The sequence below is a fragment of the Lupinus angustifolius genome, chromosome LG07 (genome assembly GCF_001865875.1).
Source record: "Lupinus angustifolius cultivar Tanjil chromosome LG07, LupAngTanjil_v1.0, whole genome shotgun sequence".
Lineage (NCBI taxonomy): Eukaryota > Viridiplantae > Streptophyta > Magnoliopsida > Fabales > Fabaceae > Lupinus > Lupinus angustifolius.
Window position 1 is genome coordinate 8461368 of NC_032015.1, and position 72089 is coordinate 8533456.

General features: G+C 33.3%; 5 protein-coding genes across 8 annotated transcripts in view; 1 reads left to right on the forward strand and 4 right to left on the reverse strand.

The window, feature by feature from the left end:
- LOC109352194 (zinc finger CCCH domain-containing protein 48-like) lies at nucleotides 15871-21164 on the reverse strand. Of its 2 annotated transcripts, XM_019594065.1 has the most exons (9): nucleotides 20288-21156; nucleotides 19750-19845; nucleotides 18853-18942; nucleotides 18657-18758; nucleotides 17861-18007; nucleotides 17586-17705; nucleotides 17415-17474; nucleotides 16655-16752; nucleotides 15871-16409 (listed from the first exon to the last, which is right to left on the reverse strand). In XM_019594065.1, the coding sequence occupies exons 1-9, from the start codon at nucleotides 20726-20728 to the stop codon at nucleotides 16265-16267; spliced, it is 1299 nt and encodes a 432-aa protein (XP_019449610.1). In that variant the 5' UTR covers nucleotides 20729-21156; the 3' UTR covers nucleotides 15871-16264. The 2 variants fall into 2 exon arrangements, with proteins under 2 accessions (XP_019449610.1, XP_019449611.1); XM_019594066.1 differs by lacking the exons at nucleotides 15871-16409; nucleotides 16655-16752 and adding an exon at nucleotides 16910-17117 and having other exon boundaries at nucleotides 20288-21164.
- Nucleotides 25672-26631, reverse strand: LOC109352196 (ABC transporter B family member 28-like; the record flags this gene model as incomplete). The annotated part of the gene is made up of 3 exons (XM_019594069.1): nucleotides 25672-26193; nucleotides 26387-26443; nucleotides 26542-26631. Coding segments are annotated over 3 exons (384 nt in total), but the record flags the coding sequence as incomplete, so codon positions are not given.
- LOC109352195 (zinc finger CCCH domain-containing protein 48-like) lies at nucleotides 26755-31390 on the reverse strand. 2 transcript variants are annotated; one of them, XM_019594067.1, is made up of 8 exons: nucleotides 30512-31388; nucleotides 29974-30069; nucleotides 29077-29166; nucleotides 28881-28982; nucleotides 28085-28231; nucleotides 27810-27929; nucleotides 27639-27698; nucleotides 26755-26976 (listed from the first exon to the last, which is right to left on the reverse strand). In XM_019594067.1, the coding sequence occupies exons 1-8, from the start codon at nucleotides 30950-30952 to the stop codon at nucleotides 26875-26877; spliced, it is 1158 nt and encodes a 385-aa protein (XP_019449612.1). In that variant the 5' UTR covers nucleotides 30953-31388; the 3' UTR covers nucleotides 26755-26874. The 2 variants fall into 2 exon arrangements, with proteins under 2 accessions (XP_019449612.1, XP_019449613.1); XM_019594068.1 differs by lacking the exon at nucleotides 26755-26976 and adding an exon at nucleotides 27134-27341 and having other exon boundaries at nucleotides 30512-31390.
- LOC109352193 (ABC transporter B family member 28) lies at nucleotides 35896-43669 on the reverse strand. 2 transcript variants are annotated; one of them, XM_019594063.1, is made up of 17 exons: nucleotides 43220-43669; nucleotides 42060-42247; nucleotides 41909-41932; nucleotides 41409-41510; nucleotides 41040-41130; nucleotides 38974-39074; nucleotides 38819-38869; nucleotides 38602-38730; nucleotides 38323-38385; nucleotides 37829-38108; nucleotides 37322-37470; nucleotides 37138-37227; nucleotides 36908-37042; nucleotides 36766-36822; nucleotides 36611-36667; nucleotides 36174-36417; nucleotides 35896-36061 (listed from the first exon to the last, which is right to left on the reverse strand). In XM_019594063.1, the coding sequence occupies exons 1-16, from the start codon at nucleotides 43590-43592 to the stop codon at nucleotides 36181-36183; spliced, it is 2127 nt and encodes a 708-aa protein (XP_019449608.1). In that variant the 5' UTR covers nucleotides 43593-43669; the 3' UTR covers nucleotides 35896-36061; nucleotides 36174-36180. The 2 variants fall into 2 exon arrangements, with proteins under 2 accessions (XP_019449608.1, XP_019449607.1); XM_019594062.1 differs by having other exon boundaries at nucleotides 35896-36417.
- Nucleotides 69465-72089, forward strand: part of LOC109352197 (post-GPI attachment to proteins factor 3-like) — a 4660-nt gene continuing 2035 nt past the window's right edge. The window contains exons 1-3 of the mRNA XM_019594070.1: nucleotides 69465-69829; nucleotides 71612-71873; nucleotides 71969-72089. The exon at nucleotides 71969-72089 is cut by the window's right edge and continues 76 nt beyond it. Coding sequence (XP_019449615.1) covers nucleotides 69726-69829; nucleotides 71612-71873; nucleotides 71969-72089 — 487 coding nt within the window. The 5' untranslated portion in view covers nucleotides 69465-69725. The remainder of the gene's footprint in view (nucleotides 69830-71611; nucleotides 71874-71968) is intronic.

Sequence of the window (72089 nt, forward strand, 5' to 3'; positions counted from 1 at the left end):
CCACTAATTCAAATGTTTTTAAAGTGATATCAACCCAAAATGCTACATAGCAAAACCTGCATAGCATAATATGTTTCGCAAATAAGATTGATACTTCTAAGCTACATTAATAATAAACTCTTACACAACTTAAATAAAAGTGAAGCCTCTAACATTCTGATCAGATGATATAAATCATATGCCCCACCAAATGCACAAATAGATAACCCACAATTTTTCAAGATTGCATATAACCTTTATCTGCATCAGTTATACATCTTACAAATACTCCATTTACACCATTGAAATTAAAGTGTACAGTCAGTTTCCTGATACACAAGCACAGAGAAAATGAGAAGGAATTTCATACCAACAACACCATTGACACTTGTAACCAATACATCCACAGCCCAACACCCAATCATTAATAAAACAAAATCATTGAGCACCCAAGCAGAAATTATGGAAATCACACAAAATCTGGATATGTGAGTATCTATATGCATATATATATAAATCAAAAGACAAATCCAAGAGTTCAAAATAGAGATCACCAAGTTATGGAGTGTGGTTCATATTATGCAGACTACATGAAATAATTAGAAGACAGTACAGTGCAAAAAGAATAACTTCACAGTTCAATTCATAGACATCATGCTTGAAGCCAAAAAAAATAAATCCATAATTTTGAACCCTTGACCGCTTAATCCTCAACAAAAAGTTGTGGATCAATGCTCAACTCCAAATGCTACAAAGAAAAAAAAAGCAATACAATCCTGAGTTCCTAACTACGACAAACGAAGTTGCAGATCATCACAAGCCAAACAAAGACCTACAGACCCAATGTAACTAGGTTATAGATATTCTCCACAAGTGGTAGAAATTCCTGGTAAGACCCATAAGCATCCTGATACATAAACAAAGAGGAACAAGCACATCCCTACAGTATAGCCAAATCTAGAACAAGCATGTACACAGATAAACTGAAAAGAAAATACCTATTTATGGTAACAAAACCTACATTAGAACAGTCCATCAATACCTAACCACTGCTCCAGTAGAGCCATTGATTACCTTCCCTCTAACATACCAAGGAAAATCATGGAATAGAACCAAACCCGAATAAACCGATAAACAAATAACAAATTCCAAGAGATCACAATCCAACTGCAGGTCACCAAGTTACAGATTAGGCTTTGATAATATGTAGAATACTCCATCAGATAATTAGGAGAAACTACTGCCCTTCCAAAAGAATAGCTTCAAATATTAATTCCTACACACCATCATGCCCAAAGCCATAGAAAACCGAGAATCGAATAAATAAAATCAATAATCCTACATTGCTTATGATCCAAATCTTTCAATGTCCAAACTCCAGTTTTGACCTTCTAGGTTCGTATGCTTGCTCGGAGAGACCCTTTTGTGATAGTATAACAATGCCATCTCTCAAATTGTGAGGAACACAGACTCCAATTATGTGATGAAAAAGACAGATCGGGTTAAAATTTTAGCAAACAATATAAACTTGGAAGAACTCTCCAAACCAAGACACATATCATCAAAAGCCAGGGGCCCAACCAAGCTATTATTCCTCCAATTGAACTGGTAATGAAAGTCAAACGTTACTTTTGGGCCTAATTTCAGACGGTTCATGATACAAAAACAGAAACTCTGATATTGCCATATTTCAGTACTCTATCCAAATAGCCAAATCCATAGTAAGAAAAACACCATTAACAATAAAAGTCCAATACTGGTAGATTGTGTATTAAACTCCCAACCACAGCTCCCATTGCCAATTTATCTCGCTGTCTAGGAGCAAGAATTCAGAATTCATAATTCACAATCATAAGAAAACAATTGATAAGTCCCTGCAAAAAACTTGAAGCTGGAAAACAATATCACATTCCAAACCAAGTCAAAAAACATGATCAGGTTATCCCAACTAAAAGCAATCAAGGACACTGATTCTCCAGAAAAAATAGAAAGCCTTGCCCCTTAAAATTTGTGTAGTTCCTGGTACAGAAAAGATAAATGAACTGACATGGTCAGGTTACCGTACACATTATGAACACAATGTCACCAGGTTAACATGTTTGTAGAAGAAATTACTAAAACTTCCTTCAAAATGCAAGGGCATTATGAATTTTTATTCATTTCACTTGGCTTGACCAATGATCTTCCTGCATTCCAATCAACAATTTTAAACATTTTTTAAGCCATTTTTGTTAGTTTCTTTAAGACATTGAAGATTATAGTGAAACCATTGATGATCGTCTTGCCAAATTCATTTCACTTCGAGTTTGCTGTAATAGAACTTAAGAACAAAATGGAGTAAGTTTCATCAGTGATAAAGATTAGGAGAAATTCAAAGAGATTCAAAGAAGCTGCCACTTTTGTCAATTCAATGATAAAAAAGAAATTCAAAGAATGAAAAATCAAGAGTTTCTTCATCCCTTTGTTCCTAAGGATAAACAGAAGCAGGAAATCTTATGTTGATTTTTATGATTTCGGGCCAGAGGTTTTAAAATCAAGAGAACAGAGATTGAACTAGTGACGAATAAAACTCTTTGTCCCTCTCTTTCTCTATAAAAGAGAAATTCCCTTAAACTCATAAAGATGCAAAAAACCTAGACTAAGATATGCATTTCCTTCAACAGAATTAAGCTAAAGAAGCCATAAGGCAACTCTCCCTTGGCAAGTTATTTTGGCAACTCTAAAGGTTTACCTCACTATTTACCTGCCAAGAGAGATGTGCCCTATTGCTCATTTGCTTATTGAATAAGTCATTTCTCATCTTGCACTAGTGCTTGTGTTGTGCCTTGAACTGCCTTTGATTATTATGGGACACTTGAGCTGTCATTATATATAGCACAGAAGATGGAAAAAACCAATGAAACATTGGCATATTCTTGGGAGTCATGCTATGGATATCCAATTGAACTTTATTCTATTTTTTTTGTCTCACGTTTGATGCTCATAGATTTCACATTCCTAATAGCCAAGAGTAAGAAAGCTTTATTGCTCTATCTAACCATTTAAGATTCTTCACTGTAATACATGGGCAAGTTATATGAGACTCGCCTAGAAAAATTTATGAGGGCAGATATACTTTAAAGAATAAGGGTGGTCTTCTGAGGCTCTCACCTAGTAAGGTTTAGAAATGATATATAGATATAAGTGATCTTATCTTTACAAATGAAAATGTTGTTTCTAGAAATTGATGTCATGACCTTTGGGTAACAATACAAACAACCTTATGAAGTATAATTCTTGTCTTAATGCCCATGGATGATTGAAGAAAAAGTGATTAAGAGAAATCATGAGTTAGGCCACACAAAGGTTCTGGTGGTATTCATGGATTGATATACAACCAATTCTATTATATATGCACCTGAATAATCTATACTTAAACAAACTAATCTCTTGGCCTATTAACCAGTGACTAATTATTCTATTCTATATGGAGTTCAGTATGTAACCAAATTATAAATGCTAATACTCCAACACAAATGTTAATAACTTAATATTCGGCTGAAAATAAAAACTAAATTGAAATCTCAAACTGTGAGGAACACTGACTCCAATTACGTGATAAAAAGGACATAGATCGGGTTTAAATTTCAGCAAACAATATAAGCTTAGAAGAACTCTCCAAACCAAGACACAGTTAATCAAAAGCCAGGGGGCCATCCAAGCTGTTATTCCTCCATTGAACTGGTAATGTAAGTCGAACGTGACTTTTGTGCCTAATTTCAGACTGTTACTGCTACAAAAACAGAAACTTCGACACTGCCATATTTCAGTACTTCTTCCAAATAGCCAAATCCATAATAAGAAAAACACCATTAACAATAAAAGTCTAATACCAATAGATTGTGTATTAAACTCCCAACCACAGCTCCCACTGCCAATTTATCTCCATGTCCAGGTGCAAGAATTCAGAATTCAGAATTCAGGCAGATTATCAAATTCATAATTCACAATCATAAGAAAGCAATTGAAAAGTTGCTGCAGAAAACTTGAAGCAGGAAAACGAGATCACATTCCAAAGCAAGTCAAAAAACATGACCAGGTTATCTCAAGTAAGTGCAACCAAGGACACAGATTCTCCAGAGAGGGTAGAAATTCATCACCCTTAAAAAACTTGTGTAGTACACATTAAGCAAACAATGCTACCAAGTTATGATTTTTCTAGAAGAAATTACTAAAAATTCCTTCAAAATGCAAGGGCCTTATCAATTTTTATTCATTTCACTTGCCTTGACCAATGATCTTCCTGCATTCCAATCAACAGTTTTAAACATTTTATGTACCATTTTGTCAGTTTTTTTAAGACATTATTGAAGATTATAGTGATTCCATTGATGACCATCTTACCAAATTCATCCTAAAGTTGCATTTTTAGGTCACAAAAGCCCAACCAACCAATCTGTATTTTGTCACTTTGAATGAAGAGCTCATATAACAGTTGCATTTTAGATAGGCACCAACCAGTGTATCAAATTGCGGACCGCATCACGCGATGCGGCCGCAATATTGTGGTTGCGGTGACCGCCGCAACCGCATCACACCGCAATTGCGGTGTGATCCCGATTCACAGTGATGCAATCGCAACAGGCCGCGATGCAACCGCATTTGGACCGCATCGGGCCGCAACGAAACCGCATCAGACCGCATCGATGTCAAAAATATGTTTTTTCTCACAAAATAATTCACACCGCAATGGCTGCAATCCGCATCGCAACGGTCGCAATGACCGCAATCGCAATAACCGCAACCGCTATCGCGACCGCAATTTAAAACACTGGCACCAACATAACCATGCTGATTTTAGAATTCATATTGCACTTGCCTTAAGGGTCAAATCAATGATTTTAGAATTCAAATTGCACTTTGAATGAAGAGCTCATATTACAGTTGCATTTTAGATAGGCACAAACTTGCCTTGCTAATTTTAGAATTCATATTGCAGTTGCCCAAGGGTCAATCAATGCTTTCAATATTTAAGATTTTGAGTAAAGATTTCTTACTGCACTTGCAACTAGGACTAAGATAAAAAATAAAAATAAAATTTAGATTATGAATCCGTATTATCATTGCATTTAGATTTATCCAGGGGATCAACCATACCATCTCTAGTTTACAGTATAAATTCAAAATTAACATTAAATTTGAAAATAGGGTAACAAAGGCATGATGCAAACCATCCATTTTAACATTATGAATAAATCACACATTACAGTTGCATCTAAGGTAATATTAGCTCAAACGTACCATCCTAATTTTTACACTTACATATAGCACCATCAAGGCTCAAATATACATCCAGAATATGAAGAATTAACACTGCAATTTGCATTTAGAGTCATCAAAGCACAATGCATACAATTCACTTTAACATCAATAAATAATTCATATTGAAAATTGTATTTAGCATCATCAAGGCTCAAACAGATCATCCAAAATTTATATATTCAATGAATAAATAATCCATGCTGCAAGTTGCATTTAGGTTTATTAAGACACAATCCATATCATCTGCTTTTGCATCATGAATAAAGAATCAACATTAGAATTGTATTTTAGGGGGCATTCTGGCCCTAGGCATAGCATCCAAACTCATTATGAATAAAGAATTCATACTACAAAACAACTAAAAGCTCAAGTATATAATCCTGATCCAGACATCAATCATGAATATAGAATTCATACTATAATATCATTTAGGGTCATTCATCCAATTTGGGTCTCATCCGAATTCAAAATCTTAGGCAACGACTATAAGGTCAAATAGACCACATCAAATTATGAATTAAGTATTCATCTTGCAAACAACATTGTTCAATTTAACAGTTAAAGCCAACCTATGTATAGCAACTTAAATTCCAATTCATAAAGATTGAATGTGCCCAATAACATGATCATTTGAGTTTGCTGGAATATAACTTTCCAAGAAAATTGAGTAAGTTTCGTCAATGATAAAGATTAAAAGAAATTCAAAGAAGACGCAACTTTTGTCAATTCAATGATAAAAAAGAAATCGAAAAAACACAAAATCAAGAGTTTCTTCCTCCCTCTCTTCCTATCAACAGAAGCAGGAAATTTTATGTTGATTTTTATGATTTCGGGCCAAAGGTTTGAAAATCAATAGAACAGAGATTGGACTGGTGACGAATAAAATTCTTTCCCCTCTTTGCCTATTTCCCACTATTTATGTTACGTATTCATTACAAAAATCGATTGAGAAACCAATGAAATTCAAAGAATGAAGATAGATCAGTGTGGAAGATATAAAGGGTCGGATATGCCACATCCCTTTTCTTTCTCTACACAATTGCTATAACCAAAGAAATTCAAGACTCTAGAGAACAGAGTTAACAGTTTCATTCATCCCAAAAATCGATTACCAACGCTTTCATTTTAAAAATTGATTATTATGGCAACACAATCAATTCACTTCATTATCGAGACAATACAATCAATACAAAAATCGATTAAGCAACAACCTCAATTCATTTCAAGAATCTATTCGGGCAACACTTTAATTCATTTCAAAAATCAATAGAGGCTACAACGTCAATTCTTTCAAATATTGATTAAGGCAACACCATCAATTCATTACAAAAATCGATCAAGGCCGAATAAAGAAACAACGTCAATTCATTTCAAAAACCGATTAAGACAACACTGTCAATTCATTTCCAAAATCGATAAATGGCAACACCGATAATTAATGTCAATGATCGATTGAAAGAAAATCAAAGAATGAAGAAGAGAATAAAAAGGTCGGAAACCCCACACTCTCTTGAAGAAAGGTTTTCACACTCTTCAATAATTCGAAAGGGTTTTCACACTCTTCAAGAATTCGAAAGGGTTTTCTCACACCGACTGAAGTTTCAATACAAACAATTTCGTTAATAAACTAACCTGGACGATATCGCTACTATATATAGGATGAAGTCTGGGCTGGGGCCCATATCATAAAAGCTTTTTAGTTAACTAGTTTTAGTTTTTATTTTAACTACTTTTAAATTTTCTTATATGCCATTATATTCAAAATAATTTCTTCTTATTTATTTCAAAAATTTTTTTGTACTAACAATTTCGTGGTTGTCTCGTGTTCCTAATAATCAAATTCTTAACCTTGGGGATCTAGTTGGACCATACATCACTAGACTAACGCGATTATTTATTTCATACTTTGAAACTTCATTTTTTTGTCCATTTAACTTGAATTCGGTTATTTATTTTATTCTATTTTTAATTTTGAATCAAAATTATTTAATATTTTGAATATATATTATGGATTGATATTTTTCTTTATCTATAGAATTCTTTTTTCCCTTTGACTTTTAACTAAATTTAAAAATTATAGTTTTTTAAAATTTAAATAAAAAATGCCCATTGTCTAGTAAGCTAAATTGATAAAGCTATGACTAATATAGTAAGGTCTCTTGAGTACAAACCGATAAAACTGCCCTCCGATTTTTTCATTTCCCTTACAAGGCATTTGTGAAACATGCTTACATAAATCAAATTACATAATAAAATATTGATGTAATTTAAGTACATTATTTCAGATGTATAATTTTTCTTCTCCTTTCACGTGTTATACTAAAGGATAAAAAAATTCACATTTATTAGGTCATTTTTTATTATCTTATATAAAATATGAACAAGTCACATTTTCAAATATAAAAAAATATTATTATATGAAGTATGGGCCACACACTCCCTAAAATTAATTATTTATAGATGTTATAGAAATTATATGAGCATCTTTACTAGGTTGATGAATGTGTACAATCAAAGAGCTATTTGGAACCAACAAGTAAAACCTCATTTGATCTCAAGGTTAAAGGTTCGATTTTTTGGAGTAATATTTGTTAGGAGTGATAATCATAAACCCTGCAAGTAATTAATTCATTATCCAAAAAGATGAGAAGATATATTTAGCAATACAAAAAAAAGAAAGTATTATAAATCTATTAGCATTCGTATAAACATCACCAAGATATACATTTTAGTTGCTGCAAGATAGCTTTGAATTCTTTAAGAACATCCCAACACCAAATATTATGAACATACCCTAAAGATTTAGGAATCTAACTTAACATTCACATAAGGAGATTCAATTTCAAGAAATAAGAACCTCACTCCTTGTGGAATCAAATAACATATTCACCTGGGTCAATAATTTTACATAGCTAGCTGCATGATGTATATTGCTATCGTGTATGATGTATCATGTATATGAGTATGAATGTTAAAAACCTTGTTGTTTATTTTGCACAATAATAGCAATACCACTAAGCCAAAAGAGTAAATCAAGGAGGTGTTTGTTGTCCCTGTAATTCTGCGTAAATTTGGTAGAATATGGTGTATGCCAATTCATTTTTTTTTTCATTTCCTTCACAAGTGTGATATACAAGAATGTAAAAAAAATCTAAGTTATCACGTTATTTTTTTTTGTTTAATGGACACATCAAGTTCCCAATATAATAATACTATTGTTTTTACTTTTGCATCATTAATCCAAATCTATTTTTTTTTTATTTTTAAAATAAATTATATGTAAGCAATTTAATTGAGATGATAATGATAGCTAAAATATATTATGTATATCTTAGTAAGATTGAAGAATTAAGAATAACTAATGCTAGAACAGGGACATAATTATACATTGCTTTCTTAAGTTATTTTAACAATTTGGCGAATAAGAATTGAATTATAAATAATATGATGATGGTCTAAACTATAATATTATTATTAGAAATAATTTGTTAATTTCATGGGAAAGGTGGATGGAATCGAAAGCAATATTAAATGGGGAGGATGTAAGCATGATCTTTAATTTATTTAAGCATTATTATCTAAGAGATCCAAAGGAAAGCCTCTTTCTAAATTCTTCTAAGCACTAACTTACATATCTTGCTTAAGCTTCAAGTATTGTGATTTGTGACCCTTCTTTTAAACAGAATAAGTTTTAAGATTTATTACATACACTATCAAGTTATATGTATTAGGGAAGCACTGAAAACATAACATTGATGTTTGGGTGCAAAGTTTAAAACAATACTGATAGATTTAAAACAATACTGATCACATAACATTGATGTTTGGGTACAAAGTTTTTAGTTTTTATCTTGATAAGTCAAATGAAGTAAACATATATTAGGATATAGCCTCAATTATACGATTACTAAGAGGTTTTACCATTTAGTCAAACACATAAAGATATTCACAACTTATTTTGTTTTAATTTTATCTCAACATATTTTATTATGTTATAAGTAATTTTTTCAAAAGATAAGTAATTTTGTTGAAAAATAATCTCATCAAAACACATATCATCACCCCAAAATAGTGTTTATGACACTAAAAAAATGCTATTAAATAGAAATTCCCTTAAACATAAAGATGCAAAACACCTAGACTAAGATATGCATTTCCTTTAACATGATTAAGCTAAAGAAGCCATAAGGCAACTCTCCCTTGGCAAGTTATTTTGGCAACTCTCTAAGGTTTACCTCACTATTTACCTGCCAAGAAAGATGTGCCCTATTGCTCATTTGCTTATTGAATAAGTCCCTTCTCATCTTGCATTAGTGCATGCTTGAGTTCTGCCTTGAACTGCCTTTGATTATTATGTGACACTTGAGCAGCCATTATATATAGCAAAGAAGATGGAATAAACCAATGAAACATTGGCATATTCTTGGGAGTCATGCTATGGATATCCAATTGAACTTGATTCTATTTTTTTTTGTCTTAGGTTTGATGCTCATAGATTTCACATTCCTAATAGCCAAGGCAAGAAAGCTTTGTTGCTCTATCTAAGCATTTTAGATTCTGTAGTAAAAGAGGTGAGTGAGTGTGGGAGATTTGTATGAGATCAGAGAGTGTAGATATACTTAAAGTCTAATGTGTCATGCTTCTATCTAATAGGATTTGGAGATATTAAGAGTAAGTAATCTTATCCTAGCAAATGAAAATGTTTCCCATAATTGACTTGATGACTTTTTTAGGTCACAAGACAAAAAAACCTTATCAAGTATGATTTTTTGTCTTTATTCATTCGACTCAATAAATGACTCTCATCATATCCCAAAGCTAGATTTAAAACATAGCACAATGAATTTTAGCCAATGAAAGGCTCAAACATAACATAGAGATATCTAATTGTTTAAATCTATTCACTAATTCAAATTATTAGATTTCCCTATAATAAATAACTAAGATGTAGAGTAAGTTTTTTAAATTTACTCTTTAAATATTCCTTCATCAGACATATTAAGTAGGAAACTTAATATTTTTCGAATGGTTTATTTTGGGTTTGGCTCTGCTAAAATTCCTAAATTCTAGTTTTATTGGTTTAGTTCATTTAAGTTGGATTGGTTTTTATACCAAATTTCTCTCTAAATCATTTTAAATTTATTAATTTGATATTCAATAAACATATTTTTAGTAGAGTATGAAATGATAATAAATAAAAAATATTTTTATAGTGTAAAACATAGTTATTAAAATTGTACCATATTGACCGGCAGAACCAGAAAAGAGTAAGTTAGTCAGTACGGTACGATAATTATATTAGTCATACAATTATAATGGTCATATTGGTTGAGATTTATTTAAATCATATTTGTCAAACTGAACAACTTTCATTTAAAATTACAAATTTATTGTTTTGAAAGTGACTTAATTTTTAACATATTGTTATTGCAAATGATCAAACATGTTCACTATATTTATTTATACTTCTAAAATATGTTATATCATTAAGTTACACATTTTATTTTAATAAATAATATAAATAAAAGTATTTATCATATTTTTATTAGTTTTTTAATATTAATGGTAGTGATATATATATATATATATATATATATATATGAGATGGGATTTAATTAGTTAACCATAGTTGAACATACATTTAACCACCTTACCAATACCTTGAATGTAGGATGTTAATATACACACTCCTCATTCCCTTATCAATTTCCCTCACGTGATAGCCATCAATTTTTTTTATAAATAAAATTGATTTCCATATTTTAAGTTAAAGATCATTTATTTAGTGGTTGAGATCAGTGGTAGACCTATGAAGGGATAGGTGAGCACAGCTGCCACTAGAATTTTAAAAAAAAATTATTATAACACTTTTTTACTTTTTTTTATTTAATAAAGTTCATCTATTGTTTCAAAAAGTATGTTACTTTATGTGTTATTTATTGTATTTGACTAAAAAATGTGTTGATAATATGTGTATTTTTGTGCAAAAACTCTATCCTATGAATTTCAATAAGAAAAGAAGATTAGTTTGAAATATCAATTTCAAAATTTTGTTCTTGGTTCGTTAGTCATTCAAGTTTGAAAAAATCTCAATCATATGTCATTAGTCATATCTTGTCTTATCAAGTTATTGCTCTTATCTTAGCTAATATGGTTTAGCTACTACATAAACATCATTTTCAGCAATGAAAACAAATAAACAAAATTACGTAATAAGATAGAAGATGAATTTATTGAAAAGAAATAGCTAAATTTTTTAACTATGAACCAATTTTGTGTGTTCCTTTATATTTTTGTTAATTAATTTTAATTAAATATTATTGTACTTCCTGAAATTTGTATCAGGATCCCACCGATTATATACATTTCTTAAAGAAATGGAGAGCATTAAAACACAATCTTATATTAACAACTTAAGTTTTTAACTAAAAATTTAAAAGCTATTTGCAAGGTCTCAACTTGAGTTATATAAATAATCACCTGTAAAAGTTTGAACAAATTTGAACCTTTTTTTAGTTAAACACATAATTTGATTCAGACCCCAATATTCAATTAATTGGTAGACCCAAAAGATATTATTTAAGTTTGTGTCTTAGTTCAAACTCCCAAAGTTGAATTTTTTCTCCTTCCAATTTTAAAAACTTTGCATATAACAAATTTAGTCAATCTTTTCATAGTATTGGAATCTAGCATTTTAATTCAGTAATATCAAACACTACCTCCTTCACTACCTGGTGAAATGCTTGTGCAAATGGAATGCTACTAGAGATTTGGAGCCACCAAATTCGAATTTTGTTGTTGGTTTGACACAATTTTTTTTGCATAGAGATCTTCTCCCGGACAGAGAAATAATGTTTTTATTCTTAATTTCAAATATAAAAATGTTATTAGAAGTGTATATGGAAGGATATATTTGTCATTATATTTTGGTTTTTCTTTTGCTTTCTTTACATATCACTTCTCTTTCTAATAATAAAGAAGAATCTGACTCCATTATATAAGTTGGAGGTAGATATTTATTGAAGAAATTTTATATTCTTTTGTTAGTACGATTTGGTTCTCTTGAATGCATGTCGAGCTTTGATCACTTTCTATCTTAATCCATATCCAATTATTTTCTTGAAGATCTCCTCTGTGGGTGCACATATATTATCCTATAATGAGTATCACTTCATGTGGTATGATATTGTAATTGATAAAAAAATACTTAAAAATTTCTATGAGACAACAAATGTGTTCTCGTTTCTCCTCCTCAATCTAATTGTAGATATGAAAAAACTTAGCATGAAAGTCAGATTAATTGTGTAAATGTCATTTAACTTGGTGTTCATTAATTAAAGATCTAAATTGACATTTGCTAACCACGTCCATTCTAAAAGGAGTGACCTGGCAAAATTTTATCATAGAATTTAATTACTCTGATGTAGTTTGAATTTATGTTAATCATCATTTAATTATGAACCATGGTGGGGTATTGAGAAGAAATTATGAATCCTTATTCACGCTGACTTCCAAATTTATGAGGATTCTTTCTTTTATAATGCTTTCAAATAGTAGAGCTAAACTATGTTATAACATTATTAACATAAAATATCTATTTCAGTTCCTCATGTTTTTTAATTTATCATATCAGTTTCTAAAAAATTGAAAACCCAAAATATTTAAAATAACTAATTTAATACACATATAACTTTTTGGACTATTTTTGGTTTTTTATTAATGTATAACGAAGGGAATACTTATACCAATGGAATGCTAATTCTATCCCTTGATGGGAAACAAGGGAATACTTATTCCATGCCCTTTACAGATTTTAAAATTTTATTCCAAGGTAACTAATGTATGCATGTTTTAGTGCACTTTTATTCCCATATCTGAGATGCTGGGAATAGATCATCTCATTATGTAGGAGTGGATATATTCTGTGAAAATACATGTGTAGCCTTTGCCAGTGACAGCAACTACAGATGGGGGCATGTGTACCATAAAGTCTTGACATATATTTTATCATATATGTAGTAAATTTATTTATTTTTAAAGTCAAGTTCAACAGCATAGTTTTACCTTATTGATTTCTATGGTACCATGCTCTTGTTATAGAATTTTGATATATGATTTATATTTTGTAAAGTTTGTTGAGTCTTTAACTCATATTAATTTTAGCAAATAATATAAATTTCTCAAATATATTATGTGTTCGGTTAATATGTACTAATATTTAGCAAAAAAATATGTACTAATAGTATATCACGCTTAGTTCTGTTTAAAAAACTAGTTTATAATTATGAGTACATAATTGTAAGTTTCTAATTTATAGCTTAGCTATATGAAGGCCAGAGGGTGTGATTTGTTGCTAATTAAGATGTACCTAAAATTTTAGGAAAAGAACACGAAATCTATTCCGAATTAACCGACAATAAAGTATTTTTATATTAAGTGATAATGCAGTATATTGATGTTAACATATATTAATTTTTATAATATTGTTATTTTTTATGACAAATTAATTGTGATTTAAGTTGGTTTTTGGTTTTTAAATGGTTTTTGGAGAGGAATATAGTGATAAAAGACAAAAATAAGAAAGATGGAAATGGTTAGTTGTGAGAAGATTATTAAATTTTGGATCGAAATAACACTATTATAATTTTTGTTCTAAATGCTTAACCAAACCATGAAATATGAAGAGACTCCTCCTAATAGTTAATAACTACCAAATGGACAATACTTATTAATCCTCAATTATATATTATTGGTTATACTCACTAATTCTCAAAATATGCAAAATATTAAAATAAAGAGTAAATACCTATTTTAGTTCCTTATATTTTTCGACTTTACTAGTTTCGTCCTTCAGAAAAGAAAAGACCTAAAATGATTCCAAAAATTTCAAATAGGATCAAATAAGTCCTTTTTAGGGTCAAATTAGTCTCTACCAAGCGTTATAAATCATGACAAAAAAGACTAATTTGACTCACATTTGAAATTTTTGGTGACCATTTTAGGTCTTTTCTTTTTTAAAAGACTAAACTGATAAGGTCAAAAAATATGATGGACTAAAATGAGTATTTACTTTCAAATAAATAGACTTATCTAGTTGAGTGAAGAGTGTTTAAACCTTATAAATATTGACTCTATCATATTCTAATTAGATGTTGGACTTAACTTAACACAACTATTACGTTTAGGACTAAACATATGAAGCATAAAATTTTGCAAGATTGGACACATGCAAGTAGTCCATTGGTTGAGCTGGTGTGACTTATGGCAACACTTATTCCTAACAACCAAATTTTACACAAAGCTGTCGGCACCAGAGATGCAACAAAGCGGATCCACGTTGCCACTAACACCCATACACAACAATAGGGAAATGCTATAAAAGGAAACTTCCCTTAAATTCATGAAGATACACAAAGACTAAAGACATGCATTTCCTTCAACCTTTGAAATTAAGCTAAAAGTTTTGGTACGAAGATACACCAATCTCTGAGATTAAGCTAAAGCAGTCACAGGGCAACTCTCCCTTGGCAAGTTATTGACAAAGAAGTTCTCATTTGGCACTCTTTACCTGCCAGAAGAGAGGTGCCCTATTGCTGATTTGCTTATTGAACAAGTTCTCATCTTGCACTAATGCTTGTGCCTTGAACCGTCTTATTATTATGTGAAACTTGAGAAGTTACTATATATGGCAAAGAAGATGGAATAAACCACTGAAAATAATTGGCATATGCTTGAGGCCTTGAGGGTTATGCTATGGATATCCAATTGAATTGATTCTGTTTTTTTGTGTCTGAAATTTGATGCTCATAAATAGCACTTTAGCCAAGGGTCAGAAGGCTTTATTGGTCTTTCTAACAACTTCCGAATCTTCTGTAATTTAAAGAAAAGAAGTTTTGATCAAAATCAAGCTACTTTCTATCACATTCATAGTTGCTGAGTGACATGAACAAACTTTTATAAAAATAAATAAATAGAGAAGGTAATTTTTTGGTTTCCCACATGTTATCCTCGTACTGGAGGCAATCTTGTCCGAACCGGAAACATCCACAGGTATGTGGGGTTAACTTTCCCAGCGGACATTTTTTCCATCCACAAGACTCGAACATGAGACTTTGCTTAAGGGGAATCAAACATATACCACTTGAACCAACACCTATTGGTAAAGAAGGTAATTTGAACATGGGAAGAAACAAAAATCAGAATCTATAAGATAGTTTAATTGGAGGGTCTGACAAAATATAAACATGCTATCTTGTTATGAAATGTTGAAAACAAACACAACATTGTGTTTGCACTTTGCTGAATAAATTTTTCAAAGGAAAAAACATTGAATACAAAATGTCATAATTGTAATTGTTACCCAAGTAGTCCCTAACATAGTTAAAATTTTCCTACCTAAGAAACCAATTTAACATTTTCCTACCTAGGTAACCAATTTAACATTTTCCTACCATGAATTTATTTATACTGCAGTCCAACTATAATCATACTTTTTTTTTACAACTAGATGAGGTTGACTACATGAATGAACTACTATAATGAGGTATTGTAAATTGTGTGTGTAAAGAGTTAAATCTAAATCCAAGTGAGGAATGATACAACACATAGGAAAATATTGTCTGGTCACTTCTTAATGCCAAGTAAATATCATTTATCTGCTGTATACATATGCATTAGAGGGTGATGGGTACTAAATAATATTTTAAATATGTCGCAGTTACAAAATAAGCATGCTCAAGAACTTGAGCACATATTTATGCCAAGAATACTCACTTAACACTAAAATCACATCTCAAATTCTTAATGTTATTATAAATGTAAAACTATGACCCAAAACTTAAGTTACATACTCTCTATCCTCTCTTTTTTCCTTCTTGCCAATCAAAACCTCACCCTGAAGTCCCTTCTTGCAGTACAAAATTACAAAAAGGAAGACCATAGAAACTATCAAATCAATTAAAAGGAAGAAATTATAGTTGCCACTTTATTGGGTGGAAGGAGTTGGCTCAGCTATCCAATTCCACACTTTCACTTGACCAGTTCCATCACCAGTGAAGAATATGCCACCAGGCCCTATCTGAATTGCTCTTACTTCCTGTTTTGTGAATATCTTGCCTCTCTCTGCAAATCTGAACAACAAATGGACCAAAGAATTAAGAATAAGTTCCCTTTTATATTCTGAGAGAGGAAATAATAACTTAGAAAATATACAAAGCTTGTAAAGCATTTAAAAGAACCACAAGCTAGCTAGCTCTTCTGGCATAAAGCTTCACCTCTCATCAGTAACACAATAAATTTCAATATACTCGACAGCCGTAGTAAAAAAAGAGAGAGAAGCAAATGTGAGCTTAAAGAAAGGAAGACAGATACTTACGATGGCAGATCATAGAGGTGCACAGTATTATCATTGCAAGAACACACCAAAATGGGCTTGCCTTGTGAATCATGCATCCCACAGAGAGTAAGTATACCCTACAGGCAGAATACAAAAATGTCATAAAAAATTCATGGAAGCCACCCCATACCGTATAACAATTCCCTCTAGCTGCAAATCATTTATGAGAAATACCTAAGTAATATACACCAATTTGAGACCACAAAAACAATAAATGGTTTCTGTTTTCGCAAAAATGCATTAAAAGTTTGTTACATGGCAATTTTAATGTGACACTGACACATACTGATCAAGCTCCAAAACTTCTTCCCCATTGGCTATCAGTTGTTCTCTATTCATTACTAGGGATTCTTTAAGGGAGTTGCTATTTTAGATATCCAGAGAGACTTGCAGGCATTGTTGAATTCTTGAGTTACTTTCCCAAGGGTTATTTCTCTCTTTTCTCCGTGATAAAATTTATATTTATGTAAATGATAATAATATAGTGAAACTTTTACAACATCATGTATCAAAAAGGTATGAACTTCGAAAACAATAATCACGTATGTATGATATTATCAGAAGCTTGGATAAGGATTTTATAATTTTTAAATTATAGTGATATGATTTCAATAAGTTCATAATTCCTACTATTTGCAAATCGCAAGGTATCAAATATCCACATCTCAAACTGGAACAAGCAACATAATATCATATGTAATTCCAAGTATCCATGAAAAGCAAATAAATTTATCCTTACATGTTCTTCATTGTGCGTGTATGTGACCTCCAGATTTCCACTTTCTGTGGCAAACCAAACCTGCAGAAACCAAAAGAAATAAAACAAACAAATATTATTACATACAAATCTTCTAATTTCTAAATATTCATTACATATATATACACAATCACAAAATAGTGTGAAACCAACCTTGACTGTCTTGTCCAATGAACAGGATAACAGAAACTGGTCCCAGCAGAGTACAGACATCACCACAGAAGTGTGCTCTGTAAGTGTCTGTAAACACTGCAGGGTTTCAAGGTTCCAGACCTGGAAGATAGCAACCACTTAGAAGATACAAATCAAATTAGCAATTCAAAACCTACTGCTGTGTTGTTTTTGAAGAGTCTAAACTTTAAAGCAAAGCACTATAAGAGGATTAAATGCTTAGAGCAGAGAGTTCTATGATACCAAGCTGTACTTACTCTTATTGTGTTGTCCATTGAACCAGAGTAGAGTCTATTAGCTCCAACAACTAATGACACAACACCATGGGTATGACCTTTAAGTGATGCAGCTGGCTCAAAGCCGTTGGTAGTTAAATTAAACTTCCAAATTAGTATAGATCCATCCTGAAAGAGAGGCATTTCACTTCAGATTAAAAATTAAGATGATATGCTAAACCCAGATAAAGATGTATACAAAACAGTTTAATTTCATTTAAAAGGCAAACTTCATCAAATTGGGATTCAAATTAAAGACCCTAGTTGGGCCAATTGCCAAGCATGACTACCGGCTATCAAACCCGTACTTCAAGGATATGCAATGAGGGACTACATATCATCATACAATCCTTTAGATATGCAATGAGGGACTCATGGTAACACATAATTACTTCCAATTCCAATCATACCATCCTTGGTCCCTTTTGTTTTCAAAAGAAACCGCCCAAACATTTAATATGATGACGTCCACACTTCTCTGTCCAGACGTTCCTTATCAGCCCTAAAATCCACCCCAGAATTCTAATCCCCAAGTAGTTCAGGAACACTTGGTCCCAAAATATGTACATGCCATTCTATAAAGTTTGATACATGGAAAGACCAAAGTGCACTTCACCATTTCATCCAACAAGCCCTAAGCACTAACAACATAATCCTCATTAGAAATAAAGATTGCATCAGAAAATAAAGCATGACTCTGAATGAAACAAATAAGTGAATGGTTGTACTAGTGGAGAAAACTGTAGAGTCTGTAGTCAAGGAAAGGTAAGAGATTTACCTGTGTGCCAGCAAAGAGCATATCATTAATCACAACAAGAGCATAAACTTGTCCAACGGGACCGCTCAGACTTAGCTCTATTAAATTTTCTGTGTTCCAGACCTGTATTCCAATGTCAGGACATCAGTCATGATCATGCTGCTATAAGTGGCATGAAGACTGTAAAAAACAAATGCCTATGTCTGCACTTTCTTACCTTGACAAAATTGGGTATGCCAACAAAAACCCAAGGACCTTCACTGATCATGCAACCTACTTCACCACCAAGATTGATCACAGCCGTACACTGCATAGGAACATAAACAATGAAATTCAGATCAATGCTATTAATTTCTTACCTATGAGCTCAGAAACTAAGGGAATGAAGAGAGGGGGGAGAGAGTGAAACTTCCACTGCTGACTTTGAATTTAGACATTTGAAATGGAAATAAAGAATTGAAGAGTGAAACAATTTTAAGTAGTCAATCCCGGAGATCTGAGCAGAGCGGCAGGCACCAAAAGCGCTATAATGGGATAGCGGGATGGCCGCTATTGGGACGTTTAGGGAAACAATATAAATAATTTAGACTAGACATGTATAAATGTTCAGATATAAAATAATACGCAAAAAGTTTCATAAAATAACTATTGCAGCCTTAAAAGTGGGCTGCACCACCTGCCAAGCAGACACTATTGACCTGTCAAGTCAATAGCATTGCAATGATCCCCCAATCAACACCAGGATTCCGCTATTGGCTGCTTCTGTGGCGTGATTGACTACCCAGTAACAATTATATTAAGAGGGGGATCCACTCACTCCAAGAGTAAGTTAAAAAACCTACTCCACATCTTAGTCATCCATTCTATAAAAATCTAATGGTTCAGATCTACTGACTAATTCAAATCACGTGCATCATTAGATTTTCATAGAACGGATGACTAAGATGTGAAGTAAGTTTTTTTAGCTTACTCCTAGAGTAAGTGGATCCCCTCCCTTATATTAAATTAATAAAACAAAAATCACTACAATAGATTCTTATAATACACTAAGAATATCATTGTTTCATGGAGAGAAGTGTCCGACAATGATTATCAGACACCAATGGTAACAAACCTGTCCAGACTGGCAGTCCCAAACTCTTACGGTTTCATCAGTACTTCCCGTATAAAGCTTATTAGAACCTGAGGGAAAAGCTATTCCACTCACAACCTGTTCATTTAAGAAAACCAAAACTCGCCTCATCAAAACTATTATTACCCCAAAAAATGCACATTCATAAACATGTAAACAAATAACAAGTTTATGACAAGTAATGCTAATATAGACTCTTGTTCCCAGTGAACCATGTACGTGACAACATATACACTATTCAAAACTATAAACATGGGTATGTGTCCTGTATTTTATAAAACATTCAATGGTGGCAATGTTACAGGGTCAAAATTCTTTGGATGCTGGTGGTGCTGTTCTAGTGTTCTCCAATAAAAACCTAAACCTAGCATGTGTAACAACTCATCAATAAAAACATAACATTTCTAAAGTTATCGAAAAACAGCAACACAAGCAATTGGAGAAAAACCATGCTACAATGCATAGGATTCACCATCAACCTAATTCTATAGTAACATGACTCCTCACACAAAACACTTACGTTCTTATGGCCTTCAAGTTGGGTCAACAGAGAAAAACCATCTCCTAAACTCCAAGAATGAAGAAACTTACACCTCTCTCCGAAACTACAATTCCCCTGAACCCAATAATTACAAATTTTATCAGCCTTCTTTACTTCTCCGCCACGGCCACCACCTCTACCACCACCACCACCTCTTCCCCCACCGCCACGCCCCCATGTGTTGAAATTCGATGTTCGGCGTGGTGGACCGTTAAAGCTTAAATTTTCCGCAGACCCATAAGGCCTTTTGGAAGGGCCACCATTGGAGTTGTGAGGAGGCAACTCACTATGAAGAAACGCGCACGGGTGGCGATTGCACTTACCCGCTTGCCAATGATAGCACACTTTCTGGCTTCTCGGGTCACCCGCGGGTCCACCGAGTCTGTTGAACACGCGCTTGTTGCCCCCGTCTAAGTCCATGGATAGGAATATGCAAGAAAAAAGTGGTTGATGCGAATTGCGATTGTTTGATGAATTGGTGTCGGAATCGAAGGGGAAATACCAGAAAGGGTCTAACTTTAGTTTCAATTCGAAGAATCAAAGAAGGTAATGGTGGATCGCGAGCTCAGCAAAGTTGAATTGGAATCCCAAATTGACCACAAGCGATGGATTGAGAGCGCGTGAGTGTGATGGTGTGAAGTGGGATGAGGAGGGTGGTGTAGTGTGATCATCAATTTATGGTGTTGGACTTGGAGGGAAAACCCTAATTGTTGAGATTAGGGTTCGATGAATGAAGCGGATAAAAAAGTGATTGATTTGGGAATGAGTGAAGCTGTTGTGCTGTAATTGCAGTGCAGTTTGCAAGAGAAGTAAACTACGAAACGATGAGATAGAGCGTGATCTCAACGAGGACGTGAAATTACAAAGCTGCCCTATATATCAAAAGGACATTCGATTGTGCATAACAAGACTTGAGTCACCAACTTATATTAAAAAGGGTATGACAAAGTATGAATCTTACATTTTTAAGGAGAAAAATTGTATGAAGAATTTTGTATAATGCTACTTCATTAAAAATGTTCCACCTTGGTCATCCGGGTACCCCAGCTACCCGTGTAGGCCTCTCTTCCAGCCGATCAAGAATTGGGCGTGACCAATTGAGGGGCTTAAACAAGCTCATCACCCTTGATGGAGTGTACTAGGTCGAAATTGGGACCACTCCTGTCTGACATGCCACCAACAGTGGATTGCCACGCCACTTACAAATCTCAGTTGCCAACACGACAAGGATATACCTAAAATACGGCTACTAGACCTACCACAAGGTATAAGTCAATTGTGTACAGAGTATGAATCTGTCAAATCCACCTAACACGAAAAAAACAATATCTGATAGACCCAAATGGTCGATCATACCAGCAGTACCCACTAGAATCACATCATTCATCTCAACCATTATAAATAGGGGTTCCACAACACGAAGGAGCACTTGTCATTATTATTCTCTACTTACTTCTTGCATATTGCTTACAAGTTTTACCTCTCTAATCTCATACTGACTTGATCGTTGGAGAACTTTTTCAGACTCAAATCAATCTCAACTCAGATACCAGCGAAGAATTATTGTCCGAACCTCTAGTCAGATCAACCACAAAAGAAGAGAAAATGTCATCTACTTTTTTTTTTGGCAAATTGGTTACATATCTTAGGGTTTATTTAGAGAAAGATTAGTGATCACGGGAAGATGTTTAGGGAGAGGTGGAGATTGTACTATCGTAAGGAGAATCTAGTCTCTTGGCCCTTCCAATTATTTTGATAACAATGTTTTGTGAGGAATATTCATAAGATGGGTGTCGTGGTTAATGTATTCAATTTTCTGCACACCTACAATCTAATTTATATAGAGATTCCATATACATACAAATTTTGCCACCTGGTTATAATTCAAACTTCTCACTTTGTGCATACCTTCATTCTAATTATAATAAGCATTTTCCTTTCTTTACAAGGTTGATTTTGGGTACAAGACCAAGTTCTTGTTTGGTTGGTATTAAATATATATTATAGGTTATTTTGGAACACAATAGTTGGTTAGAAAGTGAGGAATTAACAAGTTATGTTTATGTTAGTTACTTGTTTTACAAGCTTTCTTTTCATTTTTTCTCTTGTATAAATAAGTCATATTGGCTCACTTCTTATTCAATCAATTCAATTTATTCAATGGGAATATTATCAATCTTTGCTTCTCATTCTTCTTTCTTTAAGTTTCTTTAAGCTTTCTTTTATACACTTACTGATTCATCAAGAAGCTTTCTTTTCATGGCTCTTACCATATTTTAACATTTGGGGTAGAATGATGATTTCCTTATGAACTCTTTCCTTGGCCTTCCAACTGAGTGCCATGGAGAGCTAAATGCTATAATCTTCATTTGTTCCACATCTTAAGATATCATCACAAACTTTGGAGACATTTTGAGAACTATTTTATAATCACTGTATCCACTTTGGAAATTCAATGACAAGTAGTAAATGATAAACAGAGGACAACAGTGTAAGTTCTGACTAGTTTGGCCATTTTGGCATTGTGACTATGACCATAGTTATGTATATCTTCATTAGTAAAGAAACAAGTACACCTAAAATAAAAGAAAAAATATAATATGATTTGACACTTTTATATTTAAAATATTATGATATAACATTTTTACCTTATGTAAAAGTGATCACTTCTCTCTCCATTAATGGAGAATATCCTTTCCCGTATATTTATGCATCCATGGATCCCAAAAAACCCTAAACCTTGTAATGAACCATAATTCTAGTGCAAGTTATGGAAAAATAATATTTTTCCCATGTGTGGGATGTGGAGTGTTATTTGTGTGAGTCTATTTGTGAGTTGATTATCGAAGAAGAATAACTTGAGAGTCATATTAGTTTATTGAGTAAATTACACGGACCTCCTTGAGGTTTAAGGAAACTATACACTACTCCTCCTCTTTTTACTCTTATATGTACTTCCTTTTGATGTAACACCGTTAACTAAAAGTTAAAATGAATAAGTAAATTACTAAACTACCCTCTACTTAATAAACACGACTCTTATTTTCTTTTCATTTTTGTATGCATTCATACATTGCATTGGTAGTACACATTTCACCAAAAATGGTGGGTGGTTTGATTCACTGTTAAAATATTGTATTGATTCTATAAGTACATATTCCACTAAAAATGTCATAATATCTCAAGTAAAAGATTGCGTTGTCTTAAGTTGAAGGTTGCTACATCTCTGTGCAAGAGATGCGGTATAGATATAAGCTTTGTATCACATTATGAAATTTCAGTCATTTTTTAGAAAGAAAATCTATATTTAACGCAAATGATATAATTTATTTAAGGAACATATGTCCTCTACAAGCCAACAAGACCCAATATAGTTCCATATGTGAATTCTCTCTGCATGGAAGTTTAGAAAAATCAAAAGAATTGTAGTAACTTCCTTGGTTAAGAAGAAGAATTAAATATCTTTGATCTTTCTTTCAAAATTTCACAAAATAAACAATTTGAAGAATTGTAGTAGATTTTGGTTCCAACAATAAAGTTAAATAAATACTTAAGCATTGCTTATTCATTCAGGATTTTCAAATCATTTGAATTATTCAACGATTTTCTTCGTTCATATATGGAATTATATGTTGAGTGAAGATCCCATAGATTTTTTAAAGAATTTGTGAGCAATATATTGAATGTAATTCATTCAACCATTTCATCAAACAAGTTGTGAGCAATATATTGAAACATGTTTTATATGAAGTTATAAAAGGATATTTTTGTCATAATATTTTATTAAATGACATAGATATGCACATGATATTGTCATTAAACGGACAACTAACGGCAAGGTAGTCACTGTAATATACATATATAATTACAGTAGTTTGTATAAATATAAAAAACAGAGAAATGCTTCATGTAATTTCATTAAAACTCACAGGAGGTTTGTGTAATTTAATCTAATTTATTTTATGGTTCAAGTCTTTTTATTTTCTCTATTAGTCTCCAAAAATCAAGGATTCGAGGTTCTTATTCTTAATTCTAGAAAAAAATCAAACGTATATTTAAGTATAGAAATATTAAATGTATATTCAAGCATCATAAAACACTTTTGGTCAGTGCGTACACATTATTAAAACCAAAACAGTACCGGTTATTAAACTGCATAGCGGTTAAACCTGACATACCTACTCATATTTATATATATAAAAATCTATAACAAATTTTTTTTAAATAGGTACATACTCAATTTTATAATCCATATTTATAATCTACTCAAAATTCACATAAACAAACAAATTTAAGTCTTTAACAAATTCAAAGTCTAAATTACAAAACATATATCAACCCAAAAGTATCACTTAACAACAACAAAATATAAATACACAAGTTCATAACTCACTCTACAAAAACAAATAAATTTAGAGTTTTAACATTTAACACCAAGCATGTGTGTAATCGATATTATATTTTTCCACCAAATCCTATTTTCAGACACTACTCCAAAATTACACAAATGTTACTGAGATTACACACGAATGTTAGGAACCAAAAAGTGTAATCTATGTATGCCTTGGAAGCATGTATGTGTGTTGAAGTGATGGAAAGATGGGTCTTGTAATGGGTTTTCAAGTTTTTAAGTTTTTTTTTCAAAAAAAAATATGCGTATAAACCGGCCGGTTTAGTAAAATACCGGCCGGTTCACCGGTTTTGACCAGTGTTGATACTTGACTGGTTCAACACTTGTACCGTACCGATTAGGGGTCTGGTTCACCGGTTTTCCGGTTGAACTGGCCAGTACGAAATGTTTTTTACAACATTGTTACAAACTGTAACATTTATATGTCATTGTTTATAATTGGTAAGAAAAATAGTTAATTTTTAAATTTTAATTTAAATATATTTTTTCAACGAATCACAAATTTATAGGAAACACCATAACTCCCAATAAACTATAATACTATGAGGTACATAAATGAACTTCGCCTTCAGCTTCAGTCATAGGCTCCAAGCACAAGTTCAGAGCAAAAGAAAAACTGTAAAGATGAATCAATATAGACGGATAGATTATTCATCTCATTCCTCAGGATAATGCATAAGTAAAATTATAACATATGACAAAAATAAAATTTCAATAGTACAGATTTTTATTTATTTTTTAAATTAATTATTTTTAAAAACTACCATTCTCATATTTCCAATACGAGTCCAATGGTCATGATAAATTCATTTCATTATTTTAGGCATAATGACTTTGGCTAAGGAACTAAGGAAGAGACTAGCCAGTGTAGCACCTACCTATATTGTCAACTTTAAAATGAAGTGTAACTGGTGCAGAAATTTCTTTTTATTTGACTTTTTGGGCAATAAAATAACAATGTTTGAAATGAAAATCTTATAATTATTCCAAGTAATACTATCCAATTAAATACACCTTTTATTTTTCCTGTTATGATACACTTCTCAATCAAACTGGTACCCCTGGCCTTAAGCAACCTCCAAGTGTCCTTAGTATACATTTGATTTGAGACAAATTATCACTGCTTGTGTCAAAGATAACATTTTCTGCTTGAAAACTGACCCCCAAATTATCCAGTGCCATGCCTCATGCTAGGCAATTTTGTATAATAAAAACTATGAAGACCATCATTTTTTATTCATTCAAATGCAAGCCTCTGAGTGCTGACCAGTGAGGCGTATTGGCCCTCCTTAGCCACTAGTTCAAGATGGGTACCTATCTCTGCAATCCCCCCATCAGAAACCAGTGCAATTTGGTGGGCATTTTGAACTGTGCTTAACCGGTGAGCTATTACTAACGTCGTCCTCCCCTTCATCAAATGATTGAGAGCGTCCTGAACCAAGCGCTCACTGGTAGCATCTAAGGCACTTGTAGCCTGCAGCAGAAAATAACCTTTATATCAAGAAGACCATAATTAAGATATAATGAATAGGCTTTATGAACAGGAGGGTAGGTCTTTCACGGCTTGATGGTACCCTGACTCTGAATCGTCCCATCTCGTAGTACCAGTGAACCAAAGCATGGACAGAGACTACATAGAAAACCAAAGAATTAAACAAAAAGATCACCTCATCAAGTATAAGGATTGGAGCGTTTTTTAGCAGAGCTCGGGCAATGGCGATTCTCTGCAGATTGGAAACACGAGTTAAGAACTTTTTAATGTGTCCATGTATGAAAATGCATGCTCTTGCAAGGGAAAGGTTGTATGTAAGCTCTATTATACCTGTCTTTGTCCTCCACTCAACAGGCCTCCACGCTCACCAACCAATGTATCATAGCCCTTTCCATAAAATAGGAACAATAAAGAAACAAGTTAACAGTTGTACCAATAAAAATGCATCTGCATACCTAGAAGACAAACAAACCGAGAGAGGAAATAATAACTTAGAAAATATACAAAGCTTGTAAAGCATTTAAAAGAACCACAAGCTAGCTAGCTCTTCTGGCATAAAGCTTCACCTCTCATCAGTAACACAATAAATTTCAATATACTCGACAGCCGTAGTAAAAAAAGAGAGAGAAGCAAATGTGAGCTTAAAGAAAGGAAGACAGATACTTACGATGGCAGATCATAGAGGTGCACAGTATTATCATTGCAAGAACACACCAAAATGGGCTTGCCTTGTGAATCATGCATCCCACAGAGAGTAAGTATACCCTACAGGCAGAATACAAAAATGTCATAAAAAATTCATGGAAGCCACCCCATACCGTATAACAATTCCCTCTAGCTGCAAATCATTTATGAGAAATACCTAAGTAATATACACCAATTTGAGACCACAAAAACAATAAATGGTTTCTGTTTTCGCAAAAATGCATTAAAAGTTTGTTACATGGCAATTTTAATGTGACACTGACACATACTGATCAAGCTCCAAAACTTCTTCCCCATTGGCTATCAGTTGTTCTCTATTCATTACTAGGGATTCTTTAAGGGAGTTGCTATTTTAGATATCCAGAGAGACTTGCAGGCATTGTTGAATTCTTGAGTTACTTTCCCAAGGGTTATTTCTCTCTTTTCTCCGTGATAAAATTTATATTTATGTAAATGATAATAATATAGTGAAACTTTTACAACATCATGTATCAAAAAGGTATGAACTTCGAAAACAATAATCACGTATGTATGATATTATCAGAAGCTTGGATAAGGATTTTATAATTTTTAAATTATAGTGATATGATTTCAATAAGTTCATAATTCCTACTATTTGCAAATCGCAAGGTATCAAATATCCACATCTCAAACTGGAACAAGCAACATAATATCATATGTAATTCCAAGTATCCATGAAAAGCAAATAAATTTATCCTTACATGTTCTTCATTGTGCGTGTATGTGACCTCCAGATTTCCACTTTCTGTGGCAAACCAAACCTGCAGAAACCAAAAGAAATAAAACAAACAAATATTATTACATACAAATCTTCTAATTTCTAAATATTCATTACATATATATACACAATCACAAAATAGTGTGAAACCAACCTTGACTGTCTTGTCCAATGAACAGGATAACAGAAACTGGTCCCAGCAGAGTACAGACATCACCACAGAAGTGTGCTCTGTAAGTGTCTGTAAACACTGCAGGGTTTCAAGGTTCCAGACCTGGAAGATAGCAACCACTTAGAAGATACAAATCAAATTAGCAATTCAAAACCTACTGCTGTGTTGTTTTTGAAGAGTCTAAACTTTAAAGCAAAGCACTATAAGAGGATTAAATGCTTAGAGCAGAGAGTTCTATGATACCAAGCTGTACTTACTCTTATTGTGTTGTCCATTGAACCAGAGTAGAGTCTATTAGCTCCAACAACTAATGACACAACACCATGGGTATGACCTTTAAGTGATGCAGCTGGCTCAAAGCCGTTGGTAGTTAAATTAAACTTCCAAATTAGTATAGATCCATCCTGAAAGAGAGGCATTTCACTTCAGATTAAAAATTAAGATGATATGCTAAACCCAGATAAAGATGTATACAAAACAGTTTAATTTCATTTAAAAGGCAAACTTCATCAAATTGGGATTCAAATTAAAGACCCTAGTTGGGCCAATTGCCAAGCATGACTACCGGCTATCAAACCCGTACTTCAAGGATATGCAATGAGGGACTACATATCATCATACAATCCTTTAGATATGCAATGAGGGACTCATGGTAACACATAATTACTTCCAATTCCAATCATACCATCCTTGGTCCCTTTTGTTTTCAAAAGAAACCGCCCAAACATTTAATATGATGACGTCCACACTTCTCTGTCCAGACGTTCCTTATCAGCCCTAAAATCCACCCCAGAATTCTAATCCCCAAGTAGTTCAGGAACACTTGGTCCCAAAATATGTACATGCCATTCTATAAAGTTTGATACATGGAAAGACCAAAGTGCACTTCACCATTTCATCCAACAAGCCCTAAGCACTAACAACATAATCCTCATTAGAAATAAAGATTGCATCAGAAAATAAAGCATGACTCTGAATGAAACAAATAAGTGAATGGTTGTACTAGTGGAGAAAACTGTAGAGTCTGTAGTCAAGGAAAGGTAAGAGATTTACCTGTGTGCCAGCAAAGAGCATATCATTAATCACAACAAGAGCATAAACTTGTCCAACGGGACCGCTCAGACTTAGCTCTATTAAATTTTCTGTGTTCCAGACCTGTATTCCAATGTCAGGACATCAGTCATGATCATGCTGCTATAAGTGGCATGAAGACTGTAAAAAACAAATGCCTATGTCTGCACTTTCTTACCTTGACAAAATTGGGTATGCCAACAAAAACCCAAGGACCTTCACTGATCATGCAACCTACTTCACCACCAAGATTGATCACAGCCGTACACTGCATAGGAACATAAACAATGAAATTCAGATCAATGCTATTAATTTCTTACCTATGAGCTCAGAAACTAAGGGAATGAAGAGAGGGGGGAGAGAGTGAAACTTCCACTGCTGACTTTGAATTTAGACATTTGAAATGGAAATAAAGAATTGAAGAGTGAAACAATTTTAAGTAGTCAATCCCGGAGATCTGAGCAGAGCGGCAGGCACCAAAAGCGCTATAATGGGATAGCGGGATGGCCGCTATTGGGACGTTTAGGGAAACAATATAAATAATTTAGACTAGACATGTATAAATGTTCAGATATAAAATAATACGCAAAAAGTTTCATAAAATAACTATTGCAGCCTTAAAAGTGGGCTGCACCACCTGCCAAGCAGACACTATTGACCTGTCAAGTCAATAGCATTGCAATGATCCCCCAATCAACACCAGGATTCCGCTATTGGCTGCTTCTGTGGCGTGATTGACTACCCAGTAACAATTATATTAAGAGGGGGATCCACTCACTCCAAGAGTAAGTTAAAAAACCTACTCCACATCTTAGTCATCCATTCTATAAAAATCTAATGGTTCAGATCTACTGACTAATTCAAATCACGTGCATCATTAGATTTTCATAGAACGGATGACTAAGATGTGAAGTAAGTTTTTTTAGCTTACTCCTAGAGTAAGTGGATCCCCTCCCTTATATTAAATTAATAAAACAAAAATCACTACAATAGATTCTTATAATACACTAAGAATATCATTGTTTCATGGAGAGAAGTGTCCGACAATGATTATCAGACACCAATGGTAACAAACCTGTCCAGACTGGCAGTCCCAAACTCTTACGGTTTCATCAGTACTTCCCGTATAAAGCTTATTAGAACCTGAGGGAAAAGCTATTCCACTCACAACCTGTTCATTTAAGAAAACCAAAACTCGCCTCATCAAAACTATTATTACCCCAAAAAATGCACATTCATAAACATGTAAACAAATAACAAGTTTATGACAAGTAATGCTAATATAGACTCTTGTTCCCAGTGAACCATGTACGTGACAACATATACACTATTCAAAACTATAAACATGGGTATGTGTCCTGTATTTTATAAAACATTCAATGGTGGCAATGTTACAGGGTCAAAATTCTTTGGATGCTGGTGGTGCTGTTCTAGTGTTCTCCAATAAAAACCTAAACCTAGCATGTGTAACAACTCATCAATAAAAACATAACATTTCTAAAGTTATCGAAAAACAGCAACACAAGCAATTGGAGAAAAACCATGCTACAATGCATAGGATTCACCATCAACCTAATTCTATAGTAACATGACTCCTCACACAAAACACTTACGTTCTTATGGCCTTCAAGTTGGGTCAACAGAGAAAAACCATCTCCTAAACTCCAAGAATGAAGAAACTTACACCTCTCTCCGAAACTACAATTCCCCTGAACCCAATAATTACAAATTTTATCAGCCTTCTTTACTTCTCCGCCACGGCCACCACCTCTACCACCACCACCACCTCTTCCCCCACCGCCACGCCCCCATGTGTTGAAATTCGATGTTCGGCGTGGTGGACCGTTAAAGCTTAAATTTTCCGCAGACCCATAAGGCCTTTTGGAAGGGCCACCATTGGAGTTGTGAGGAGGCAACTCACTATGAAGAAACGCGCACGGGTGGCGATTGCACTTACCCGCTTGCCAATGATAGCACACTTTCTGGCTTCTCGGGTCACCCGCGGGTCCACCGAGTCTGTTGAACACGCGCTTGTTGCCCCCGTCTAAGTCCATGGATAGGAATATGCAAGAAAAAAGTGGTTGATGCGAATTGCGATTGTTTGATGAATTGGTGTCGGAATCGAAGGGGAAATACCAGAAAGGGTCTAACTTTAGTTTCAATTCGAAGAATCAAAGAAGGTAATGGTGGATCGCGAGCTCAGCAAAGTTGAATTGGAATCCCAAATTGACCACAAGCGATGGATTGAGAGCGCGTGAGTGTGATGGTGTGAAGTGGGATGAGGAGGGTGGTGTAGTGTGATCATCAATTTATGGTGTTGGACTTGGAGGGAAAACCCTAATTGTTGAGATTAGGGTTCGATGAATGAAGCGGATAAAAAAGTGATTGATTTGGGAATGAGTGAAGCTGTTGTGCTGTAATTGCAGTGCAGTTTGCAAGAGAAGTAAACTACGAAACGATGAGATAGAGCGTGATCTCAACGAGGACGTGAAATTACAAAGCTGCCCTATATATCAAAAGGACATTCGATTGTGCATAACAAGACTTGAGTCACCAACTTATATTAAAAAGGGTATGACAAAGTATGAATCTTACATTTTTAAGGAGAAAAATTGTATGAAGAATTTTGTATAATGCTACTTCATTAAAAATGTTCCACCTTGGTCATCCGGGTACCCCAGCTACCCGTGTAGGCCTCTCTTCCAGCCGATCAAGAATTGGGCGTGACCAATTGAGGGGCTTAAACAAGCTCATCACCCTTGATGGAGTGTACTAGGTCGAAATTGGGACCACTCCTGTCTGACATGCCACCAACAGTGGATTGCCACGCCACTTACAAATCTCAGTTGCCAACACGACAAGGATATACCTAAAATACGGCTACTAGACCTACCACAAGGTATAAGTCAATTGTGTACAGAGTATGAATCTGTCAAATCCACCTAACACGAAAAAAACAATATCTGATAGACCCAAATGGTCGATCATACCAGCAGTACCCACTAGAATCACATCATTCATCTCAACCATTATAAATAGGGGTTCCACAACACGAAGGAGCACTTGTCATTATTATTCTCTACTTACTTCTTGCATATTGCTTACAAGTTTTACCTCTCTAATCTCATACTGACTTGATCGTTGGAGAACTTTTTCAGACTCAAATCAATCTCAACTCAGATACCAGCGAAGAATTATTGTCCGAACCTCTAGTCAGATCAACCACAAAAGAAGAGAAAATGTCATCTACTTTTTTTTTTGGCAAATTGGTTACATATCTTAGGGTTTATTTAGAGAAAGATTAGTGATCACGGGAAGATGTTTAGGGAGAGGTGGAGATTGTACTATCGTAAGGAGAATCTAGTCTCTTGGCCCTTCCAATTATTTTGATAACAATGTTTTGTGAGGAATATTCATAAGATGGGTGTCGTGGTTAATGTATTCAATTTTCTGCACACCTACAATCTAATTTATATAGAGATTCCATATACATACAAATTTTGCCACCTGGTTATAATTCAAACTTCTCACTTTGTGCATACCTTCATTCTAATTATAATAAGCATTTTCCTTTCTTTACAAGGTTGATTTTGGGTACAAGACCAAGTTCTTGTTTGGTTGGTATTAAATATATATTATAGGTTATTTTGGAACACAATAGTTGGTTAGAAAGTGAGGAATTAACAAGTTATGTTTATGTTAGTTACTTGTTTTACAAGCTTTCTTTTCATTTTTTCTCTTGTATAAATAAGTCATATTGGCTCACTTCTTATTCAATCAATTCAATTTATTCAATGGGAATATTATCAATCTTTGCTTCTCATTCTTCTTTCTTTAAGTTTCTTTAAGCTTTCTTTTATACACTTACTGATTCATCAAGAAGCTTTCTTTTCATGGCTCTTACCATATTTTAACATTTGGGGTAGAATGATGATTTCCTTATGAACTCTTTCCTTGGCCTTCCAACTGAGTGCCATGGAGAGCTAAATGCTATAATCTTCATTTGTTCCACATCTTAAGATATCATCACAAACTTTGGAGACATTTTGAGAACTATTTTATAATCACTGTATCCACTTTGGAAATTCAATGACAAGTAGTAAATGATAAACAGAGGACAACAGTGTAAGTTCTGACTAGTTTGGCCATTTTGGCATTGTGACTATGACCATAGTTATGTATATCTTCATTAGTAAAGAAACAAGTACACCTAAAATAAAAGAAAAAATATAATATGATTTGACACTTTTATATTTAAAATATTATGATATAACATTTTTACCTTATGTAAAAGTGATCACTTCTCTCTCCATTAATGGAGAATATCCTTTCCCGTATATTTATGCATCCATGGATCCCAAAAAACCCTAAACCTTGTAATGAACCATAATTCTAGTGCAAGTTATGGAAAAATAATATTTTTCCCATGTGTGGGATGTGGAGTGTTATTTGTGTGAGTCTATTTGTGAGTTGATTATCGAAGAAGAATAACTTGAGAGTCATATTAGTTTATTGAGTAAATTACACGGACCTCCTTGAGGTTTAAGGAAACTATACACTACTCCTCCTCTTTTTACTCTTATATGTACTTCCTTTTGATGTAACACCGTTAACTAAAAGTTAAAATGAATAAGTAAATTACTAAACTACCCTCTACTTAATAAACACGACTCTTATTTTCTTTTCATTTTTGTATGCATTCATACATTGCATTGGTAGTACACATTTCACCAAAAATGGTGGGTGGTTTGATTCACTGTTAAAATATTGTATTGATTCTATAAGTACATATTCCACTAAAAATGTCATAATATCTCAAGTAAAAGATTGCGTTGTCTTAAGTTGAAGGTTGCTACATCTCTGTGCAAGAGATGCGGTATAGATATAAGCTTTGTATCACATTATGAAATTTCAGTCATTTTTTAGAAAGAAAATCTATATTTAACGCAAATGATATAATTTATTTAAGGAACATATGTCCTCTACAAGCCAACAAGACCCAATATAGTTCCATATGTGAATTCTCTCTGCATGGAAGTTTAGAAAAATCAAAAGAATTGTAGTAACTTCCTTGGTTAAGAAGAAGAATTAAATATCTTTGATCTTTCTTTCAAAATTTCACAAAATAAACAATTTGAAGAATTGTAGTAGATTTTGGTTCCAACAATAAAGTTAAATAAATACTTAAGCATTGCTTATTCATTCAGGATTTTCAAATCATTTGAATTATTCAACGATTTTCTTCGTTCATATATGGAATTATATGTTGAGTGAAGATCCCATAGATTTTTTAAAGAATTTGTGAGCAATATATTGAATGTAATTCATTCAACCATTTCATCAAACAAGTTGTGAGCAATATATTGAAACATGTTTTATATGAAGTTATAAAAGGATATTTTTGTCATAATATTTTATTAAATGACATAGATATGCACATGATATTGTCATTAAACGGACAACTAACGGCAAGGTAGTCACTGTAATATACATATATAATTACAGTAGTTTGTATAAATATAAAAAACAGAGAAATGCTTCATGTAATTTCATTAAAACTCACAGGAGGTTTGTGTAATTTAATCTAATTTATTTTATGGTTCAAGTCTTTTTATTTTCTCTATTAGTCTCCAAAAATCAAGGATTCGAGGTTCTTATTCTTAATTCTAGAAAAAAATCAAACGTATATTTAAGTATAGAAATATTAAATGTATATTCAAGCATCATAAAACACTTTTGGTCAGTGCGTACACATTATTAAAACCAAAACAGTACCGGTTATTAAACTGCATAGCGGTTAAACCTGACATACCTACTCATATTTATATATATAAAAATCTATAACAAATTTTTTTTAAATAGGTACATACTCAATTTTATAATCCATATTTATAATCTACTCAAAATTCACATAAACAAACAAATTTAAGTCTTTAACAAATTCAAAGTCTAAATTACAAAACATATATCAACCCAAAAGTATCACTTAACAACAACAAAATATAAATACACAAGTTCATAACTCACTCTACAAAAACAAATAAATTTAGAGTTTTAACATTTAACACCAAGCATGTGTGTAATCGATATTATATTTTTCCACCAAATCCTATTTTCAGACACTACTCCAAAATTACACAAATTTTACTGAGATTACACACGAATGTTAGGAACCAAAAAGTGTAATCTATGTATGCCTTGGAAGCATGTATGTGTGTTGAAGTGATGGAAAGATGGGTCTTGTAATGGGTTTTCAAGTTTTTAAGTTTTTTTTTCAAAAAAAAATATGCGTATAAACCGGCCGGTTTAGTAAAATACCGGCCGGTTCACCGGTTTTGACCAGTGTTGATACTTGACTGGTTCAACACTTGTACCGTACCGATTAGGGGTCTGGTTCACCGGTTTTCCGGTTGAACTGGCCAGTACGAAATGTTTTTTACAACATTGTTACAAACTGTAACATTTATATGTCATTGTTTATAATTGGTAAGAAAAATAGTTAATTTTTAAATTTTAATTTAAATATATTTTTTCAACGAATCACAAATTTATAGGAAACACCATAACTCCCAATAAACTATAATACTATGAGGTACATAAATGAACTTCGCCTTCAGCTTCAGTCATAGGCTCCAAGCACAAGTTCAGAGCAAAAGAAAAACTGTAAAGATGAATCAATATAGACGGATAGATTATTCATCTCATTCCTCAGGATAATGCATAAGTAAAATTATAACATATGACAAAAATAAAATTTCAATAGTACAGATTTTTATTTATTTTTTAAATTAATTATTTTTAAAAACTACCATTCTCATATTTCCAATACGAGTCCAATGGTCATGATAAATTCATTTCATTATTTTAGGCATAATGACTTTGGCTAAGGAACTAAGGAAGAGACTAGCCAGTGTAGCACCTACCTATATTGTCAACTTTAAAATGAAGTGTAACTGGTGCAGAAATTTCTTTTTATTTGACTTTTTGGGCAATAAAATAACAATGTTTGAAATGAAAATCTTATAATTATTCCAAGTAATACTATCCAATTAAATACACCTTTTATTTTTCCTGTTATGATACACTTCTCAATCAAACTGGTACCCCTGGCCTTAAGCAACCTCCAAGTGTCCTTAGTATACATTTGATTTGAGACAAATTATCACTGCTTGTGTCAAAGATAACATTTTCTGCTTGAAAACTGACCCCCAAATTATCCAGTGCCATGCCTCATGCTAGGCAATTTTGTATAATAAAAACTATGAAGACCATCATTTTTTATTCATTCAAATGCAAGCCTCTGAGTGCTGACCAGTGAGGCGTATTGGCCCTCCTTAGCCACTAGTTCAAGATGGGTACCTATCTCTGCAATCCCCCCATCAGAAACCAGTGCAATTTGGTGGGCATTTTGAACTGTGCTTAACCGGTGAGCTATTACTAACGTCGTCCTCCCCTTCATCAAATGATTGAGAGCGTCCTGAACCAAGCGCTCACTGGTAGCATCTAAGGCACTTGTAGCCTGCAGCAGAAAATAACCTTTATATCAAGAAGACCATAATTAAGATATAATGAATAGGCTTTATGAACAGGAGGGTAGGTCTTTCACGGCTTGATGGTACCCTGACTCTGAATCGTCCCATCTCGTAGTACCAGTGAACCAAAGCATGGACAGAGACTACATAGAAAACCAAAGAATTAAACAAAAAGATCACCTCATCAAGTATAAGGATTGGAGCGTTTTTTAGCAGAGCTCGGGCAATGGCGATTCTCTGCAGATTGGAAACACGAGTTAAGAACTTTTTAATGTGTCCATGTATGAAAATGCATGCTCTTGCAAGGGAAAGGTTGTATGTAAGCTCTATTATACCTGTCTTTGTCCTCCACTCAACAGGCCTCCACGCTCACCAACCAATGTATCATAGCCCTTTCCATAAAATAGGAACAATAAAGAAACAAGTTAACAGTTGTACCAATAAAAATGCATCTGCATACCTAGAAGACAAACAAACCTGTGGAAGTGAAAGTATGAAGTCATGAGCATTTGCAGCTTTCGCTGCCTTAATAATGTCATCTTTAGAAACATCATCATCTGGGAGCCCATATGCAATATTTTCTCCGACAGACACCGAAAAGAGAACAGGCTCCTGCAACATCTTAGTATTAGTTTTAAAGAAATGGAGCAATATGTTTAATATCAAATAAGTATTTGCTTTTCTTTTTCTTTTACTACTTTTCATACTTGGTTTACAATAGAGACAACCCGGGCCCATTCACTCTTGTCAAATGTTCGAACATCCTCTCCTCCCACTGTTATACAACCTGTTGTTGGCTACATAAACAAAACGCCACTTGATGCATGTACTTTTCAAGACAAAGAAATAAAATTAAATTTCAGCTTAAGGCTTCAGAAAATGAAATTAAACCTCATAATAGCGAGCCAACAGCTGTACTATTGTACTTTTGCCTGCACCACTAGGACCCACCAATGCAGTTACAGTTCCACATTTTAGTCTTAAATTTAAACCTCGTAAGATTTCCACATTCGGCCTTAAAGGATAAGAGAAATACACATCTGCAGTATGATATAATCATATAACTGATATAAGCATAGCCATTTACTAAGTTCGACAAATCAGTGTGGACATAAATTAAAACTGAAGGTGGAAGATTATATATCTTCTTCAAGCTCCTGTGGCTGTCACTAATTCTATTTTTGAGAAGTGCGATTTTGAACAGCAAGTACTCAATCAAGTTCACTCCAACATAAAACTCATCTATTTAGTTACTGAAACTTTGGAAATTCATTTCATAATAAAAAATAAAAAGGTAAGATGATGAAGGAACTCCCAGTACAAGAACATTGCAAACATCATTGTTGATATAGGAAAAACACATTAAAAAATTCTTGAACAAAGGTGGAATATAGATACCTTCAAGGCAAACATCTCCAGACCAAGTTAAGCTAACCAAATTACTGGATGTTTTCAGTGCTGACATGTACTGTAAATAATTACTTTGGTTTTTCTCATCAGAATTAGTAGAGAAAAACAATTTATAGTTGTCATCACCCCCTGATTTTTGTTTCAGTTCTCTTTCTAAGCCACTGGCAAGGGCATCATCGATTTGAACCCCGGACAAAACAGAGTTGATCCTTTCGACAGCAGCAAGAGCACCACGAAGATCTCCAAAAGTATTAACCAGTCCTTGAACCTGAAAGACATAATATCAGATAGCGAAGAGAGGATGGAAATGAAGTGAAATAACAAGCAAAAGCACTGAAAACAGCAAAGTTTGTTATGTTAATGTAGAGTGAAATATTATGTGTAGAATCGGAACCATTCAAAGAAGGTGGCCCTCTTATACATGATTATTGTAGGTTGTAATATTTTGCTGGTGGTAATGAAAGGTTAAAAAAAGTACTTACAGCAAATGTTAAAGTGAAAGTGTATCCAACAAAAGATGCCATATGTCCAACAGAGAGCTCACCCTGAGTGGAAGAATTAAGATCAACTTAGAAAGTTTCATGCATTATTTGAAAAATTGACTTAAATGATAAAAGAAAGATGAATAGCATCACAAGGATAACAAATCAGTTGTGAGAAAGTATTTATGTAGCACAAGGATGACCAACATCTGTTGCAGAAAGGAAGCAAATTTGACATTATAATAGAGGAGAAAGGCTGCAGGAGCTAGAATTTCTTACCGCCTTAACTTTGCTTCCACCAAGACAATATAATGCGATTAAAGAAATGTAAATAGCAACTCTCGTCAAGGATTCATTCACAGATTTGAAGATTCCAAGCTTTATCCCACTTGATTGGAATGATAGAACCTGCAGAGAACTCATAATTAACATAAAAGCATTTTAGACAGTGTCCTACCTTCTCTGATGACAGTTATTCGGTGTTGAATAACTTTACCTGATTAGCAAATGAAAACATTTGGCGCTTTTCACCACCAAAGGATCTTACCTATAATCACATATCACTGTTTTAGCTGTCAACTATAAATCCAAGGCTTTACAGTGTACAAGACAAAATATTTATCATAAAAATATGAACTGTTGGAAACTCACTGTTCGAATAGCAGAAAATGTTTCTGATACACAATCAGATATAGATGCTTGAGCCAAACCATGTTCTTTAAAGACCGGCAAAGTTGATCTCTTGTAGACAGCTTCAAGAACCAAAAAATAATCAGCAGAAGAAAGAAAACATGATCTGACAAATAACAGCTCAAAATATGCATTTGTAGTTCAAGCTACATCAAAACTATCAGCTTATGATGCACATTATCCTAAAAATTAAGAAAGGAGAAATAAATGGATGGGCTATTTACATTTCTTTTTTATTTACAATAAACCACATCAATGTTAGAGGTAACCTTAGAGTAGGGGTGACAAAATTATCCATAATCCAAAATCCATCCAAATCCATCCGTTAGAACTAATAGATTTAAATGGATATAATCTAATGGATAGTATTGAGAATGGATGGATTCAAATCCATCCATTATATCCAATAGATATCCATGGGTATATCCATTTAGATGGATACCCAATCCATTCAAAAAAATAAAATTAAAAACATTTTTTTTCCAATTAATTCAGTATTAATATAAAAAAAATTCTCTCACCTTTCTAAGAACAATCTCACACACATTATAAAAGTTGAAAATTGCAATTGTAATTTTAAAAAGTGCTTATCAAAAAAGTATAAACGATTTCGGCCTTAGGGTTTTACCCCAACATCTTAATGCAAAGTATAAATATATCATTTTGGTTATTGACTAATATAATAATATAATAACAAAATGAAATAGTTCAGGATGATGGATTTTTAGATACAACTTGTGGAAGTCCCTATTATTAAGGGTGTAAGCAGTTCCGTTTAAACTGTGAGACTGATGAAATCGAACTGAACCGAACCATAAAATGTGGTTCGGTTCTGCGGTTCGATTCAGTTTTTTTATTTGGAACCATTTAAGTTCGGTTCGGTTCACGATTTTGTAAATTTTGGAACTGGACCGCATATTAAAAAATAATTTTATTTTATATTTGGATGGTTAAACTTTAAAGTTAGGAAATAAAATATGATTAAGAATTTAGGATTATTAATACATATAGGCTATAAGTAAGAGGCAAATAGAAAAAATAAATTAGTAAACAAATCTAAATATCTATTATCCTATTATCCATTGAGAAGATAGACTGTTGGACTAAAGAATTGGTATTAAGTTTGCCATTCATAAATTTTGTTTGACATTGTCGAATATTTTGTGGACTAAAATTTCAAGTTTGTAGTGCGTTGAGATGTTGAATTATTATTGTTTTACTAGAAAGAGTATTAAATACTTTATTATTGATGCATTTAGTATTCATTTAGATGATTCTATACTTTGCAAATTTTGTTCAACTATTTCTTGAAGAATTTTCTTTAAATAAGTTGAAAAACCACGGAACCGAACCGAAGCATAAATGAACGGGAAAAACCGTGGAACCGAATCGAAGCATAAATGAACGGTTCGGTTCCTAAATAAAATCTGCAGTTAATCGAGTAGAACCAAACCATATCTTTGTGTTCGGTTCGGTCACTAAATTGCTTCAAAAACCGAACCAAACTTTTATAATCCTACCAATTATGTTACACCAGAGATTCTTGCCAGTAACAGTGCTTATAAAAAAAATTCACAAATTTACCTTTTTAAAAGTAAAAAAAGCACTTTTTAAAAGTGTTTGTTAAGGAAATTATTTTTTTAAAATTGATATTTAAAAATGCTTTATTAAATAATAATTTTTAAAAGAATTTTTCTTCTTCAAATTGCTTTATTAAAAATGTTTTGTTCAAATTAAAAATAAAAACGTGGATTGGATATCCATCCATCCAATCCATTAAAATGGATATATGGATAGAATGGATGGATTGGAATTCATTGGATATGGATGGATTGGAATTCATTGGGTATGGATGGATTGGATAATTTAAAAATGTGATATAATGGATTTATATGGATTGATGGATAATTTTCTATCCATCCATTAGGATCCATATCCAAATCCATCCAAACCCATCCAATTGCCACCCCTACCTTAGAACAACATGATCATCGAAATTGATACCATCAAAGACAATAGAAATTTACCAATTGAAACAGAAACTGCAAGCATCAGAACACCCAAAATTGGTGCCAGTTGAGGGGATAAAGCAAAAAGTATGAAAATTGTCCCAAAGACCTGCAATAACAGAGAGAGAAAATTGTACACATGAGTGTAAGCAGAAAACAATGCAAACTATATGCATGAGTAGAACCATAAGTGACAAAAAATTAGGTTATTGACAGGTGAGGAAACAATTCTTCCATACTCAAACAACAAAATTGTGGTACGCTAAACTCCCGCTCCTCAAGAAATGAAGGAAATTCAACCCACCAAAATGAAATTGCAAAGGGAATCATACACATGCTTAAATATAAAAAATATAAAGCTCACTTCATTGGTGTAGAGTTGCTTGCCTCAGTAAATGCCCTGAATCCGCGATCTCTTGAAACATTCTCACTCACAATACCTTTAAGAGAACCCAAATCAGATGTTAACAAACCAGTCAGTTCACCAACCTATAAGGAGCAAACCAGTCAGTGCAATAGTTATGGAAGTGCAAACTCAGTTTACCATCCGACAATTGAAGAAATAAAGCAATACTCTACACTATAAAGCTTATAAAATTGCAAAATTTACATTTAAAACATATATATTAAAAATACAAAAATGGAATTTAGCTATGTTGCTCAACAGATGAGAATGAGAGGGAAAGAACAGAAGAGAAGTTAAGAGGGGAGAACCGAGAGGGAAGGAAAACAAAAACAATAAAGAACCATAAACGAAATCAGGTGAAAATGATAGAACGAGAATTTTCTTCACTTAGACTCAAGTCTCAACTTTCAACCCAAGTGTCTCGAGACTCATAAACATGAAAAGTAAATGCACAGATAACTAAGTAATTCCAAACACATACCTTGTATTTGTCAAAAAATTCAACCTGCATAAACAAAATAACACAACGCAAATCTGTGATTAAAAGGTCATTGAAAAATAACTTCTTTCCAATAATACAAACTGCCATACATGTCCTTAAAAATAAAGAATATTGGAAGTTTTGGCTTTACCTTCTGAATCAAAATTCTTCCAAAGATCTGAGCTCTTAGAGTTGACATAACTTTCTCCCACACTATGTTCATGTTTATGACAAAAATAACAGTTAAAATTGGCTCCAGTGCATACAGAACTCCCATTTTAGTGAGCAGTTTCCATAATGGCTCTGGTCTAGAACCAATAAGAACTTCAAAAAACCTCCCTGATAAAACAACGATATATAAGGAAGTATTATATAATATTTGAACAAAATAAGACTTGCTATCTTCAATAGTAAGCTATACATGAACAATGAGCAAAAAGGAATCAAAAGATAAACAATTCTATTGTCCGTACAAAGTTATATTTCACACCCCGATTTACATCTCTCTCACATCTAGATACAGCATGTTAACTCTGTAGTTACTAAGTTTTCTCATTAAACTTGTGTACCGCTGAATCCGCCCATCAACCTCTCAAACTGCATACAATTTGTTGCTTAGCATACTACATACCAGGTTTACTTTAAAGAAAGTCTTCTAATAACAATATAAAGATGATGAACTACATAACGATACCCATCATACGGGATATGACGGGTATCACATCCCTAGTAACTATGGTCTACTCCACCTCACTCCCATTCACATTGACACAAGCCTATATATTATGGTGACCAACCAAGGAAGCACATAGACTTCACAAGGGTTGTTGTGTCTGTGTCAGACTCGTATTTGTGTGGGATACTCTTCGACACTCCTGGCTACATTCAACAACATTTTAAATTGACAATTTTTTTTAACTTTTATAACCCTCCGGAATTATACGAAGTGAGAGCCTCATGCATTAGGCCGTCATATAGTTAAAGATGAAAATATCACAAATATTATATTAGAAATAGCATTTTATAGCTCATGTTAAATTTTAAAATACAATTCATCTCTTTTAATTTAAGTGTTGGGTCGTATTTAGTTTGTGACCAACCCAAATGTAAAAAACACATTTTGCAATGACACAATACATTAACCCAAAATGTTATGAATTTGCAATATTGCAACAAAAATGCAATAACCAACTTCCTTATTGTAAGAATTAAAGGTCAAATTATCCCTCCTTAAACATCATAACAGTTAAAATAAAATAAAATAAGAAAATGAAATTAAAAGGTGTAAAAGAAGGAAGAATAAAAAGGAACCAGAGAAAATGGGCATAGATAGAGTGCAGGTAGTGCATGCTAAAAGAGTTGCAACCAAAACAACCAGCCTCAACTTATGCTTCATCAGAAGCGTCCAAAGAAGCTCTCGGCTTATAACGCCACGTGGCTTGACCTTCTCAGGACCCGACCCATCAATATTCGGATCTGGGTCTCCGAAAATGGGGTCCGATACGGGTCCAGTGACGTAGGCGCGTGGGGTGGCTGTGGAGAGTTTAGTTGTTGTAGTAAGGAGCGTGGAGTGAGAGAAAGAGAGTGATTGTTGGGAAGAGAGAAAGGGAGAGAGTGTTGGTTTCAGAGTTCTGAGAGTATAAGGAAGAGGAGGGAGACATAGTGTTGTGGCTGCAGAGGCCATGGTTGTTGATGGAAATTTAAACTGATAAGTAACTGGATTTTTGAAGGACAGAGAAAAGAGAGGGTGGTTTGGAAAATAGCTTCAACATACACGGACGGCAAAAATACAATCCTCATCATTTATTTATTCGGAAAAATATCCACAATAAAAATATCACATGAGTAAATAGAAAAAAAGATTTTACATCTTACTTATTTATTTAAGGAATATTTAATATTTTAGATTTATTCACTAATTTAATTATTAGATTTTCCTATAATAAATAATTAAAATATGGAGTAGGATTTTTACACTTACTCAATAAGCCGATTACTTCCCATAATATATTGGTGGAAATATACATTATTATATTTTGAGCACATTTTCTATTACTTCATGTGTCACTTAATATAATTGATTAAAAAAATATTTAAATTAAAATTTTAATAATTAAGTATTTTTCTAATTTGATATTAAGTGACACATAAAATTATACATCTTACTCTACTCATAATTTGTTCTAAATTGAATTTGTGTTTCATATGTAACCATGTATTACTTGAAATTGATTATAATATACATTTTTATAATAGATTTCAATAATTAAAATATAATGATAAATTTATAATATACACATACTAGTGATGTAAGGCCAGACCGCTAGATTCCTATGATGTTCTTGATAGAGACACTTGTTGAAAGATACAGTCACGCATCCCGAAAGATATAAGTTCTTTACCAAAAAAGATGAGAAATACTCTTAGAACTACAAAAAATATATTATTTTATATATAATAATTATTTATATATAATTATAAAAAGAACATGATATTTATGCATTATCAATATAAATATTTACACAGTTAGTGCATTATTCATCATTCATTTATATACTTTTATTTAAGTGTCAATCATGATTAAAAATGAACAGTAATAATGTAGTGGCAATGTAGAAAAATTTATATTGTCACTACATACATTTTTCTCTTATAAAAATATATAATTCTTGAAATGTTGTTAGGTATATAGTAGGGGTGAGTAAAATTCAATTCTAATTGCTCACTTGGTTTGGCCTGATTATGATTAGACTCAAATAAGATTAGGTCCGATCAGGTCTAGGGCTGTTCAGGGTTCAAAAATTAGACTCAAATAATATTTAGAGTCGGGTTTGGAGAAACATGACCCGATCCAATCTATCTCATATTCACTCATTTATCATGTTTATATGTGTCTCTTTTCAATTGTGTATAAAGTAATTACATCTCATTGGTCGAAAGTATTATTGGGTATCTAATCTTTTTTAATCATATATACATGATTAACAATATATACATATAACATTTCATAAGTCAAATTATATATTCACAATAATAAATAAAATATTGAGAAGACTTTATCTATGTATATATTATATTTAATCGGATCTATGATCAAGTTTAAGTTTAAAGAGTGTCCTAGTCAATATTTGTAGTTGGGTTAACTTCAGGTCCAAGTTTAAAAATGATCATACCAACATTTATTATTGAGTAAAGACTCACACTCACCTCTAGTATATAGGTATAGACATAAGTAATGACTAAATGCACCCTCCTGTAGCTCATTCTTATCACTACATAGAACTCCTATATTTTAGCTTTTTAGTATTACAAATAAAACTATAGTTAATATGACCAATATGTTGTGAAATTTTATCTAAAGTCATTACATTATTTAGATTTGTTTGTATTAATTATATTTAATAATAAATAATGATTAAATAAGAATGATAAATTGTACATTTTAACAAGAGAATGAAATATTTTCTCATACTAGGAGATAATTTATCTCCTTAAATTAACTTAGTGTTTAACATGTATTTTATTTCTCTTCCTTCAATAAGATTTCATCTTAAAATATATTATAAAAGAAAAAATAAGACAAATATTAAACACTTAATAGATTTAAGTTATCTCATGGTAGAAGATATTTTATTCTCTTTTAACAAATTCTTATAATTACACCAACATGCGTTGATTCAAGTGGTACATATTTGATTCCCCTTAAGCAAGGTCTCGGGTTCGAGTATTTGGATAGAAAAAATGCCCGCTGGGAGAGTTAGCCTCACGTACATGTGGATGTTCCCGGCTCGGAGAGGATTGCCTCTAGTGCGAAGATACATGTGGAAAACCAAAAAAAATTCTTATAATTACACTTTTCTCTCATAAAACTATCAATATCCTACACTTATTTTTTTTATCCCTTTATGTATTTTCATAAAAATAACCAACAAAAGTTGTCACTCATTTCTTATTGAAATAACATATATTTTTTGGTATTTTTGTATATGAATGATATCTTTTTACACTTGGTAAAGAACTGATCCTTTTTGAAATGATCAATTGTCATTCTCAACAAATATCGTTCATAACGTATTGTTGGATACAATGTCAACCATAATTTATCAAAATATATAAATTACCTCAGAATTCATAGTATTTACAATAAAACTAGTTGTTTAAGAGAAAAATATATATATTGACAGTGTATGAATTTTATACATTGTTATTGTATTATTTATCATCAATGTTTAATTAGTATTGACTTTTAAGAAATAATACAAATAATGATGAATGATATAGTGACTAAATATAAATCTTTAGAGTCACAACATATATATTATTATCGATTATTTTTATACAAAAGGAAACCAAGTAACCATCTTACCTTTGAGGTAGAAAATTTGATTAATATGCTATTACGGATCGGACTCAATAGGTTCATTTCTTACAAGGTTAACGAGATAGGTCCGATCTCTATATATGGGATGTGAATGACTATGGAAGTCGTGTCTAAGTTTTGATTTGCATGACGATTCTTTGTTGAAAGGAAAGATTAGTCGCGATAGACACAAAAGCTAGGTGGCACAATCTTGTGGTCACGGGTTTGGAGGGAGAGGAAGTTGTAATACTTCGTGGCTAATTTTGGTGTGTAGTGTTGGTGACTTGGTGATGGATGATGCATGAGGTGCTAAAATGAGAGGAGGATCACATGTGTTCATTCATGTATCACTTGGTATCTCAAGTCAATGAGAAAACCCTATTGATTTAAAAAGAAAAATTATAAAAACATAAATTAATATTTTAATATTATTTTGTGAAGTTTGATTGGTTTGGAACATAATGACAGAAAAATTATGGAACAAATAATCTTTATATATGAGACCGATAGTGTTGACTAAACTTGGTCATTGAAAAACTGAAAGGGGGCTAACGGTTGTTGAGAAAATGAAGGTCATCACCTTATAGAACATAGATATATTGTCTTAAATTATTTCTTAAATTATGTTGTCTTTGTAGAAGTAGAAACAATAATAAATATTTAAATTTTTTTTAATTAATATTACATGTATCTACATAAAAGAAGAAACAAAAGAGAAAGCTATTATATTTTAATAAGTTTTAATGTCTTACATTGCAAACTTGGATGAAATTTTTTTAATATAGGATTTATCTTCGAGTTTTAGTAAAATTACACAAATTATTATTTCATTTTTTACACCTATAAAAAACTCCAATTTTATATACATACATTATAATAACTACCCGACATGAGAAATAATTATGATATTTTAAACAAAAAGTGTGACAAGTGTAATTAAGTTAAACAAAATATGATATATTGTGAAGACAAATCTAAATAGAATATGAGTCAATACATTTTCATTATTTTTGATTTATTTCAAAATGTCTCACAAATTCTAAGGAGATATTTTTTAAATCACTCTTATACTATATTGTAACGTACAAAAAATAATGAAAAGATGTTGTGATTACTATTTGGATTTGTTTCAATAATATATCATATTTTGTTTAAAATAGCATATTTATTTCTCACTATGAGTAATATATATATATATATATATATGTATATATATAAATTATGGAGAGTATGACTCCTCTCCATTAATGGAGATGAAAGTGATTATTCTCTTTCAGTTTTAAGGGTAATAATGTAATCACATTTTAAATAAAAAGAACACAAATGTTAACGTATGTTATTTTTCTTTTGATATTCCATAGTACTTTTCTCTCCGGAGAGGAATTTCACTCAATTATGGAGTTTCACTCAATTATGGAATTTTATCTAGGGGTAAAAAATAAAATGATGATTTATGTAATTTTATTTACTAAAATTGAGGGGTAAATAGTATAATTTGCTAAACAAAAAAATTAATTGAGCAAACGAATTTATTGAATGGTGCTATTTACATAGAACGATACCACCTTTTAATTTTTGTGAACACCAAAGCTTTTGGTCAACAATTGAAGACTAATTTCTTGTAAAGTATAATTCTTTCATGAACGGGGTGAAAATCAAATCTATGTTACTATAAATTCATAATTGTTAAAAACTTGCTAGAATAGGGATTTACTTACCTTACCTTACTTGTTATCTTTCAGTTCATAGTTTGTCAATTTTTTTAGCCTTAAGCTAGTTATTCAAATTTTCAGTTTCAGCTTGTCATGACATGTTGGGAAAATAGGGAATTCTTGACAAGGAAAGTATATTCGGCTCAACAGAAATAGATTATTGTCCTACATATCTAGGAGGTAGGGAATCAAATCATGGGGGAAGATTCATGTTGGCTTCTAGAATAACAATTGCTTACGAGTTTTATTTTGAAGTTAAAAGAATTAAAATAAAATGTTTCAAAGAATGAGAATTATCTTATAAGTCTATTTAATAACTTTTATATTCACATTTTCAATCATCCTCCTTTAAAATTTAACTTGCAAATCGACTTTATAAGATACAGTATGATAGTAGTCAGTTTCTCGACTTTATAAGATACTCTATTATAATAGTCAATTTTGATGTAGATATTCTTGGGCAAAGGAATCTATAACACAATGCATATGTCGAGTTCTCCGATAAGAGTGATGGGGGTGTTGAAGGGAATACACTAAGATGCCTAGAACTAAACATTTTGCATGTTCTCCAATACATAATGTGAATATTGGCAATGCAATCCGTCTTTTGGATTGATTGAATTCTTTATTTTCAAAGCATATTTAAATGCTTCTATTTGAATGGTGCGAATTCCTATGATATTCCTTGGGTATGCTTCGGCTTTTATGAGAGGATTGTATCTTTCTCCGGGTGTTGGGCAATGGCCATCTTGAGGTTATCAATTAATTCTTTTGGGAACAACTTTCTTCCATCAATCTAGTAAATATATCATTTATCATTCGTTTTTAATTACCATTGATATTTAAATAAAAATAATAATAATATAAATGAATAAAAATGGTACACTGACTATGTATAAATATTTATGGTATCAATCTCCACATATAGCTTTTTTACTTGGTAGAATTATAGAAAATAATAAGTTCATAATTATATTGAACTAGAGAAAGCCAATTTCTCTTGGATGGAATTTTTTTGTATAAGCTATCAGTAAATTGGTTGCATGCACCTGTAAAAATATTATTCCTTTTTATTTCTCATTTGTTTTTTATATTATTCCTCTAAATGCATTCATTTTTACTTCTCACTTCAGAAGCAACAGCATCACTACTTATAGTATGGATACTACGAAATTTACAATAGAGAGCATTCCATCAAAAACAAAATTTATATAAAACAACAAATATTTTAAACACATAATTTGTTGTAGACTTTGTTTCCCCGTAAACCCATTGACAACATAATTGCAACATCAATCTTCGGTGAACATTTGCTGTCCCAAAACAGTGTATCACTTCATGTATCAATGTTTGTGATTGGTCAAAAAAATAATTAATTATAAAATTTTAATTTAAATATATTTTTTCAACCAATTACAAACAGCAGTACATGAAATGTCACACTTTGTGGGACAACAAATGTGCTCTCATGAACGGAAAAACATTGAGCACCATTTCAAAACATACTTATTTACATATTAAAATTCATGAATCATGGTTGAATACCGTTGTTTTGTGGTTTATCGGAGTGGGTGGACTCGAGGTTTGGGCATGAGTTCTTTTGGCGTCTGGATGTATTATTACAAAAACTCACAACAATTCTGAATGACATGAAATAATCGTTACTCACTAAGTCATGAACATATCACTCTCTTTACGACGTTTCGTGGTACTACTAAAATTGTGCAATCAGACTATCAACCACACCTTTCCCAGGATAAAACTGTAAGAATCGCTCTCGAATACACCCACAATATGACTATCAATGTCAATTCTCGAATTACCACAGTATGACTACCTGTGCCAATTCTTTTTCACAATACTGACTACCAGTGTCAGTTCTCGAAATTCCCACTTTGGTTGCTTGTGCCAATTCTCAAGTACTACGGAAAGAAAGAGGGAGAAATTTGCCGGAAATGCATCAGCGAAATATAAGAGGGGAAAAAGAGAAGATGAGAGGTAAACACTTTCAATTTGGTTCAAATTATAATGAGGGAATGATGCCTCTATTTATACTCTGAGACCTCCAACGGCTCTCTAACGCCTCTTTCACCAACAACTCTATTAGCAATGGCTCTATTACCAATGACTCTTTACCAACGGCTCGATTACCAACGACTCTATTACCAATAGCACTATCATAATAGCCGAGGTCTCCTTCAACGACTCTCTAACAACTCTTTCCTTGTTGCATGTGTGTGTTGACTTGGTCAACACACGGTCCAAGCCCAAAAGGCCCAAAAAAAATATTCTATTAAAAAAAATGTTGGGCCACAACTTAAGGCTTATAAAGCCTTTCAAATTATTTCTTCCAAGCAAAGTGGGACTAGTGAGTTTTTTCATTTCACTTCAAAATATCAATATTTTTTACATATTCTAACAATCCCCACTTGAAATTAAAAAATGATTTCTGAGAATTTCTATGGTTTTAATAAGATTGTGCATAAACAAAGGTGTCATGCGACTTGAACATTTGCATAGTGAATAAGATCCAGATTTTACTAGAGTGACTTGTAGTCTTGAACTCTATCTCCGGTATCAAACCACACACAACCTTTTCAAATGTGTATTCTCTAAAGCTCGTGCGTTAAAGGTCATACACATCTATCCTAGTATAGTGAATGCTCTAGAAACTTATGCCTCAAAATTTCATAGGAAGCGGCCTCAACTTCCAAAATCACATAGGTGAGTCTATCAAGAGTACTCTTGTAGCTAGGTACTCCACTCCAATTAAAGTATAGATCTCATTAAGAGTTTAACTCATCCTTACATATGCTGCAGGAATCATGCTTCTCATAATTTTATAGCATGTTTATTCTCATATCACTTCACGACTTGTTATTGCCCATTGAACCTATTTCTTGGTATCTTCAATCAGTTAGGTCGAGTTACCATCATGAGTGATCCTCGTTCTAAGGGCAATAGTCCCATACTCTTAGAAGTATTATGGACTTTTTCTCTAGCTAGTCCTTTCGTCAAATGATTTGCTAAGTTATTCTCAGTGCGTACATGACCCACTCTAGCTAGTCCTTTCGTCAAATGGTGTTGTGCTTATGATGGTGTGCTCACGAAGAATTTGTCATTTCTTACTGTTATAAAAGTGGTTCTCAATTTTTGCAATAGCTACGATACTATCACAAAGGATCAATACAACTGGAATCAGTTTTTCCCATAGGGGAATCTCTACAAGCAAGCTTCTCGGCCAACTTGCTTCTTCACTAGCTATTGCTAGTGCTATCATCTCAACTTTCATAGCGGATTGAGCCAAAATAGTTTGTTTCTTTGACTTCCAAGAAAAAGCCCCACCAACTATGCTAAATATATAGCCACTGATTGCTTTGGAATCATCTGAAAGAGTGTTCCAATCAACATCGATGAATCCTTCTAGGACAGCTGGAAACCTTTGGTAATATAATCCAATGTTCATTGTTTTCTTAATGTATCTCATTACCCTTTCTATAATATGCCAATACTCCATACTAGGTCTACTAATAAACTTGCATATTAATCCCACAACATAGGCAATGTCGAGTCTAGTGCAATCAATGGCATACCAAAGGCTGCCAATGATGCTAGCATACTCAACTTGCCTTGCACCTTTACCAGTGTTCTTAAAAAGTTTTACACTTGGATCATATTGTGTGCTAGAAGGTTTATGTAACATCCCGAAAATTACTCCAACAATATTGCCCAAAAAATGGGTAATTTTTTTGGTCTAATGTAAAACTCCTTCATTTATATTTGATTTCTTTTTGGGACATCACATTAAGTAACTTAAAATGCGGAAAATACAACAATAGTTACCTAGTGGAAACCGAAAGCCACTTAATATATATCGTGGAATAATTCTTTATTGAAAACAACTGAAAACGTTTATACGAAAGCAATGCGGAATACATCCTGGTCCAAACTGAAAATATATACAATAGTCTAGTTTATTCAAAACATCCAAAATACCCTACACTAATACCCGCCTCAAGGGCAACTAGAAATGGAAATGACCAATAGTAACTAGCTCTAGTGTTAGCGAGTGTGCTAGGACACTCACTAGGGTCCTCCCCCGTCTCAGAATCAGAGGAGAGATCCACCACCTCAATGGAGTCCTCTATACAGACTAACTCCACACAATCTTCCTCTTTGGCTTCTAGCTCCTCCTCATCTGGGTCATTGGACGAACCCTGTGACTTACTTCCCACTCTCGCATCTGCCTGAAGAACGAGCAGCGTCCGTCTAGTAGCTCTCTTTCCTGGTGGGAAATTGGGCACATCGTCTCTACTCCGTCTCCTAGTAGATGGTCCAGAAGTAGTGGGTCCATGAGGAATCACATACTGAATGGATGGTGCAGTAGGTGCAAATCTCTAAGCAGGTAAGGTGAATGTAGCCTCCAAGCTTGCATGCTGAGAAGGGAAGCACATCGTAGAGTCATCACAAACCATCTCCAGCTCTAAGGTACAAGGGCATGTGTGGGTGTATCGATGTTCGTCACTGCTTCATGTCCCCTCCTGGGACATCGAGAATCGGTAGCTCTAAATCCTCGCGGTACGGTCCATCTGAATGAGAACGCGAACCAAAGACAAGCAGAAAGAAAAGAAAATAATAGAGAGTAAGACATCTAATGAATATTATTCATTGACGGTATGAAATTACATGAAATATCACATCCAGACAGACACACATAATATACACAATATATATCTCATACATAAATGCACAATGATGAATGATGTTATAACTCAAATCATGAGGGTCAATATCTATGATCTTAATGTCTGAATGTTATGCTTATTTCATCCATCCTTACACTAATATCCTCTTGATATACTATTCAAAAATAACCAAGAGTACAAGTCCCATAACAAGCCGATTTGAATGCACCAAAAATAAATCATTCCTCACAAGGATATATGATTGATAAGTTTCGAAGAACTATCCATTTCAGGATGGTGCCGTATCAAATACTTTCTGGGCATCCCTCTCATTGATCCTGATTGCAAAGAGGGGTTGTTAGAGATTGTCTAGTTTGCGTTGTCAGACTTGTCCGATCCAACAAAATACCTCATCCACGAATACAAGGGACTCGTCTCACCTAGACTCTCCCTCAAGACTTTGCTGATGAATCACCGCCATCGCCGTCCCTCTCAACATCGCGAGACTCGTTCATCTCCCATAAATTTCCTCTCCACCACTTCGTTATTCATAATGAGTATGCACACTAACCAAGGTTAGCCGATTAAATCTTTTAATCATTCTTTTAAAACGATTGGTCCATCCTAAGACATCTCCCAAAGAAATGCTTCTTGTGGGACCCGATCTTACGTTATCACGTAATAGAGGAATGTCATCCCTACCACTATGAACCATCGTTGAAATATCCTAGACGACCACATGGCAAAGCCTCTTACAATCAGACGACCTTGCTGCCTGGTATCATGTAATCCTTTTTAGGCATCGCCTTGCTCACGACATCATCGTCAGAATCCTTGCCCACATAAGGCGCAAGAACAAAAGTAACAGTATAAGTTTGTGGGTTTGGGCATCGGGTTCCTCATTCGAGCCATGATATTTCCCAATTATTAAATATACTTCTCAGCCAAGCTAGGGTTATTTCCTAAGCAAACAATGAGTAAAAAATAGTCACATTATGGTCTTTATCTCGCTCGGGCAAAAGACTATCGCTCAAGCTATAATTTCATCAAAACAAACTTAATTTCCAGCATGGTTCTCGCTCAAGCGAGGGGACTGCCGCTCAAGCTAAGAATCTACCCAAAACTGCTCAAAATCACCATCAAGGTCTTGCCCGGGCGAGGTACTGTCGCTCGGGCACCCATAACTGCCTAGAATAGGCCAAACGTCTGCATGGCCCTCGCCCAAGCGTGGCTGGCTCGCCCAAGCGACAATTGGGGGCCTCATGCACTACTTCTCCATTGCCCAGGCGAGGCTGGTGATGAGCAATATATTACACACTATTCATAACTTTAATATAGCATGATTGATGATTCTTGGTGCCTAATTGATTTTGTTTCACATGGTTTAGTGTTTTAAACTTTATTGGACTAATATTCCTAAAATGAGTTAATTTGGGATTATTTGGCCTGATTAAATATATTATCATTTTTAGATCACATTTGACACAAATAGCATTTTGGACATTATGGAAGTCAAGGATATGCCTTGAAGTGAAAATTGTATTTTTATTTTAAGAGTTGTTTTTATTGTAATTTAGCTTTGGGCCTATTGTTTAGGCCCAATTCGGTTTTATGTGTGTTGGAGGGGTTAAATTCGAATTCCCCTCTCCAAACACACACACTTTACTTTTCCTCACTTTGAAACATAAACACATTTTCGTTTTTCCCTATTTTGCTCTACTAGGGTTTCACTCATCCTTCATTTTTCATTTTTGGTTTGTTCTTCCATTGCCATGGAAGGCTAAATTTATGGACTAAGTTCCTTTGGTAATGGATCACAACTTTTGAGGTTTTATCATTAATGCATTTTCGGTTTCTTTATTTTTTATTTCTTCTATCTTATTTCTGAGTTTGGTTTGCTTAATTCCATTTCTTAGAAAATGGTTGGTTGAGTTTATCTTCGCTTAGTTGATTTACTCTCTCTAGTGCATGAATGCTTAGTTCGTGTGAATTTGTTAATCGTTTCATGCTTATACTGATTTCGCATAGTTAGAGGTTTAGGTTCTGGAACTTTGAATTGATTATCGCTTAGTTAATTGATTCTCAACAAATTCGGAAGTTAATGGTTGGAATCTGAAAATAATCTTTTGAAACCGAGGATTGAGTTGTGAATAAATGAACCAAAGGGATTTAGCCATTTTATCATATTGTTATTTATTGTTTCTGAATTTGCTTATTGTTCATAGTAATCCAACAACAAAACCTCCCTTTGTGTGTGTGAGTATAAAGTGTTTGAATCTTTTCTTGAAAGATAATCCTTGGGAAATGACCTAGGAGTCACTTCCTAGTACTAGAGTTCTTAATTGTTATATTATTAGCATCGGGTATGTCCTCGATCAAATTTGACGCCACTGCTGGGGATTATCGTTTCTTGTCAAATGTTCTTAATATAGTTTAGTGTGTGTCTTAGAATAACCATTCTGTTTGAATTTCAAAATATGTCTGTAGCTTTCACTGTTTGTTGTTTGCTGTCTTGTTTAGCTATTTGTATGTTGCTTGATTCAGGTGTATGTTGCTTAATATAGATGTGGTTGGAATTTTTTGTTTTCATGCTTCTTTCATCACATATTTAATACTAGATGCATCATAGTCAATCACCTTGATGCTGGTTGTGAGATACAAACAAGTAGTGACTAGTTTTACTGTTGATTTTCTATTTTTATCATAACTTTGGAACCGTTAATCAGAATTGGACATATTATATATGCATTTGGGGTAGAAAAATCCAACAATTCTTTCCCTATACATCGCGTCTATAGAACCCACCATGAAAATAAAAAAAGAGTTTGTTTACTATTTCTTTTTTATTTTACAAGTTTATTTTTCCAATTGTTTTGATTTTGTTGCATTTAATTAAATTAGTTAGGCTTTCAGTTTTATCCTGAAACTTTTTGTGGATGTTTCCTATGGTATTGGGATTTTATTGATGCAAATTTTTGGTTGATCACTGAAATTTAACATGTATTTCACTTACTGCCCTACATGGTTCTTACTACTGCATTTAGTGTATGACTAGGGGAAATTCTAACTTTTTGCAACCAATAAATCCTGAAATTGATAGAACATTTCATAGTTTGGTTAGACAAGTTAGAAATTTAAATTTAGATTGTGATTCTTTTCATCTTAGTGTTAATCTACCTGTTAGTGATACTAATTCTACTATTTCTGCGCATTCTGCTGTTTCTGTGTATTCTGTCGCATACTCTAAAAATATGGGTGAACCACCTCCAATCCCACGTGAGAGGACATTAAGGGAGTTGACTGTACCTGATTTCACATACGAAAGATTGTGTATCCAATATCCCAATGAGGATGTGTCATATGTGCTCAAAACTGGACTAATCAATTTTTCACCCAAGTTTCATGGACTTGTAGGTGAATGTCCTCATAAGCATCTTAAGGAGTTCCACATTGTATGTTCCACCATGAAGCCTCGTGATGTCCAAGAGGATCACATATGTTTGAAGGCATTCCCACATTCACTTGAGGGTGCTTCAAAAGATTGGTTGTATTACTTGGCCCCTGGTTCTATTACTAGTTGGGTTGACCTGAAGAGAATCTTCCTTGAAAAATTCTTTCCTGCCTCCAAGACCATTGCAATCAGAAAAGATATTTCTAGAATCAGACAACTACATGTAGAAGGTTTATATGAATATTGGGAGGGATTCAAGAGATTATGTGCAAGCTGCCCCCATCATCAGATCTTTGAACAACTCCTCCTACAATATTTATATGAGGGTTTGAACAACATGGAGAGGAATGTCATTGATGCTGATAGTGATGGTGCATTTGGAGATATGACCCATTTTGAGGCTAGATGTTTTATTGAGAAGATGTCTTCCAACTATTAACAGTTAAGTGCAAGAAGTAGTGATGCTATAGTGGTCAGAGGTGTCCATGATGTTGTGACAGATTCGGTGAGGCAAGATAAACTTGAGAAAAAAATTGACTCCCTTGCTACCTTGGTCACTCAACTTGCCATGAATCAGCAGAAACCTCCATTTGTAGCACGAGTTTGTGGCATTTGCACCACAACTGACCATTATGTTGATAATTGTCCTTCTCTTTTGGAGCCTAAAACTAGTGACCATCATTAGGCTTATGCTGCAAATATTTACAACAACAACAACATAATTATGATCCTTCATCAAGCAGATACAATCCTGGTTGGAGGAATCATCCGAAACTTAGACGGTCTGATCCTTCATAGCCTCATCTAGGGCCACCATTTCAGAATAATAATGTTGCACAAAATAGACCATATGTGCCTCCCCCAATCCAACAACAAAGGCAACAATAAGTGAATAGTAATCCTACTCCTGCATCTAGTGAACCTTCATTAGAAGAATTAGTGAGGCAGATGACATTACAGAATATGCAATTCCACCAAGAGACCAGAGCTTTCATTCAGAGACAAGAGTCCTCCATTCAGAATTTGACCACTCATATGGGACAAATGGCTACTTTATTAAACACATTTCACTCTCAGAATTCTAATAATTTGCCTTCCCAGACTATGATCAACCCGAAGAATGTGAGTGCCATCACTCTAAGGTCAGGAAAACAGATTGAAGTTGATCTAGCTGCATCATAAATAAAGCTACCAGTTTTACAAGAGACTGAGAACACTAGTGAACAAATACTTGCTAGTGAACCTTCCACAAGTGCTACACAACCATATTCCATTTTTCTTCCATTTCCTCCAAGAGCCATTCAAAGTAAGAAGATGGAAGAGGTAGACAAGGAGATCTTGGACACATTTAGAAAGGTAGAGGTGAACATACCTTTACTTGATACAATCTAACAAATTCCAAGATATACAAAATTTCTAAAGGAGTTGTGAACTCACAAGAGGAGGCTAAAAGGTAATGAGAGGATCAGCTTGGGAAGAAATGTTTCCGCACTAATAGGTAAACATGTTCCTCACATTCCTGAAAAATGTAAGGACCCAGGTACATTTGTTGTACCTTGCATAATAGGTAATAGCAAATTTGAGAATGTCATGCTAGATCTAGATGCTTCGATTAATGTTATGCATATGTCTGTTTTCATGTCTCTTTCACTTGGACCTATGCAACCCAATGGGGTAGTCATTCAATTAGCAAACAGAAGTACTGCTTACTCTGCTGGTTTGATAGAGGATGTCTTGAGTTTGGTGAACTTATTTTTTCGGCTGATTTTTATATTCTCGATATGGAAGAGGGATCCTTCCGTAACACAATTCCTGTCATTTTGGGAGGCCATTATTTAGAACAGCCCGAACCAAGATAAATGTCCATGCTGGAACATTATCTATGGAGTTTGGTGATATTATGGTCCAATTTAATATTTTTGATGCTATGAAGCATCCATCTGAGGACCATTCTGTGTTTCATATTGATTTACTTGATGAGTTAACTAATGAGCATATCTGTGATTTCCTTAATGATTTTGATTCTATGTCATTGATAGACTCATACACTTGTCATACATGCACTGATTCTGAAATGTGTAATTCTTTTATTGATGAGTTTCTGCATATTTCTGTTGATACAAATGTTGTAGAATCAGATTGCACTAACCCAATTGCTGCAGACATCATACATCAATCTGATTTACTTGTCCAGGCAAGGTGCAGAATCTATGTCTGCTAGTTTGGTTCTATCTATTTTGCAGGCACCTGTATTGGAGCTTAAACCTTTGCTTGAAAACCTCAAGTATGCTTACTTAAAGGATGATGAGAAGCTTCCTGTTATTGTTTCCACCTCACTTGATGCTAATCAAGAGGAGAAATTGTTGCAAGTGCGGAAGAAGCATAAGTAAGCAATTGGTTGGACCTTAGTTGATATTCCAAGTATTAGCCCATCTATGTGCATGCATAGGATACTCTTGGAAGATGGAGCTAAACCAGTGAGACAACCACAAATGAGACTCAATCCAGTCATCCTTGAGGTTGTAAAGAAAGATGTCACAAAGCTTTTACAAGCTGGGATTATATATCCCAATTCTGATAGTCATTGGGTGAGCCCAGTTCAGGTGGTTCCAAAGAAGACATGAATTATAGTGGTGAGAAATGAGAGAGATGAGTTGATTCCTACGAGAGTGCAGAACAGTTGGTGAGTCTACATTGATTATAGGACGTCCAACCAAGCAACAAGAAAGGATCAATTTCCTTTGCCATTTATTGATCAGATGCTTGAGCGCTTAGCACGTAAATCTCATTACTGTTTTGTAGATGGTTTTTTTGGGTACTTCCAGATCCATATTGCTCCTGAGAATCAGGAAAAGACCATATTCACCTGCCCCTTTGACACTTTTGCCTATAGGAGGATGTCTTTTGGCCTATGCAACGCCCCTGGTACATTCCAGCAGCGTATGGTGAGCATTTTCAATGTTTTTTTAGAGAATTGCATAAAGGTGTTTATGGATGATTTTACTGTTTATGGATCTTCATTTGATGCATGTTTGGATAGTCTAGATAGAGTTCTTCATAAATGCATCGAAACTAACATTGTTCTGAATTACAAAAAATGTCATTTCATGGTAGATCGATGCATAGTTTTGGGGCATGTGATCTCAAATAGGGGAATCGGGGTAGACCCTGCCAAGATAGATGTTATTTCACAATTCCCTTACCCCTCTTGCGTTCGAGAGGTTCGTTCTTTTCTTGGTCATGCAGGTTTCTATCGCAGGTTCATTAAAGATTTTAGCAAGAAGGCTCTTCCACTATCCAACCTGTTGCAAAAGGAGGTGGTCTTTGATTTTGATGAGAGATGTATGGATGCATTTGATTGCCTCAAGATAGTCTTTACCACCACTCCTTTTGTCTAGACACCTGATTGTAAAGTCTCTTTTGGGCTGATGTGTGATGCTTCTAAATATGCATTGGGGGTTTTCCTTGCTCAAAAAGTGGACAAACTGCCTAGGGTAATTTATTATGCTTCCAGGACTTTAGATGTTGCACAAGAAAATTACACCACAACTGAAAAAGAGCTTTTAGCTATTGTATTTGCTCTGCATAAGTTTAGGTCTTATTTGCTTGGTTCTAGAATTGTTGTTTTCACTGACCATGCAGCTTTGAAGTTCCTATTGAAGAAAGCTGATTCTAAACCAAGGTTGATTAGATGGATGCTCTTTCTCCAAGAGTTTGATTTGGAGATCCGTGACAAGAGTGGAGCACAAAATTTGGTGGCTGACCACTTGAGCATGATTGAGGGAGTTGTTGATATGATGTCTATCAAAGATGATTTTCTTGATGAACAACTTTTGAATATTTCTGTTTCTTTCCCTACCCCTTGGTTTGCCAATATTGTAAATTATTTGGTTGCATATGTTTTTCCTCCACTTGCATCTAGAGCTCAAAATTATAAACTTAAGAGTGATGCTAAATATTATGTTTGGGATGATCCCTATTTGTGGAGATTGTGTATTGACCAGATTACTAGAAGATGCATTTCATATCATGAGATTGAGTCAGTCCTTTAGTTTTGCCATTCTTTTGAAGTGGGTAGCCATCTTGGTACCCAAAGGACAGCACGAAAGGTGCTTGACTCCGGATTTTATTGGCCCACCATCTTCAAAGATGCATGGAGGATTTGTAGCACTTGTGAGCAGTGTCAAAGAGCAGGTGGCACCCTCTCTTGGTGACATGAGATGCCTCAACAACCTATGTTGTTTTGCAAGGTTTTTGATGTCTAGGATATTGATTTCATGGGTCCATTTCCCGTTTCTTTTGGCTTTTACTATATTGTGCTTTCTGTTGATTATGTGTCTAAATGGGTGGAAGCTAAGGCCACCAGGACTAATGATGCTTGGGTTGTTATGGATTTTGTTAGGTCTCTCATTTGTTGCTGGTTTGGTATACCCAGAGCCATTGTTAGTGACCATGGCACCCACTTTTGCAATAGATTCGTGCAAGCTATGCTCAACAAATATGGGGTTGTTCATAGAGTTTCCACACCTTATCAACCCCAATGTAATGGGCAAGCAAATATTTCAAACAGAGAGATAAAGAGGATTTTGGAGAAGATGGTGCAACCGAACAGAAAGGATTGGAGCAACAGACTTGGGGATGCTCTTTGGGCACATAGCACTGCTTACAAGGCACCCATATGGATGTCTCCTTATCGGGTTGTCTTTGGTAAAACATGTCATCTTCCTGTAGAGATATAACATCGTGCATATTGGGCGGTGAAAACTGGTGAAGAAAGAAAACTCCAATTGAATGAACTCGATGAGATCCGCATAGAAGCCTATGAGAACTCTAAGTTCTACAAAGAAAAGACTAAAAGATTCCATGATAACTTAATTTATAGAAAGGAATTTTTGGTTAGTCAAAAAGTATTGTTGTACAACTCTAAGCTTGGACTCATGAGTGGTAAGCTTCGTTCTAGGTGGATTGGTCCTTTTGTTGTTACTAATGTGTTTTCTTATGGTGCTATAGAAATCAATATAAGAGCTTCAAGGTTAATGGGTATCGCCTCAACCCTCGCCTAAGCGTGGCCGGCTCGCCCAAGCGAGGCTGGGTCGCCCATGCGTGGCTGGTCTAGTAGTCATGCATGGCTGGCTTGCCCAGGCATGGCTGGTCCAGTGGCCAGGCTTGGCTGGACTAGTGGCCAGGACCACTCTCTCAACCTTTTGGGCCACCAGATCAAATATCACCACTGTTTTCGATCCCTACGCATTTTAGTTTCCCAAGTGGTGTTCCTTCATGGATAACTACCATAATACTTGATATTTTAATCTATCTTATGGCATACAACTTAAGAAATCATATGTACTTAATCCAGATACACAATCATTTGGTTAAGTACGAATTTCTAAAAAAAACAAATATAACTCCCAACTTTTGAGGTAGTTAGGAGATCCGAGTGTCATATTCGGACACAACTGTATCATAATGTATTCTCCCTCATCTTGGATTGTAGCGCGGTTGATCTCCTTTACGTGAATGTGTAGGTTGTCTGACTTCGAATGCCTCAAAACTAAACACGAAAACCAATCTCTGATTTGTGAGTTAAATCGTTTTCCTACTACTTTAATATAAAGACGTCATGTTAATCTATTTTAAGAACATCCGAGACTTTCATCCATCCGGTCCAAGATTCTTATTTTTGAACCATCATTTATCCTCGATAGTCTCGTTCACGATTCTCATCGTGTTCATGGTCATTTCAACACCTGCTTTACAAGAGTTAATCCCATACTCAAAATGACATTTTAAATCAAAACATCCTTTGATTTCATACTCATCCTCTTTCATCAAGATCAACAAAAACATGCATATTTTTAAACACTAAAACATCCCCACGAACAAGATTTTATGGTTTCAAAACAATAATTTTCTAAATTCACGAAAACCCATTTTTCGAGTTCTTGGGTATAACAAGAGTTAGGAAGATTATTAGAAAATTTCGACGGTTGAAAACATTCGTAACATGCGTATAAACATCATACTAAAATCTCGTAAGCAACTAACGGTTAGATTTATAAGAGATGAAGAATAAAGAAATAAGAAGTTACCTTGAAGTTCTCGAGAAAATCAAATGAAGAGGAAGAGTGAAACGCCAAGGGTTCTCCAAGTGAGAGAGGCTCTTTTAAGGCAATGAAACATATTTGAGAAGGGAAAACCAAAGGTTTTCAAAGAGTAATGGTGTAATAGGTAGATGAAGGGTTTAATGTGTAAGATATGAGTATTTTTGCTTGCTTGCCAAGCAAGTTTCACTCGTGAAAGTATAGTGACCTCTTCGGCGAAACATTCGCAATTAAACAATGCTTGAGTATTGTCGAATAATACTCGGCTGGATATAAAAATCTTTTGATTTTGGTTTACGGTTAGAATTTCGAAATACCGTATTCAAAATGAAAAATATTTAGAAATTTGTTATGAAAAAACTTGATGTCTATCTTGACTCGAAATCATATTTTAAAGCCAACAACGTAATAAAAATTCGATTCCAAGCTACGAAACTCAAAAACACGTTATTGGGCCGAATTCGAGTGAATTTGGGTCCGACAGCAGCTCAAAAACTTCTTGTTACAGAAAATTACAAAAATTTACCACAAAATAGGAATTCACAAAACACGACTAACACTTAACTATGGTTTAGCCTAAATTGATTAATTTCTAAAATTAATTTTTGTTAAAATAAATCATTAATAAAATATATATCGAAATTTCACGGTGTAAATTATGTATAATATTGATAAACTGTTACCGATGCAATTATCACGTACAATTTGGAATTTAACAATTCATCTTGGTCCAGAAAAAAAGTTCATAATACTACTATTTGTGTAGATCCAAATATAGTAAATCTAGATTTAGAATGTGAACTCTTTCTCCATAAAAACAAAACCAATAACAAAAAATGTTTACATTGTTTTTTGCTTCTAAAACTTATGAAGTAAAGCAACACTCATTCATAAGTTTAAAGCTAAGCAAACTAAATACATCATAATTTTCTCATAAACAACCAAATTTTCAGAATTTGCACTCAATTTTACATTGTTACTATTCAAACTCTCATAATTTGATATGTAGTGAAAATCATGAAATTGATAGTATACTTTTTAGTGTCAGCTTCCTCGGTATTATATTTCTTTTCAAGTGCATACCCAATTAATTTGGCAGACTTGTATGAGTTATAGTAATTATAGAGATCACGAGACAACCCATTCAGAATGAAGTTCGTACATAAGTAACCAGTTTCATTCCAGAGAGCTATTTCAATAGTCACTTTACCCCTTTCCTTATTTTTTCAGCCTCATCTAATACCACTGGGATATCAGTTTTCAGAACATGGGCAACATTTCTCATAGTGAGGAAAATTTTCATCTTATGTTGCCAACGTTTGAAATTTGTTCCATCAAATTGAAATGGCTTGTTCAAGTTATAGTTGTTCGATCCAGTAATATTATCTACGAATGTCATTGCATTAGAAACGTCTTAAAATTGTTGTTATCGTAGCTCACAACAATTCTGAATGGCACGAAATAATCGTTATTGGCTGAGTCATGACGAGGTCGCTCTCTTTAAGATATTTCATTGTACTGCTAAAATTGTGCAAGCAGACTATCAACCACGTTGTCCCCAGGATAAAACAGCCAAATTCTCTATTATACGATTTCTTACAGTATTATAAGAATCGCTCTCGAATACATCCACAATATGGTTATCAGTGCTAATTCTCGAATTCCCATAGTATGACTACCTTGCCAATTCTTTTTCCACAATACTGACTACTAGTATCAATTCTCAAAATTTCCACTTTGGTTGTTTGTGCCAATTCTCAAGTGCCACAAAAAGAAATAGGGAGAAGGTTGTCAGAAATGCGTCAATGAGATATAAGGGGGAGAAAGAGAAGTTGAGAGGTAAATGCCTTCAACTTGGTGCAAATTATAATGAGGGAATGATGCCTTTATTTATAGCCTAAGGCCTCCAACGACTCTTTCACCAACGACTCTATGACCAATGTATCTCTTACCAATGACTCTATTACCAACGGCTCTATCATAATGGTCGAGATCTCTCCAACGACTTTTTAATGGCTCGTTCCTTGTTGCATGTGTGTGTTAACTTGGTCAACACACGATCCAAGCCCAAAAGGCCCCAAAAATTAAATTAATTAATTAATAAATAAATATATTATTAAAAAGAATGTCAGACCGCAACTTAAAGCTTATAAAGCCTTTCAACTTCCCTTATCCAAGCAAAGTGAGGCTAGTAAGTTTTTTTATTTCACTTTAAAACATGATTATTTTCTACAAATCCCAACAAGATGGAGGTTGATTTGGACCCGCTGGTGCAAGTACCTGAAAAAGTTCTTCGATGATCAAGTCAGTATGTGACTAGAGAGGTAATGCTCGAGATTAATAAATGAGAGGCAAGAGATAAGTATAAAGTAACAATGACAAGTGATAAGTGGTGAATGTTAAGTGATACTTCCTATTTGGGGAACCTATATTTATAAGGGTTGAGATAGATGACGTGGTTATGTTGGATACTGCTGGCATGACCGATCATTCTGGTCTGTTGGGGGTTGCTTTTCTCGTGTCAGGTGGATTTGTCAGGTCTGTACTCTCTGCATAGTTGATATATTGCTGGTGGTAGGTATGGTAGTCGTATTCTAGGCATGTCCTTGTTGTGATGGCAGGAGGGTAGGCGAGATTTGCAGGTAGTATGTCAGGATAGTGGTCCCAGAAGTTTCCCATAATGTACTGGAAAATGTAAGGCATGTGGTTAAGCATTTTGTCTGGCCATGCGTGGTTCTTAGTCGGCCAGAGAATAAGGCAGCTCGACCAACATGGAATGTTCAGTTAACCGAGTAGAGTAGAATGGTCAGCCATAGAATAACATAGCCCAACCAACATGGGATGCTCAGTGAAATGGGTGGAGCAACATGGTTGATCAGGGAATAACATAACTCATCCAACATGGGATGCCTAGTTGACTGGATGGAGCAGCATTGTCGACTAGGGAATAACACAGCTCGATCAACATGGGATGTCCAGTTGATGGATGTAACACCATGGTCAGCCAAGGAATAACATCGTTCGGTCAACATGGGATGGCCGATTGATTGGGGGGAGCAGAATGGTCGGCTAGGAAATAACACAACTTAACCAACATAGGATGCTCGGTTGATTGGGATGGAGCAAATTAGAGGTGTCAAAATGGGCTATCCGGAAGGGTTTGGGCTAGCCTACATCGGGTTCGAGCTAAACCAAGTCGGGCTAAAATGTCTGAATATAATTTATGCATATCAAATTGTAGCCCAAACCCGTCCTAAGTGGGTTACGGGTTGTAGCGAGTTGACCCACATAAATTACAAAATATTTGTTTAAATTTTAACATATTTAACATATTTAAAAAAATATATATCATTTGATATTAATGTATATTTGTTTTAACACACTTGTTATGTCTAATGCAGCCAAACTTATAAATCTAATGGCTTGGGTTTGAGTTAAGACGTAATGTCAATTCTACGTATATGATTTTTAACATAACTCGTTTATTAAATCTCTCATTTCTATTGGATTCTCACTCCCTAACCCAATATAATTTGTAACTTAATTTTAATATATAAACATTTGGACATTATCAAAAATATTACCTTTTGGATGATATTTATCACCACTTTCATTGTGAACTATTATATTAGATTTGGTTGTGTGGAGTTCTCTATGATAAACAATTATGTTGTCTTTTAGTTTTGTTGTAAATGTTATTTTCTTTATTATATTTTTGTTTTAGAAGTTAAATCTAATTAAATACACAATTAAGAAATGAAAATTGAAATCTATATGGATTAATGTCTTCTCATTTGATTTGATACATTATTTTGTTGTTGAGCTTAAAAGGATATTCCACAAAATAGGAAAATAATATAATGTTTAAATTTATAACATTATTGTAATTTATAAATATTTATTTTTAGACATTACTCTATTTTTTATTTAAAAGTTCATAACACAATATTTATTTATAATTTTTGTTATAAGTTCTTTGGTAAATTTTCACTTAATGCGTATTACCAAGTCAAAGGTCCGAAAAGAAGATTAAAAAATTATAAGGAAAATGAGTAGTCCAAATCCGTCTGGGTAAGCTCGTTTTTAATGTAGTCCAGTTGGGCCAGATTAAAAAACTCGGATTCAATAAAAAGCACATAATATAATACTCAAACCCTATAAATTTTAAGACTTTGGCGGTCCGACACATTTTGACACTTCTAGAGCAAATACATAATTCAATATATCTTGAATAACATTCTTAAATGACATTTCTCCACACAAAAAAAGACAACTTATGTTAGATGAAATTTGAATTAATTGAACATTATCTTATTTAGGATTAAATTTGCTTCATTTCATTTAAATATATTTATCATATATGTTTATTTATTAGTCACTATATTATTATTTATAATGATTTTGTCTGAGTTATGATCCTCTCTAGAAGAGAGAAATGCACTCAAAACAATAAAAAAATACGATTTGACACTTTTAACTTTATGATATAATATTTTGATCCTTATGTATAAGTGTAAAAGTTATCATTTGTCTCTTTATTATTGGAAAAAATCTTTTTTCTGTTTTTCCTATGTAATAAATTACTTTGATTGACTCATGCTTGAGTTTGATCAATCCTTAACATCATAATCTTCCAGATGATATCAAAGTGTTTTCATCCTTAGTGACATGTTTAATCATTATTTCGCTATTAGAGTGTCAAACATTCAGAAATTCGATTAATCATCGCTTTGTCTCAAAATCTTATTAGTATTCATTAATGTTTTTCTCAACCTCTCAATTTCTACATGTAAGAGTTATTTAAATTTTAAATAAACAAACACCAACATATTCTAATACAACAATTCACTTTCTTCGTTTCGACCGGCATGAGTATTAAATATTTTATTTTTATATATTTTATTTTAGAGAATTATATTACTTTTTATTGAGTATAGATAATATTATAATTTATGTAATAGAAAAATATGATAATGAATTGTGATATTACTAAAACTTACATTAAAAATTGCATTGGTGATTTGATATTTTTTGTGCATGTAACTTACTCTAACTTCCATTAATATTTATTTTATTATGTGAGAAAACATTATGGCAATAGTTAATTAGAAGGGTAAAAAAAGCAAAAAAATTATACCATATATAAGTAGTTATAAGATGTTTTGACTTTATAAATAGTATAGATATAAATATAAAATATGTTAATCTCTAGTTAATGAGTTATGTAAGTAATAACTTTTTTTTATTGACGATTATGTCAATGATATTTATACAAATTAGTTTTCTTCTTACTAATAATCATTTTAGTGTTGTCTTTTTATCATAGTGGTGAATTATATAATAGTTAATTCTTTTCTTATCGGTGAGGATTATTTATGGTTATTATATCTTCCGTATTTAAATTTTAGCATATAAAGCCAAATAATATTTACCTTTAAAAATGTATTTGTTAAGAAGCTCTCTAGTTTGCGAGCTGTGATATTGTCTAAAGTTTTGCGACAATATCTTCATTTAGATCTCTTTTTTCTTTCAAAAATTTGAAAATTGTTTATCATCATTTATGTTTGAATTGTGTAAATAGTTAGGATGTAGAACATAAATTCTAATTTCAATTTCCAAATTGATTAAAATGACAACAACAATAAATCAATAATGTAACAAAACACAATAAACCATAATGTTTTGTTCTATTTAGCTTCAATTTTTTCATTGAAATAAAAAAAATGTAATATTTTTTAATCTGATATACTATCCGTTTTCTTTTAATAAAATGTACAAATGCACAATAAAACTTGTATGTTATCTTTTTTTATACTATCAAGAGTATCATCTCATCCTTTTAGGTACGTAACTCAAATATATTAAGAAACAAATGTCACTTATAATAATTAAACCTTCATCTTTTGGTCATCCAAAATCTAATAGACCTTAGACTACTATATCAACATTTTATTGGTGGTGTATGTTGTCTTTTGTATTAACACTAAAAAAAATATTTTCTAGAGACTGAAGATGAAGAAGATTAAGAGATATTTTATATAAAAATAATAGATGGGAGATGTTTATAACTTGCATATTGGAGTTTAATATGCATCTATGTAGACAAAATTTGATATAAATTTATTAGTTGAGTGTAATAATCATTAACTAAAATTTAATGCACATTAGTTGAGTGTAATGTACATTAACTAAAATATACATTAGCGAAGCCACACCCAAAACCTATATAGAAGATAATCTTATTCAACCCAAGTATATATGTAGTTATCTACATAATATAGTAACAATAGTTCTCCCCATACAGGTTTTTTCCATAATCGTTGGTAAGCTAATTATACTCTAAATATATGAAACTCTTCCTTTGAAATTATTATTTTTATTTTAAAACAACTTCTATATATGAAAATTTAAATTCAAAACACTACGATTTCAACTCTACTATGAAAGACAAAAGGAAAAACTTCAAAAAAGAATGAAATAAAAAAAATAGCCATTGAAACTTGACAAGGTTGTTGGAGTTAGACTGTGAGACAATAATGCACAAAAAACAAAAGGGAAATCAGTCATGGGAGGACAGCACATGGACTTGTTCATTTAAAATGGCAACAATAAGGTTAGTAGTGATTTATTAATTATTAGCTAGTACAATAAATAATTGACATAAGAATAACTAATATAATACAATGTTTTTATATCCGGACCCTCAACCAATAGATATGTTAGAATTTTAAGATTCAACTGTTTAAAGAATGTAAGATGGATGCATCCTGGAACAATTTATCTATAATTACTATATTATTTATTATTTAATTTTATTATTTATATTAAAAGTTAATAATAAATAAATAAAAATGAATAATAAAAATATACAATAATAATATAAAAATTATTACATTAATACCTATATCATTTTCTCTTGCTTAAAACATAAATGATTTTGGAGTTTGTAAAATCCTTCAAAAAAACAAAAAATAATCTACTCCCAAAAAACATAAAATATTATTTTTACTTGTATCTAAAAGTATAAATATGATATTATTATTAGGAGTGTACATCTGTTATCTCACTTTTTGTATTATTTTATATATCACGAACTCTCATTTATTGAAAAAAAATTATTTAAGTTAAAACTGTAATTATTAAATATTTTTTTGACAAAAAATATGATATATACTCTCTACTTTTATAGAGTTAAAAATACCATCATCTATGAAAACCCATTATTTAAAACCTTGATAAAACACTTAAATGATGGAGAGAACATGTGGCACTTGGCAAATCGTCCCTAGGAGCTATCATCACCGCACTCTTCATTCACGAGACAGATTCTCTGTTTCCCCCCCATCCCAACTCGCTTCGAGTTTAATTGAGTTGACTCACTCCTGATATCAACCACCACTTTCCTCCGCCGTTAAGTAACCTCCGTCAATGCAAAACTCGCCGTCGAGACTCGCCGGAATATCCAACTTTTTGTTCTTATTCCTTTTTCCTTTGGACTTCGCTTCCACATGAATCCGATGGTTCCCTTTCACTCTCTATTGCTCCTCGCCGCCCTCTGCTTACTCCTCCGCACCATCACCGCCACTGACGGAGCCGGCGATCTGCTTTACATGTGAGCTTCTTTCTCTCACTGCAATTCGATATTTTCACTCTATAAAAATGAAACTGATACATGTAATTTATGGCTTAATATTATTGGTACCATGGAAACTGAAACTTTGAATTTTTAGAAATTAGGAAGAGTTTATTGAATTGCCTTGACATTTTTAAGATGATAATTATCTGTGTTGTGATTGGTTCTAGAAATCTCAGTGTCTGCATAGGATTTATGTTTTATGATTTCTTGGTTTGAGTTTTTTTTGTTAAGTGTCAATTATGGAGAATGGAGTGTGAGATTAAATTTGTGTGAGATAAGATTATCTTATGATGTGTGAATTACTTCCATTGTTCTATTTCTATTGATGATTAATGTACTGTTTAAGGTATCCATATATAAACAATACATTTTGGTGAAATAACTCATAACAACTTAGACTAACCATTATCACGATCTATTTAATTTACATTAATAAACATAAGGGAAACAGTAAAATAAAAATCAGTTATATCATATTGATTTCCTAAAGTGGTAGATAATATGAAATAAATGAAAGATATCAAAAAGTACAATTAAATGAGAATGTTGGGACCAACAAAGCCTTGATCTAATAGTGTAAGTACTCGCTAGATCCCTAGACCAAAAGGTCAAGAGTTCGGTTCTTGAGGGTGGTTGTTGGGATGGGTAGTCACACACCCCGAAAGGTCCTTACCTATGAGGTGAGGGATACCCTTGATAGTACAAAAAAATGGGAAATCAATTGTCTACCAAATGCTACGGTAGAGTACTGGTGGAAATAATTTTCTTTTCTCCAAGAATTGAAGATAGTAGTAAATCAATTGGAAAATTTTAAAAGAGAGATGCCTTATTTTTTTGTTTGGAACAATTTATATCATTATGATGCATTCTTGCTTTCATTCTAATAAACAGAAGTTTTTCTTTGAGTTTATCTTTGTTTTGAATTTGAAATTTGTGCTAGCATGATGGCAGTCATAATCTGTCAGAACTTGTGTAGTATTAATATGCAGTATGGATCTTCACAATTTAGATGTTCAAGAAAACAGTTGGGTGGCCTTTATGTTTCATAACTGTTTACTCCTTGCTACTGTTTAACCATACAGAGTATAGACTCATTGCTATTTTTTCGCATGTAAGCTGAATTAATATGATTTATGATAAAACATTATGATGTAATTTGATCCTTGTACCGACCCCACATAATGAAATTAATGTTTGATTGTTTTTATTTTTCCCTTCTTTCACATCCACTCCTACGAAGCATCATCATGCCATCATCTGCCATTATTTTCTAGAAATCATTTTTAACAAGAGAAAGAAATGTATGCATTGACATTATAAGAGTTTTATACAATGTCAGTCCATCATTCACCATTCATTTTTAGTCATTATTGATTTCTAATCATTTTTAATCATTATACTCTTCTAACAAGGAGAAAAAGGTTTAGTGCATTTTTCCCATATCATTAGCTTTATCAAAAAAAGGAGAAAGTATCTTGCTTTATAACATTGTGATTGTGCTCTTCAACTTCTCCCCTTATGTGATATGGTGGCATTTTGTTATCTTACTATCAATGGAGATCATTCCACCATGCTTATGCAGCATCAATAATGACTTTTATTCAACTCGTACATGTGCTGTTGATGATCTAGTAATGATGTGTATGCTCATGAAATTACTGCTGGTATTATTATGTACTTATAAAATGACAGCACAATAAATATCTCACGGTCTGTTCTGCTATATGATCAGTTCTGGTTGTGATTATTAAATTTCAGAGACTGTGTGGAACAGTGCGAGAAAACTGGCTGTGTAGGTGATAGATGTTTTCAACATTGTAAATTTTCATCAGATGGAACACCAATTGATGGTCCATGGTATATGCATGAGCCCCTCTACCTGAGGTGGAAACAATGGGACTGTCGCACTGATTGTCGGTATCACTGTATGCTATCTAGAGAGGAAGAAAGAGCAAAACATGGTGCTCAGCCTGTCAAGTATCATGGAAAATGGTCATTTAAGCGTGTTTCTGGGATACAGGTTATTTTGCGAACCTCTTATAGAAAGTTTAGTTGTAATATGTAGGTTGGTTTTGGTTTCTCAATGTTGCATGGATATGTTGTATATGGTTTCAGGAACCTGTGGCCGTTGCTCTCTCTGCCCTTAACCTTGCAATACAGTTTCATGGCTGGGTATCCTTCTTCATTCTTGTGTACTATAATTTGCCTTTGAGGTCTGATAAGAAGACATACTATG

Bases quoted from the DNA above. Each gene is read 5' to 3' on its own strand.
- LOC109352193 (XM_019594063.1), bottom strand. From the start codon at position 43,592: ATGGCCTCTGCAGCCACAACACTATGTCTCCCTCCTCTTCCTTATACT. The intron at 36,823-36,907 runs GTTTGTTTGTCT...TTTTATGGAAAG, and splicing joins TCATACTTTCACTTCCACAG to GGCTATGATACATTGGTTGG. The intron at 36,668-36,765 runs GTATAATAGAGC...TCCAATCTGCAG, and splicing joins TGAGTGGAGGACAAAGACAG to AGAATCGCCATTGCCCGAGC.
- LOC109352195 (XM_019594067.1), bottom strand. From the start codon at position 30,952: ATGGACTTAGACGGGGGCAACAAGCGCGTGTTCAACAGACTCGGTGGA. The intron at 30,070-30,511 runs GTAAGTGTTTTG...TTAAATGAACAG, and splicing joins AACTTGAAGGCCATAAGAAC to GTTGTGAGTGGAATAGCTTT. The intron at 27,699-27,809 runs GTTGGTTTCACA...TGGTTTCTGCAG, and splicing joins CATTGGACAAGACAGTCAAG to GTTTGGTTTGCCACAGAAAG.
- LOC109352194 (XM_019594065.1), bottom strand. From the start codon at position 20,728: ATGGACTTAGACGGGGGCAACAAGCGCGTGTTCAACAGACTCGGTGGA. The intron at 16,753-17,414 runs GTAAGGATAAAT...TTCTGCCTGTAG, and splicing joins ACACGCACAATGAAGAACAT to GGTATACTTACTCTCTGTGG. The intron at 16,410-16,654 runs GTAAGTATCTGT...TTTGTTGTTCAG, and splicing joins CACCTCTATGATCTGCCATC to ATTTGCAGAGAGAGGCAAGA.